The sequence below is a fragment of the Cibotium barometz genome, chromosome 24 (genome assembly GCF_041138505.1).
Source record: "Cibotium barometz isolate CiBa-2024 chromosome 24, ASM4113850v1, whole genome shotgun sequence".
Lineage (NCBI taxonomy): Eukaryota > Viridiplantae > Streptophyta > Polypodiopsida > Cyatheales > Cibotiaceae > Cibotium > Cibotium barometz.
In genome coordinates, this window is record NC_141069.1 from 56,762,346 (window position 1) to 56,834,434 (window position 72,089).

At 44.5% G+C, this 72,089-nt stretch overlaps 2 long non-coding RNA genes across 5 annotated transcripts; both read right to left on the bottom strand.

Annotated features, from left to right (window-relative positions):
- Positions 1-10,138: 10,138 nt before the first annotated feature.
- On the bottom strand, positions 10,139-13,333 carry LOC147625498 (uncharacterized). The gene is made up of 3 exons (XR_015269012.1): positions 12,367-13,333; positions 11,053-11,760; positions 10,139-10,958 (listed from the first exon to the last, which is right to left on the bottom strand). It is a non-coding gene; the product is annotated as an uncharacterized LOC147625498 (long non-coding RNA).
- Positions 13,334-28,916: 15,583 nt separating this feature from the next.
- On the bottom strand, positions 28,917-48,312 carry LOC147625499 (uncharacterized). Of its 4 annotated transcripts, XR_015269004.1 has the most exons (4): positions 48,143-48,312; positions 40,624-40,988; positions 29,713-29,948; positions 28,917-29,620 (listed from the first exon to the last, which is right to left on the bottom strand). It is a non-coding gene; the product is annotated as an uncharacterized LOC147625499 (long non-coding RNA). The 4 variants fall into 4 exon arrangements; XR_015269006.1 differs by lacking the exon at positions 48,143-48,312 and adding an exon at positions 47,440-47,875 and having other exon boundaries at positions 28,917-29,948; XR_015269007.1 differs by lacking the exon at positions 48,143-48,312 and adding an exon at positions 41,112-41,463 and having other exon boundaries at positions 28,917-29,948.
- Positions 48,313-72,089: the final 23,777 nt, after the last annotated feature.

The window sequence follows — 72,089 nt, forward strand, 5'->3', positions numbered from 1 at the left end:
GTCCCATGTCATCCACACTAATGCCCAATGCTGTAGCCATTTCCAATGATATGAAGTTGTCCGTGGCACAATCATCAAACATAAATAATGCGGGTTGATCTTTGAGCTGTCCCCATGCCTTGCATACCATCCTATCCAAAGCATCATGGGCTGTCCCCCCTTGTACATCAGGCACCATATGCACATTAACCTTGGTTTCCTTTGCATCCTCTTTGCCTGCTTTCTTTGGGCATTGCCGAACCATGTGACCTTTACTACCACAAGAAAAGCACTTACCGTCACGTATATATTGCACCCTTTGTTCCGGAGTAAGTCCATAGTTAGGCCTTTTGTTGGGACGCTTCTTCTCTGAGGTACTTTCAGCTTTTGGAGCTCCCTTAACTTCATTTGAGTCCCTTTTAGGTGGCTGTCCACCCTTATGCAGATTTGGGACAGCCTTGTCCTTCCCCTTTTGAGCATGTCCATCTCTATAATTTTGCTTCAGCTTTTGCTCCAATTGTTCGGTGGCCAAAGCAGCTGAAATGAGCTGTTGTAGAGTGTGGTTTGGGTACAACTCCAAGCCCGATTGGTAAACCGGTTGGAGTCCCGATTCAAACTTTCTCTTGCGTTCCTCATCATTTACCTGCATAATAGGGGAAACTTCCAAGAGTGTTTTCCAAAACTTGGATACATAAGCATGAACTGACTCACCTTCATTCTGCTTAACCCAATCCCACTTCTTGCGGATGTTCTTCTTGGCATTAGGGGGTAAGAATTGGGCATAGAATCTAGTTTTGAATTCAGCCCAAGTGTCCACGGGAGTGCCTGAGAGCTTTTCTGCAAGCCACCAATGAGCGGCCGTGCCCTTCAAGAACATGCTGGCATGCCTCACCTTGGACTTTTCTGAAAAATCCTCATCACTAAAAGCAATGTCAAATTGGGAAACAAATGACATAACCTTGGAAGCATCAAACTCACCATGATATGTCTCGAACTTGACGGATTTGTCCCCGGCTTTGAATTCCTTTTGCTTATGAACATGATGCTCATAATCCCCATGCGTCCTCTTGATTCCACGTTCATGTGGATCAGCCCTGGCATCCATAGATGCTCCTGCATACTTAGGTGGCATACGTGGACGTGAACCATGTGCTGTACCTGCATGCATGTGTGTAGCCCCACCACTTTCTCTTGCAGCATAAGCATGATCCGGAAAGGATGTGGAGATGGGAGCATGAAGAAATGGCTCTTCATGGGAGAGTTCAACAGGTAAAGTAGTAGTACGGGGATGTCGGTGCTCTCTAAGCCCATGAGAAACCTGCAATGATGAAGAATGAGGCTTGTAACGATCATCTCTAGAAGTAATGTTACCTTCATAGGCATGGCTATGCCTCCCATATAAGGTAGAATCACGTCGGGATGTAATGGAAGGCTCCTCTTTATGGACAGCAGATTTCAGCTTTGGAGAGGCTATCCCAGGCATGTCCACCAATGGAGATCTCTTTATAACAAGCTCCCCATCCTGGCCCTGCAATACATCACCCTTATCCACTAAGAATGAAAGAGCTAGCTCACGAGGTTTCAGCCCTGATCCACGAGCCAAAGCTTCAAAGTCTTGAAAGACGGTTGCCTCCTTTTTCTTTGCATCTAGCACTTGTTGAATGTGTGGGTCCTCACGTAGGCTGGCCAATTCCATCTCCCTGGCATGGAGAAGCTCTCGCATACGCTGAATTTCTGCATTCATGGCACTTGGCTCTTGCTCTTGCTCCTGCATTTTCTCCTTGCCACGGGACGGCTGTCCCAACCATACATGATCACGGGCATAAGGCATCCGTCCACTTGCTTGTGTTCCACTGGAGTGCCCCTTTGAATTTGGCACTTCCTTGCTACTTGCTTGGCTAGCCATAATAAGAGTAAAGTCACTAATGGAGAGTGGTCAGGAAGCCTTTGGATCGTCTCCCAATGTAGAAAAAGGAAGATCCGTGCTCTGATACCACTGAAACGAGACCCAAGCAGGGGTCAACCCTTCCTGGACTCACTTCTCCAGTTAGCACTTTAATATACACTCTTAAAAGACAATAGCACAAGACAAAATAGCAAAAAGTAATTAACAACTCTGAGCATAGATAGATGACACCACACTGAGGCCGGAACGGCCGGGCCCCCCCCCCCCAAGGAAATGATATTATTACTTGGGAGAATTTGTTACAAGTACACGGGCCCAAGGCCAGATTTCCAATAAGCAATGCACAATGAAAACAAAGTATCAAACCCAAACATGTTTGTTGATGCCGAGTCTGCAGTCACCAAGGGCTGCCCCGTCCATAGCACCTTCCAGAGTCACACTTCGCGTGCAATCCACCCGTCCCTGGCACTACGGATCACGCCGTGCCAGTCCTAGCGATGGGGCACCCTCACGGAGTTGACTCGGTGAATGGAAGAGGAGTCCAGACATAGGAGAGCAGGAGAATTCCTCATTCTTCGCGATGAAAATCTTCTGGAGCCACCGTACAGCCAGTAGGAAGAGTGAAACAACCTGGGCCACTTGTAGGAAATGCGTATGTCCTAAATCCACGCGGATAACCCCACTGGTTTGACCTGCTATACCTGCTGTACCTGCTGCTGTACCTGCTGTACGACCAGAATCAGCAAATAATGAAGATACTGTACCTGCTGTACCTGCTGTAGCTGCTGGTGTACCTGCTGTACCTGTTGTACGACCAGAATCAGCAATTAATGAAGGTACTGTACCTGCTGTACCTGTTGGTGTACCTGCTGTACCTGCTGTACGACCAGAATCAGCAATTAATGAAGGTGCTGTACCTGCTGTACCTGCTGGTGTACCTGCTGTACCTGCTGTACGACCAAAATCAGCAATTGATGAAGGATAATGAGTGCTCCAGCCTGTTTCCTCTAAATCCCAGCCAACAATTGTGTTTTCTTCCTCCAAAATGCAAGGGAGAGGGCTGGAAGTGAGGCGCCTTCCTCCCATGCAAAAGATTGGGTGTGGTAGGTGGGGTAGGTGGCCAACCCCCACCCCACATGCTATAAAAGGGTGCCCAGGCCAAAAGAGGGTGCCCACACTTATAAAATGTCCACCTACTTTTAATGAAGTATGAAACCTGTAAGTTATAAGGCTTATAACTTAAAACTCTTATTTAAATAAGGATTTCCCACCTGTTCACACGCCACAAAACCTGTCAGAAGACAAGGCATTCCACGGCTCACAGGAGGGCGTCCCCGGCCCCTGAGCTAGACACACATGTCAGGCATGCAAACGAAACCAGTTCACGCGAAAACATTTCAAAGGCAGGCAAACATGAGTGCACAATGCAACATTGTTAAAGGATAATCTCCGTTCATGTACTTGCACAATACTTGACATTTCCGGGCACAAACAGGCCCACCGGAAAGTCAATTCCAGGTACACACACAGTGTACAATCCACCCGTCCCTGGCACTACGAATCACGCCGTGCCAGTCCTAGCGGTGGTAATCCAGAAACATACACCGTGTGCAATCCACCCGTCCCTGGCACTACGAATCACGCCGTGCCAGTCCTAGCGATGGAGCACCACTACGGAGTATGCTCATCCAGAGCCCAAAGCTCACACAAGAAGATAAGAGGACCATTAGATAGCTCAATGGTGACAGTAATCCTAATTTTAAGTTTTGTTGAGGGTCTGCATGAAATTCGTGAATTTTATACAACCTCAGAACTGTGTTTTCAGAGTTTTATCTTGTTCCTAGATGCATACTTAGTGTAAGGAATGAACCCACTACTTGAATTACTCTTTTGTCCACTCGATTGAGCATAGGATAAGGTTACGGTCTATGTGGCTTTACATGTCTTTTGCGGTTGTGATTATTGCATTGTACGCATGTTCCTCTTGACTTAGATTGTAGGTGCTGATTTCGTGGTGCTTGACACGCCTACGTAGTTTCCATGCACTAGTCGGGTCACTTCCCCGTTTCTGACATTTAGTGTTCGTTTGCGGTGAGACAGGATTTTTTGCAACCACGTTTTTGCACTTCTAAACCATGGGAACACACCATCTAACACCTTCATTCACACATGCACCAGCACAATAGCTTTTGGGTATGCACTATTGGCAGAGGCACTTAGCCACTGGGATGGGTAGAGCAGGCAATGGGTCACACACACACATACACATGGACTGTATGCACATGAGGGCATGCTTCAGGATGCATCTGAAGATGGTGATTTCTGAAAGCTGAAAGTCAAAGATGTCTGATGGCTGATCAGATATCAGATGTTAGGAAACAGATATCAGATAGCAGATATATCTGATACGGGAAAAGCTGATGAAATGGCGCGGCATGACATCAGCAGGATGTCAGCAGTAAAAGTGGCTATAAAAGGGTCAAGCCAAGTCATTTGTAAGCTTGCGAGTGACAAGTGCGTCAAGAGCAATAAGAGTAGTTACGAGTCATAAGCCTTTGTAAGCTTGTATTGTCTAAGCCTTGTAAATGAATCTAGTGCTGAAAGCTCAGATACTTGCTGTAGTGGAGTGATACAATTTTGGCAATTATCAGCTTTGTATTCTGTGACATCTCATAAATATCATGACTCTGATTATTTGCTCTCTTTGTTATCAAGTGTTTCTCTTATCTGATGCTGAATATCTGTCTTTACATACTCTTTGTTAGCCTTTTAACACTAACGAGTGTTGCTAATAGTTCAGACTATTACAGGTACTCAAAGAACATAGTATCTGGAAGCTGATAATCAGTACTCTAACTTAAGAGGAATCTGGCCTGATCAACCAGAACTTCTGATAGTCATCAGATATTCATATCTGATCCTGGCGGTGTCAAATATTGCCAGGAGCACTAACTGAAAACCAACCTTTCTATTTTGGCGATCCGGCTGGGGAGTGCCAAAAAGGTTGACAAACATGGATAGATCAGAAAGAGAGGTTCGCGCAGCTAAGAGAGAGGAGCGCAGAACAGAAAGAGCTGATGAGACAGACGATCAGATTCACCAGTATGAGACAGCTGAATCTGAAGGTGAGCGTGAGGAACGCACAACCAACAGGCATAGTGGAGACCACGCTGGGTGATTTAGGCAAAATTAAGCAAGGTAAGCTTGGAGTCAGAAAATTCATAGAGAAGCTGAAGGATCTCACAAAAAGCAGTTGGAGACTCAACCATCTGACAAAAGCATGAGGGCATGGTTCTTAAATGGCAGCAATAACAAAAAGCTAAAGGATGCTGAAATTACAAATCCCACGACAAGTTTTGATGACCTGGCAGCAAGAGCTCTGAAAATGGAAAAGAAAAGAAAAGTATCTGAAGAATCTTCAGATGAAAAAAAAAGATTCATCAGATAGCAATTCAACCACCAGCTCAGAAACGTCTGACTCTGAGGATACTAAAAAGAAAAGCAAAGCTAAGAAGCCAAACAAGAGATCTGAGGGAAGCAAAATACTGGCAACACTGACAAAGCAAATAGAGAAGCTGACAGCAGAAAGAGTAGCTGAACCGAGCAGAGGCGAAAAATGGTGTGTGAATTGCAAGATGAGCAGTCATGCAACAGAAGAATGTAAACAGTGTGAATTTTGCGCTGCTAGAGGACATCTATGGGAGAACTGCAAGGTCAGACTTCGCTTAATGATGAAAGAAGGCCAGGAGGTCAGAATGGTAACTAGTGCAGCAGACAATGCAAACACAACTGTAAACAATTCCAATGGCGGAAGAGGAACTGGACGCGGTTCCTGGAGAGGGGGCAGAACTAGGAGAGGTCCCAGAGTCTATACTTGTTTTTCCTGCGGCAAGGAAGGCCACTTTGCTGTAGATTGCCCAGATAAGCTGAAGCCAAAGGAAGCGGTTGCAGAGATCAGCATGGTTAGCACTACGTCTGACGTAAGCATTATTACAAGGAGCCAAGCGAAAATGCTGGCAATTGAAGACAAGAAAAGCAATGTTAGTGACGAGCTGAGAACCAAGGGGAAACAAGCTCTCAAGGATGAATTTGCGGAGCAGAGAGCTCTGGCGGCAAAAATCACTGAGGAATTTGCCAGGATGAAGCCAGAGAAACCTGAAAGTTCTTAGGCTCGAGAGATCACTAAAATATTACCCAAGGACAATGAGTCTGATAAGTCTGAAGAAAAAAGGCGGGGAAGTGTGGACCATCAGAGCCAGCTACCTGACCAAACAGACAAACTCGGAATGAATCAGAGGCGAGGAAGTGTGGACCATCAGAGCCAGCTACCTGACCAAACAGACAAACTCGGAATGAATCAGAGACGGGGAAGTGTGGACCATCAGAGCCAGCTACCTGATCGTGTGAAACATCACTAGGGATCTCTGAAGGATGAATCTCAGGAACCTGATGAGATGAGCAGACGTGGGTCTGCTGAGAGCAAACAGGATCGTCAGATAAATATATCTGATGCGATCAAAGAAGTGTCTGCTGAGGAGCAGAGGTGCAGCACTGGCAAAGAGCAAGGCGAAGACTTGAATCAAAAGCCAGTGAAGCAGGTGAGGTTTGATGATGCCAGCATCAAATATGCTGAGAGGAAGTAGTGGAAATCTGCTGAAAATAAAGAGTTGAATGAGAAGCCACACTATGAAAAGAAACCAGTGGCAGAGCGAGATCAACTCTTTAGGGAGAGAGCTGCTAAGGGAGTAGCAACAGAGAGCAGTGGTATGAACCAACTGCAAAAGGAACAAGCTGCCAAAGATAGAGCAGCAGAGTCAGAGAAGGAAGCTACCAAAAGTGAAGCAGTGAAATCTGAAGCAGAGCTTGCCAAGAATAAGGCATCAGAACAAGCTGCCAAAAATGGAGCAACAGAGTCAGGAAAGGAGGCTGCCAAGAGTGAAGCAGCAAAATCGGAGAAGACACTCGCCAATAGTAAGGCATTGGAGAAGCAAGCTGCCAAGAATGAAACGGCAGTAAACAGAGAAAACAAAAGATTAATGAAGAGAAAAGCAGTGATTAAGGATCAGATAAAAGAGAAAAAGGGAATGATCAGAAAGGAATGGAAGCGGGTCAGAGATACCAGCAACAGCAGTGCATCTTGCTGCACAGCAGCCACGATGAGAAAAGCGATGATGAGCAGGAACAGAGATCTGCCCTGAAAAATAATCAGATAGCAAAAAGGTCCGCCAAAAGTAAGGCCAGATGGGTACCAAAGCCAGCTATGGACACATCACTGTCAAATCCCCACGGATCTCCTCGTGATCGATCTTGGTTCGAGACTCGAAACCTACAAACAAACGAACAAACAAACAAGCAAGGGGGTGCAGGCCTGACTCACCTCCCAACCATGACAGCCGTGGACAAGCCCACAGTCTTGGCTGAGCAGTGACCAAGTATACTAGGTAGCACTTGTGAACATTGCTAGGTCTCAACTGTGCTAATTAGCTTTGACTAGGTCTATTAGTTAGCGCTCATATGTAGATAGCACCCATACGCTAGTGCAGTCAACTACTCCCTAGACTCATATGTTAGATAACAAATGCCTTCCGGTTTGTACTTATGTTTTCTAGTTGGTTTGTCCATTTCTGCAGCTCCATTGATATCATGGAGCTCATCAAGATGAACAAATGCCCAAAATATGTTTTCATTTGGAATGGAGACTAGCCTAAGAGTAGGTCATATCCAGATGCAGGATAACGGTGGTGAAGACAACGGCTCTTGGCTCTTCTGTAGATTTGGCCAATTTGAAGAATGCTACTGATAGTGTCGGTGTTGACATACACCCTATTTACAACATGTCAAATTTGGAGCACAAAGGTGACATACAGGACCTGGATTATAGTGAGACACAAGAGCTAGAGGAGGAAAAGGTACAGGATGAATCGGACGACCTGCAAGAGGATGCACTACTGTCTGCCCCATATGAAGAAATTATTGATGTCCTCAATGAGTTGGAAAGTCAAGCGTATGACCCAAAGTTAATGATGTCGGAGATGACTCTCCCTTGGGCCACCTTCTAGGTCAGACTGCAAGGAAGAAGGGTTGCTAGCACATGATGAGCTGAGGATCTCCTGCAAAGAAAGGGAAATGCACTACAGGTACAACAAAATCCCAAAAACCAAAATCACCTAGTGTAAAAGTTGGCAGAACTTGTGCATGCAAGAAACTGTGATGTCACAAGGCTAGTTTAGGGTTTTGTCCATCCTAGTAGCTACATACCTCATGGAGCTTTATTTTGTAGTCCTATGTTTTGTAAACCAATGATATAATAGGAAATGTCCTTTTTTTATCCATGAGTTCCAATTTTTTGTATGAGTACCCAAGTACTACAACTTTGTTTGCAGGACACTTTGTTCTAGTGATATGGGTACCTCCATTTTTATGCATTACAGTTGATTGCTCAGTAGGGGGTTTAATGTACATTCTTTGGTTGCCTCAAGTTTTGTGTTTGGATGCAAGTTTTCAAGCCTGCAATCAGTTTAGTGAGCTGTTTACACATCTACACATACCCATCATAGTTGATGATGAGCAATTAAAGCCATTGTTGGTCCCTGGATCCCAGCCAGTAAAGAAAAGGAAACAAAAGAAAAGAAAACAGGTAGTCATGAAAGTGGAAGAAATAGAAATCCATCGAGTGCCACCTGTGGTAAAAATTGAAGAGCTAGATTTGAACCAAAAACCAGCTTCACAAGAGAATGATCCCAGAGCACTGATACTAGATCTTAATGGTGTGATGTTGTGCCATTTCGGGGAAGCTGACAAAATTCCAAGGTTTACAGAGTAGATGAAAGAGGTGCAATATGCCCCTAGAGAGTGAGTGTTTACCCACGAGGAAGCCTCTTTATTTTTGCAATGGTGCATGGAGAACTTCACTGTGTTTATTTGGAGTTATGCCAGTTCACATAATGTAAGTAGGCTACTAACGGAAGCATTTCCAAGTCTGCAACCAAATTAGCAGGCCAAATTTTTTCCCAGTAGCACTATCAAAGATAGGAAGATGACAAAAAAGCTCCATAAACAGAAAAGCCGATTTGTTATAAGTGCCTATCTAATTTCTGGAGCCACAAGCAGCAGTTTAACAATTCGAACACTTTGATCATTGATGGTTCAGCTTACAAATGTTCCAAAAACCTATGTTACTATTGTTTAATCATTCCAAAACTTGCAGACCTGGAACTGTTAGAAATCAGAGAGTTTCTTAATGGCAAGATTCTTAATTAGATTTGGCGCTTGCAGAGAATCGTCCACAGTATGCAATCGCCAATCTAATGCGTACACCGTTGTGGATAAAGAGAGCCTGAAATTGTTTCACATGGTAACCAAAATGTAGCTTTAGAGGGCTTTTGAAAATTTTTGGCCCAATATGTAATCAATACTTCTTTTCACTTCTTGCGGCCTTTTCGAGGGCTTTTGCAACTTTTTGTAAATTTTTGGCCCAATATGTAATCATTACTAAGGTGGCCTTAAGAGGTCGATTGTAATTTTTTGTCCTACTGATTATACAATGAATATACATTCAAATAATGTGCAGTCTATTAAAGTTTGTATAAACTAATATGTATAGTTTATGAAAATGTTTTGTTTGTTCAAATGAGTCGCTTGTTGATTAGTTACAACGTTGATTAGTTACAACAGTCACCTACTCTCTCTAATTAGTCATTATGTTTAGCTAACAGTCACTTGTATGCTAGTTAATAAGTGCTAGTTTAACAGTCCCTGGTATGCTAGCTAACAGTCACCTACTCTCTCTAATTAGTCATTATGTTTAGCTAACAGTCACTTGTATGCTAGTTAATAGTTATCAGTGCTAGTTTAACAGTCCCTGGTATGCTAGCTAATAGTCACTTGTAAGCTAATAAACAGTTACCAGTGCTAGTTAACAATCCCTAGTAAGCTAGTTAAAAGTTAACAGTTAGTAGTATGCTAGAGTTAACAATCCCCATTATGCTATTTTACAGTATACCAATCTTCTTTTCTCTGGGAAAACAAAGAGGCACCTATTCTATTCTCTCTAGTTAGTTAGTTAGTTAGCAGTCACCTGTATGATAGCTAATAGTTACTAGTATGCTAGTTAACAGTCATCACTAATTCTCAATGATCACTGGGAAGAGTTTACTTTCTGTGTAACAGCTGCTGAAGAGTGTGCTCATGACATCATTTTGGGGAGAAGCTGGATGCACAAACACAAGTGCACCTTTTACTGGGACTCACACATGATCACATTGAACATCCATAACAAAAGGATCCCAATCAAACCATCAATGGGGAAATCAACTGTTGAAAGCAATAAAAACTACGTCGTACAGCCTCCCCTCTGCCAAAACAATACTCAAAGTCAACCAAGCGAAGCACCCCAACGCCAACAAATACAACATCCCAATCACGTCCGCTGGATTGCAAAGAAGCTCCTCAAATCACAAGGATACTATGAGGGCAACACACTGATTTGGGAGACCAAATGGAGGACAGTGCCATCAGCATCAGTCACCACAAGTCACCAACTGTCAATGAGGACACAAAGAAAATAGCTAAATCCACCATGGCAGCTCACCTACCCACTTCAGTCCCAAATCGGAAGAACAATAATCAAAGCCACATGAAACGGGTATCTACTGCTAAACTAGTAGTAGTAATGGCTCTAGCTACTACTTCTTTAACAAACTATGAGGCCATGTCACACTATCTCAGCTCCATATCTATGTCAACAAGCGTCATAATGCCGAAGTGTTGTCTCTTGAAGTGCACTAACAATAACAATCCCAATGAGATTTTGAGATACGAGCTGCTTGTAAATAGTACTATGGATATGGAAAAGAAAAGCAAGTTGTCCCTTAAACTGAGAGATATTACCACGAAGCAAGATATTACCAAGAAGCTCTAGCTCAAGCGAAATTTTCACATGATTGCAACTAAGAGGCTCTCCCAAAAGCACGTGTTCTTGACTTGTCCCTTGGAATGAATTCATTGTGAAGCATCTTCAGCAGCCTAAGATGAAGAATCGATGAGATGTTTCTCACATTCCAACCCAGATGCTCTGCAAAATAAAAAGAACACAGTATATTTCTGAAACCCAACATTAGAGCACTGCCCTTGCACACATCAACCTTAAGCACATGAACCACACCAACCTTGAAACAACACTGGTTTGTCGAGGATGTCGGCACCCAAGTTCAAGGCTGAGTAAAAGAATAGAAACTGAATGATATTCATACTCTCTAGCTCGATGAAGCTGCATCAACTGCAAGTGTGGCAAAATCTGCAAGCTGAGCGCCACAAGCGGCCATCCATCATATCTAACCCTGTAGTGGCTGCATCAGCCTTAAGCACTGCCCTTGCACACATCAGCCTTGAGCACATGAACCACACCACCCTTGAAACAACACTGGTTTTTCAAGGATGTCGGCACCCAAGTTCAGTAAAAGAATAGAAACTGAATGATATTCGTACTCTCTAGGAGGTCGATGAAGCTGCATCAACTGCAAGTGTGGCAAAATCTGCAAGCTGAGCGCCACAAGCGGCCATCCATCATATCTAAACCCTGTAGTGGCTCTAAAAGCTGCCTGTCAAATTGTTTTGCCATGGTCAAGGCATCACTGAATTTGTGACATGGTTTTACTTAGAGTACTTGATCCTGCTGAGTACTAGGTGATAGGTACACTTGCAAAATCACCTCGATAATTAAGACTACACACGCACATCACACCCTTGAGATTTGACCATCACACCCTTGAGACACACGCACATTGCACCCTTGAGACATGACCATTACAATCTTGTGCTCTGTCCAAATCACTTCTGACTTCTTCTCAGTAAATGGTGCTGCTTGCCCGCTTGCCCTTCAAACAAGTACACATTTGTCAAATGGGAAGAAAATAAGAGGCAGCCACAGCAACCATGTGTTTTAATATAGCATTTTGTGCTTGTCATGACAAGTTTTAAACTCATGAACTTTCTGAAATAAGATTAAAAACACCCAGATCTCCTTCATCTAGCTTACAATACGCTTATCAAATACAAGCAAGTGTTTAGAAAGCAATACAGTTAAAAACAACGAAAGTTTAAAACTACTAAAAACAAAGAACTGACATACAAGAAGCCATGGCCTATTCTGCGGACCCATATGAAAGAATGCACATATCATTCAGGGCTATTCTGCGGACCCATATGAAAGAATGCACATATCATTCAGGGCTAGTATCCACAAATGTTACTCAAAAATCTTTATTCAATTCACAACAAACATCTTTGGATATGGAAAAAAAAGTAAACTATTGCATCTCTCTCTCTCTCTCTCTCTCTCTCTCTCTCTCTCTCACACACACACAGAGCACAATACAAGCATACGAGCATCCACTAACAGAAGGCAACAATCTCTAAATCGCACCGATATATACACCAAGTGTCTCAAAGTATATAGCATACATGGCCAAAAAATGTCTCGCCAAATGAGAGAATGTCATGAGAAAATGTCTCGCCAAATGAGAGAATGTCATGAATGACGATGAGAGTCCTCCATAGATACCCCAACAAAAATGGCATGTGGTTGGAAGAGCCTCGCCACACCACATTCGCATGATCATTGCACATGGCACCATCAATTGTATCTTCCAGCATGTAAGGTGAGCAGCATGGGAGGAGGGAAACCATGGATTCAAAGAGGAGTGGGGTCCCCTTCACCCTAAGCCAACACCAGTGTACGTGCGCATAGAATAAAGTCCTCCCACACAAGAGCGTACGGCTAATATACAGGCAGAGGACACGCCAATGACCCGCAATAGATTCCCCGTGAGAGCGTGCATGCAAGTAATCTGACGCCGTCAGAGGTTTTATTGTGCAAGTGCGCATATGTGAGTCTCTCACGGGGTACGAACCAATACGGCCCCTCCTCGTATACAGATTTCGGCCTATGTGTGGCTGACTTTATAGTGATAGTGCCTAAAGTGAGGGATGGGTAAGGTGAAGGATGCCTCCGCACCTCTTCTACTACCATGAACAACCAAAACCTCTAAATGTTACTTCTCAAAAAAGGAAAAAGTCCCTTACATGCTTGAAGAGAAAGAAGGGTCATATGCGAATGAGGGCTGCGATGTGGAGAAGAGGGCTCATCCCAATCCACATGCTCACTGGTGATAGGTGTCGGGGCTGGCGTGCCAAAGACTAGAGTGTGCCATCTTCTGCACCTGCTTGTTGTAGAAACTGACGAGGCGTTGGAAGTGCTTCTTCTTCTTCTTCTTCTGGGCCGAAGATGCCTCTACACCTTGGAGGAGAGGAGCAGCGGCGGCCTCCTTTTCACGCTCTTCACTTGCTGTAGAAGACGCCATGCAGATAGCAGGAGACCACTCACGGCGAAGACGACGAGAGCGAGAGAGAGAGAGAGAGAGAGAGAGAGAGAGAAATGAGAATTGACCCCGTGACCTAAAAACGCCCTTTTAAAGCAATTCCAAGCATAAAAATTAAAAAATTAGAATTTTTTTCCAAATAATGTTGATTATTGACCTATTTTTGAATTTGATTTTCTACGAGTAATAAAGCAAAAGCTGGTTGATGTGTTATTTAAGGAATATAAATGTTGATATTGACACCAAACAACAAACTTAACATAGATGTGTGTGTCTGCATGTATGCTTAGAAGTAGTGAGATTTGGTACCTAGCTTTTTCTTTTCAAATTGGCCTCTCTTTCTCTCCCTATTAAACAATAGAAGTTTTGTGTACCTTAATACTGTCACCTTGTGGCATCCTATGAAGTTGACAAGAGACCTATACATGTTTGCAACCGGTGGTAATCCAACATTGAGCTCTCCAATATGGAAATCAATTCTTTGAGAGTTAAAATAGCTCTGGAACTCCACACAATGAGGCAATAATGGTAGATTTACTCAAAAGACATAAAATCCATCAATTTAGCAATGTTTAATGGTATGGCCTTTACTTATCTTCCCTAAAGGGTGTAGGAGAAGATGGAATATCTATTTCATCAATAGGATCATGGAATACTTCTTAAAATTCCCAAAATTTATACTTGGAATAGAACTCTCTTCAAGAATGACATTAGAACATTTAATGGCTTGCATCCATTATGGAGCTCTATGTGGGTAGGGTGCAACGTGTGTAATCTTCACATGATTAGATTTTGGCTCTAACCTCTCATGAATTTTATCAACTAAAATTTGAAATTCTTTTACTTCATGAGTAGTCTCATGTTTGGAGTTAGGGAAACCTCCTAGTTTTGTTCTCTTAAGCTTGTGTCTTGATTGATTTATAGTCTATGTCATTGGTTCCTTTCCATCTGTTCTTTAATGGTGTCTCCTTTGATATTTATTTGAGTTTTAATTGTTGGGTCTCAATTCTTGGTTTGGTTTTCAGCCCACAGTTTACGAGTTCACTAAATTTGGACCATTTTTTGTATCATTTTGTCAATCTCCATGCTCACTTTTTTACTTGAGTTTGTTTTAACATGTTTTAGTCCTTTTTCCTTCTTACTTTACTTTTTAACCTTAATGCATTGAAGTAGCTTTCTATTTTTCTAACGTTGCATTTTTGCCAGCCATCAAACATGTTATAGCACTTGAGTAGCATTTACACATGTAGTGGCTGTACTTTTAGGTCAGGTTATCTCAATTACATCACTCCAATCATGTTTAATGGTGTAATTATTTATGCACTTGGTGAGTTTTCAATCCTTAGTTTGGGAGGACAATCCTTTATAGGATGATCAATATAACAATTATAAGGAAATACAGGTTGGCTAGAAGTTGTGGCTTGAGTTGTTTGCAAAGGTTGTGCGATGTTTGGATACTACAATGGGTATTTAGAGACACGATGTGGTACTCCAAAAAAATAACACTAAAGCGCTAGCATCTTAGCTATCTAATTTTTGTCTCAATATCTTCTTAATACTATACCCTATTTGTATACATTTTTGTCTCCATTGTGAAGATCCTCAATATAGTACTTAGGGTACATCTCACGTTGTTCAACTATGTATGGTTCTCTCTCTCTCTCTCTCTCTCTCTCTCTCTCTCTCTCTCTCTCTCTCTCTCTCTCTCTCTCTCTCTCTTCCACTTAAATGCAATCTCTATCTCTAACCCACTTGCACTCCCCCCCCCTCTCTCTCTCGTTAGACTCGCCAAATTTGGCATCTCTGGGTACATCTCACGTTGTTCAACTATGTATGGTTCTCTCTCTCTCTCTCTCTCTCTCTCTCTCTCTCTCTCTCTCTCTCTCTCTCTCTCTCTCTCTCTCTCTCTCTTCCACTTAAATGCAATCTCTATCTCTAACCCACTTGCACTCCCCCCCCCTCTCTCTCTCGTTAGACTCGCCAAATTTGGCATCTCTGGGTACATCTCACGTTGTTCAACTATGTATGGTTCTCTCTCTCTCTCTCTCTCTCTCTCTCTCTCTCTCTCTCTCTCTCTCTCTCTCTCTCTCTCCCACTTAAATGCAATCTCTATCTCTAACCCACTTTGCACTCCCCCCCCTCTCTCTCTCGTTAGACTCGCCAAATTTGGCATATCTCTCTCTCTCTCTCTCTCTCTCTCTCTCTCTCTCTCTCTCTCTCTCTCTCTCTCTCTCTCTCTCGTATATGGGCTCCACCGATCCATGATGATCCAAATTTGGCATCTCTCTCTCTCTCTCTCTCTCTCTCTCTCTCTCTCTCTCTCTCTCTCTCTCTCTCTCTCTCTCTCTCTCTCTCTCTCTCTCTCTCTCTCTCGTATATGGGCTCCACCGATCCATGATGATTCACAGTTGTATCCAGACACATGCACACTTTTTCTTTTGTTTCTTTTCTTCCGATGAGACCGGAAGAACACAGTTGTATTATTTTTTGTCTCGTAGGCCGACTTTGGCCTCTCGTAGACATTAATATATCTTTCTTTCTTTCTTTCTTTCTTTCTTTCTTTTCTCTCTCTCTCTCTCTCTCTCTCTCTCTCTCTCTCTCTCTCTGTGTTAAACATTCCCCCATTCTCTCCTGTCCATGTGGTGAATTTTAAATCCCCTTTTCCCTGTTTTATACATTTTTTTCTAAAAAAGGCAGAAGAAAGATAAATATCTCCCCCCTCTCCTTATAGCTGGTGCAGATAAAAAGAAATGTTAGTCGTGAAAAAAGAAAATGTCATTTTCATGATGTGTACTTATGAAAACAAAGTAAGATTTACAAACATCCAAACAAAGAATGCTAGGTGTGAAATCATGTTTTGATCTAATTGTATGTACTTTTCAATTAAACTTTCTTTTCTAACACAAAAATAAACATTGACTACCCGTCGTGAGGAAAAAACATATCTTCCTTGCAATATTAATTAAAGATAAAGAGAAACAAGTCATTTTCCCATGCACATTGGTACACATGAAGCAGGATCAGAACACAATAATCACGAGGACATCACTTTATAACTTCCAAGTATTTTCATCCTAGCAAAACAATCAAGTCCAAGTATTTTCATTCTACTAAAATAGAAGGCATTAACATATGACATGAAGGCGTTTAATTTATTTTTATTTTAAATGATACTATTATATTATACATTATCTCGATAATCGGTAATTTCAAAAGAAACAGGGCAAAATTACAATGAAGAATGAAAAATGTGGTACTACTTTTACCTTTTGTGGCTGAGCATCTTGGCCAGGGCTCTCAATAAGGAAAGCCCCAACAACTGAAGCCACCTAGAGAGTGTAAGTAACGAGCTCGTCATCATTAGTGGTGCCTGTGTGGGTTTGCCACAAAGATTAGTGGGCACGAGGTTGTATTATCTCAAAGTTACTACCTTTTGTAAGGAGTGCTAGACAATAGAAGTTGCTATCGCTTGGGGCACTCAAAGCCCAGACTTGTGTTTTGGTGTGATAGTGCCAAAGCACCAATTTACAATGTTCATGTAAGAAAAGCTCATACCTAAAAGATTATGCATGTTAGATAATATTTATTTATATAAGGAGAGCATGACGCTTGCATATTAAGTAGTTATTGTTGTTGTGGGTTGCGTAGGAACTCGCCAATTGATAATGCACTGAGCATCCTACTACAGGTGTTGAAAAGATAGCGTGGGGATGGTCTACATATTATTTCATGTTCCTCACCTATAATATTTCAAAGAATGCTGTTATGTGTAAATTACTAAAAAACTAGGTGAGGGGACCGGTAACCCGCTGTCACCACATTTGCTTTTCCCTCGATTTTCTCTCTCCCCACATATACACACACAAACACAAAACACCGACACACACTCTCTCTCTCCTACATAACAACCCCCCACATATACACACACAAACACAAGACACCCACACACTCTCTCTCTCTCCTACACACACAAAAAAATGCACCAATATGTGTGGGTGGGGTTAGCTCTTCACTCTTGGCACTAGCACAAATGACCTAAAATCAAGTGTAGCTCCAGATTTTCTGTCCCGTTACTCCATCAGCACACTCCGTTGACCGCTAATTTTGACCCCATACTAATACCAGCTATAGCTCATGATGTTGTGCACATGTCCCTATTCTCAAAAATGCAAAAAAGTTTTTCCCCTTCAAGATATTTTACTCCATCGACAACCTAGTTGTCGATGGAGTAAACCGAGATGACCTGCTCTGATTAGACAGAGTATCTGCAATATGTAAATAATATGGCCCAAGTGTTAAAATTGTGATGTGATGCCTTAAGTGAGAGATATGGTCCCTGCATGCTTCAAATTTACTCTCGAAGACTATCTTTTAGCCCTAAACAAGTGTCTGATGCATCCACTTAGCCCTAAACAAGTGTCTGATGCATCCACTTAGCCCTTGGGTGATGATCTTTAACTGCTAACATGTTCCTGCTAAGCCTGGAGTTTTGTCTGGATGCATCAATCATGATCAAATGTTTGATTTCCTCTTCAAAACTCTACCTAAATGAGCTTGCTCAAACTCTGCCTGAATGAGCTTGCTCTTCTCCCCCTTGTCTGCTGCTGCTGCTGGTTTGCCACTCCTAGGGCAATGTTGAGGATAGGGGTGAAGGATCTTGGGGATGGGTGTGGTGAAGTCATGGTAAGAGCTCCACGAAGATAGCTTCCAAAGGGTGGATGAGCTACGAAAGTATGGTGGGATGAGCCGTGATATGGTAAAATGAGGGACTCCCCCTGTCTAATGGGTTATGGCATTGTGGAAGGAGACGTGAAGTGCTAGAGTTGGTGAGTGCCAGGTTGTGTGATGTGTAAGTGGTGAGTGTTTGAGGGCATGTGAGAACAAGTGCCTTGTGTGTGTGTCGAGGCCATTGCATGGTGTTGCAATGGTACTCGAGGCATTAAGGGAAGGACAACCAAGAGCTTTGGTGGATGCATGTCCAACCGTTAACAAGTCAAGGGGCATTTGGAGTAGAGGATCCGCGCTCGTCCTCTGAGTAGAGAATCCGCACTCGTCCTCGCAACTGAGTCCTCACTAAACACTCGTGTGACATAAAAGTGCGACAAGCATGTGTTACATGCAAGTGCTATGGTGTTGGTTATACACAGTAAATAGCAAGCAAGAAAGACATGTGTCATGTATGTGTGTGCCATGGTGGGTAGTTTGAGGTATGGCGGAGCACACTAACCATGCGAGACGGTCCGCGGGCTCGCATCCATACGATAAAGTGGCTTTTGTTGTTGAAGCTGAGTTTGTGTCAGGAAAAGCATGCAGTCGTGAAGAGTGCATATGGTTGTGTACGTGAATGCAGTGCACATTGGAGGGAATTGAAAAGGTGTCTCGAGGTACAAATGCAGTGCATAGACCATAGGAGCTGGTCCATGAGCTCGCATGAGATGTTGATATGAGGTGACCTAAAAACGCTCTTTTAAAGGAATTCCAAGCAATTCTTGATATGGGATGGCCTCTTTTACCAAAAAAAAATGTCTTTGGTAAGGGGCTTACCTAAAAGAATTGGCAAGCCATTAATTCATACTGGCCAATACTCGATGAATTTGAAAGATTTTTTAGTAATACTTTTTATAAAAAGTGGTAGGTACGCTGATGTTTTTAAGTTTTTAGGTCATACAAAAAAGTATCTTAAATACAAGAAAGGTTACGTTTAACAAAGGAATAAGCTAAGCATTTTGAAAATCTCACAGTACCACTCGTGTGACATAAAAGTGCGACAAGCATGTGTTACATGCAAGTGCTATGGTGTCGGTTATATACAGTGAATAGCAAGCAAGAAGAACATGTCATGTATGTGTGTGCCATGGTGGGTAGATTGAGGTACCGAAGCACACTAACCATGCGAGACGGTCCGCGGGCTCGCATCCATACGCAAAGTGGCTTTTGTTGTTGAAGCTGAGTTTGTGTCGTGAAAAGCATGCAGTCATGAAGAGTGCATATGGTTGTGTACGTGAATGCAGTGCACATTGGGGGGAATTGAAAAGGTGTCTTGAGGTACAAATGCAGTGCATAGACCATAGGAGCTGGTCCACGAGCTCGCATGAGATGTTGATATGAGGTGACCTAAAAACGCCCTTTTAAAGGAATTCCAAGCAATTCTTAATATGGGATGGCCTCTTTTACCAAAAAGAAATGTCTTTGGTAAGGGGCTTACCTAAAAGAATTGGAAAGCCATTAATTCATCCTGGCTAATACTCGATGAATTTGAAAGATTTTTTAGTAATATTTTTTATAAAAAGTGGTAGGTACGCTGATGTTTTTAAGTTTTTAGGTCATACAAAAAAGTATCTTAAATACAAGAAAGGTTACGTTTAACAAAGGAATAAGCTAAGCATTTTGAAAATCTCACAGTACCATGCCTTTGTGGGGATGATAGATTGTATATAGCTCTGACACACAATTATACACACACACACAGAGGATGATAGATTGTATATAGCTCTAACACACAATTATGCACACACACACACACATACACACATATACACACACACACATACATGCATACCACACATACCTATATGTATGTATATATGCATAGGATGCTTATATATATATATATATATATATATATATATATATATATATATATATATATATATATATATATATGCACACACAGGATGATAGATTGTATATAGCTCTAACACACAATTGTGCACACACACACACACACACACACGCACGCACATATACACACACATACATGCATACATGAGAACTACTTACATGCATCCATGCATACCACACATACCTATATGTATGTATATATGCATAGCAAGCTTCTACACACACACACACACACACACACACACATATATGTATACATATATATATATGTATACATATATATATATGTATACATATATATATATATATATCTATCTATCTATCTATATGTGTATATATATATATATATATATATATATATATATATATATATATATATATATATATTTGTGTGTGTGTGTGTATGTGTGTGTGCCCATGCTGTCCAAAATGTGGGTTTGAACATTGCACTGTCCCTTGGGTGTGCTAGGTATTGAAGGCGGAATGACTCAAGAGAGACGCCACAGAGGAAAGGCCGCCTAAGAAGGTAAAGACCATTTATACTAACGCAAAGGACACCTCGCGACCCCCGACTGCTGGCTATGTAAGAAGCCTCTTGTTGCAAGACAAAGGAGATCCCATAGGACTTTAGATTGGAGGAATGGCATAGCAACTTCTTACCAAGCTTCTTATCACTCAGGTGTGTCTAGTGCTGAGGGCTAAAATACCCTCACTATGAAGAATCCCCCCTTAATCATAAACTTACCCTAGAAGCTTCTCCCTGCCTCGTGTATCACTCAAGTATGTGAAGTAGTAGAGAAAGGTTGTGAGGTTCTGCCAGACTGTGTGTTCACGGTGCTAGGATGGCGACAATAATCCCTTGCTTCCATTTCCCTCCCCTCTAATCTCTCCTCTCATGTCATTAAGCGCGTATGTTGTGTCTTAATCATGGTCATAATCATAGCATCTTTTATCATGTGTTAGTTTGGGTATTTCTCTTGTTGAAGTGTATTTTGACGCATTAGTCATTTTAGCTTCAATAGTGACCAAAAAGCATAGAATTAGACTCATTACTTTCAAAGTATTGACCATTTTTGTTAATAGTATTTTCAACAACTAAGTTTTGTCCTTATTATAATATAGGAGCTTTGTTTACCTTGATAGTGTCACCTTGTGGCATCCTATGAAGTTGATAAGACTTATACATGTTTGCAATGGTTGTAATCCAACATTGAGCTCTCCATTAACACTAGTTTGGTAATAGGAAATAAAAGTGTCCTACTTTCCGTCTGTCTTTCAAAGATTTTATTTGGAACATTGGTATATCATTTTATAATTTAAATAATTGAAATGGTTAGCTTATATCTTTTAAAAAAATGAATTTTTTTAATTATAACAAAGATCATTAACTTTTAAGTTTAAAGCAAGTTTTCAAGGTTGAAATGCTGAAAAAATCAAAGCTGTTTTCTTGATTTTTACATAAATTGGCCTTAATTCTTGATAAATATGTGAAATTTTAAAATTTTAAAGTCTTTTTTATTACCGTAAGGTCACTAGTTATTTAGCTCTCTTTGAGCCAATGTTGAAACCAATTTTACAAGCTATGGGCTTAAGAGTAAATCTTGAAAAATGCTGATTAAGAGCCAAAATTTGATACTTTTGGATTTTTTCAATATGAGATAAGATCTAAACCAAGACATAATTTTATACATGTTATATATGTTGTTATGGATTAAATTGAAAATTTTTGGAGCCTAATATAATATTTAGCACCAAATTTATATCATAGAAAGTTTTTAAGTTATGATGAAATTGTGCTAATTTTCAAATACAAGAACTAAGAGATGATACATATGGATTTAAGTGTCTAAATTACGAGAGAGAGAGAGAGAGAGAGAGAGAGAGAGAGAGAGAGAGAGAGAGAGAGAGAGAGAGAGAGAAGAAGAAGAGAGGGAATGAGATAAAGAGAGAGAGAAAGTGAGAGAGGTAGATAGAGAGAGATAAATAGAGAGAGAGATAGAGAGAGATAGAGAGAGAGAGAGGTAGAGATAGAGTTAGATATAGAGAGAGAGAGAGATAGAGAGAGAGAGAGAGAGATAGAGGGAGAGATTGAGAATTAGAGAGGGAGAAGGCAAACACTCTTTCGGTCCCAAAATCGTGCCCAAGCTCATATCCCCAAAACAAGGAAATCACATAACCAAAGTACACGTCCACAAGATAACCTGCATGGCATGAGTCCATCAAGATCTTCCGTAAGTTCTAGCAGTACTTGACAGTGAGAGTGGACTCCAACGCCGAGAATCCCTTGCTATTTACCCCCCACACAAGGAGCATCGCCAAAACTTTCTCATCGAATCTTTCCGCTGTTGATTCTTCTGAAAAATATCCTGCTAAGAATCATGCACAAGATCTTCTGGTGATGACTAGAACAATCCACGGGATCGTAGCCCATACGAGAGGGTTGGAAAAAGAAAGTGAGAATGAAAAGAAGAGGTAGAGAGAAGAGAGAGAGTGAGAAGTTAGGAAAAGAGATAGAAAGAGAAGGAAAGAGAGAGATAGAAGGTTAGAGGAGTTTAGAGATAAGATGACTTCTTTAAGAGTATCCAATTTTCCCAAAATAACAAAAATGAGAAATTAGGTGTCACCACTAAAATTCACAAGGTGTCCCAAGACACATGTCAAGCTTTCCAAATACCAAGTGTCACTTTGCTATATGCATTCCTTCACAAGAGAGTGTGCCTACCACAAAAATATCAGGGCTCCAGAACGCTAAGCACTCACGCGCTTGGATCCAATTCTATCAATACAAGATGAAACTCGCTCAAAAATTACGCACGAGGTCCATGACATTCAAGATTAAGATTATAAAACAAAATTTTTACTGTTTCCCAAATTTCCAACTTAAGGAAGCATTCATGTGAACAAGCCAACAAATTTCCCAATTCAAGAATTAGACGATCTGAGAGAGACTGCCTTTATTCAACTTGATCTGAGGAGAAACTTACGAGAGTTAAATAAGGGCCAGGGATGGCTCTTACAAGCTCCCCAACCAAAAGATAAAGCTGTCCTCAGCTTGTTGACCAATATGGAAACTTTTAAAATGAGCTAATTCCAATATTCCCAAGAAGCATCTTCAGTCGGGTAGTCCTTCCATTGTACAAGCACCTCACGAATGATGCGATTACGCAGGGTCCTTTCCATTGTTTCCAAGACTACTTCCGGTTCCGTCAAGAATTCGTCCTGAGAGACAAAATCTATGTGATCATCGATCCATACATGCTGAATCCCTAGAACATATTCTTTAGACTGACATGAAAAACTTTGTGAATCTTGGGATGAGAGGGAAGAAGGAGTTCATAAGCTTGAAGCCCTATCTGCTTAGTGATTACGTAAGGCCCGTAGTATCTGAAAGCCAATTCTTAAATTTGCCTAGCCGTCGTAAAGAACTATGCTTGGGCTTCACTCTTAAAAACACCGTATTCCCCTTCTTTGAGTTCTCTAATTTTTCTCTTTAAATCTACATAACTCTTTAGCTTATCACAAGCTATCTTAAGATTTGACTTGACGATCTTTAATTACTTGATCTTCCAAGTACTGGATCAATTGCTTCTTTAGCTCTTTGTCTTGAAGACTTCAGAGATACATACTAAAATGCTCGTCTGATTCCATTGCTTGACGTATTTCTTCTGGTAGAGAGGACTAAAGTATTGAGATGGCCAAAGTTTTCACCTTCCTGCATAGAGCACCAGTCACAGTATTTTATTTACATGGACTGAACTTGATCTTGAATTGGAACTCTTGTAGAAACTCTACCCACTGTCTTTAACGCAAGTTTAGGTGTGAAGATCCCCTTTAAACTCTTATGGTCTGTTACTAACTAGAACATCTGACTTAGCAAGTAGTATCGCCACTTCTTGAGAGCATAGACAACAGCCAGCAATTCCAAATCATGGGTGGGCTAGTTCTTCTTGTGAATCCAAAGCTTTCTTAACTCGTAAATGACAGGATCTCCTTCTTACTTTAGAATCCCGCATATCCCTTGTCCACATGTGTCTACTACAACCTCGAATGGCTGGGAGAAATCAGACAATCGTAGGACACAGAATATGGCGAGGATTACCTTCAATTTCCCAAAGCTTTGCTGACCTAAATCGGTCCATGAGAATCGTTCTGCCTTCCTTGTTAATTCAGCTAGCGAATCCACTATCTTGGTGTAATTCTTGTAAAAAATCCGACACCATCCAATAAGCCCTAAAAGATCTTGACTTATGTCATGCTCTTCAGAATCAGTTGATTAACTAACGTTGCTACCTTCTCATGATCAGGAGATAATCCTTCTCGCGACCAAAACCAATGGATGGGTAAGTTGAGCTATCATCACACCTTACCGGATTGAGTCTTGCTTTGAATATCCAGGCATTGGTCCCCTTATCATTACTAGGAAACTCATCTTTGGAAGTTGCTGCTTAACCAAATACATGCACAAACAACCTGCCAACTCTCTCATCCTTAGAGCCTTTTTTGTCAAATAGTTAATGTTGAAATCCATTTGAATTCCACATTTCAAACATCCCCCTTTGAGTAAATACCATTTTTCAAGTTTTGAAGCACGAAATTTGTCCAATGGGACAACACAATCTGTCTAGAAAATTTCCATGAATCTCATAGAAAATCTTCAATCTCCACCCCCAAGAATCCTTTGACTTGACGTTATTGTCTAACCATATCTCATATCTGAGTTCTCTTCTATCGACGCGTTCTCCAAGGTCATGTCATACTTCGGAGCTTGTCAAATAAAACTTAAACATAACGGCTTCTGCAAGAACTACCCCCTTATCTAGCTTGAAAGAGTACTACAGCTTTGCCAAACAAAGCATCCCCTATCGTACCCCGAAGCAATCATAAAGACAATGAGGGATCAATAGGAGAAAAGAGTGAGAGAAGATGGTGCCCTCTTGTCTCATTATCCCGACTTACTGTTTGCTCATCAAGCTCAAAATCTACCACTCTCAGCTAGCCATGTATCCGCAGCACAACTGACCAAGTGTCTACCTAAGCCGTGGCGCTACAGCCACTCCTTCCAGCTTGGAAGAGGTAATTCCAATTCTTCTAATTATCAATAAGATTCTCTCATGTAAAACACTATACCTAGGAAATAAGCATCTCCCTACTCTCACAAGACTCCCACAACTGGTCCCTTTACCAAATTCAACCTATCCCCTACCTGAAGATCGCAGATGCACTACCTCCAATTCTAGCTATATTGATATCCCTAGCCCCTAACTCTTCTATTGGATGCTAGAAGAAAATCCCTATTCTTATTCTATGCTACTGGTGGCTAACTTTAGAAATCATGCTTTTTCCCAACTCTAACTCAGATCCGCTCTTGGATCTAATAGTAATCTACGGACATGACATCCCTTTCTCTTCGATATGCAATTGTCGTTCTCAGAATCTTGTAAGAAGAATCTTATTTGCAATTTGAAGCAGGGTATCATGCCAAGTCTAGCAATTGATTACAAAATCAACCCATAGGGTCAACACGGCCATCCCATCCTAGAATTATAGAGGCTAAGTCTATCTAACCCAACTAGGCCTTGGACGGATTCGATACTTGAATTTATTCCAAGAAGTCAGAAGAGGCAGTTACTTGAATCCTAATGGATTCAAGACTCAAGAATCTCTTAGCTCAAATCAAAATCTCGGCTTTAGAACTCCCAATCTGTCGTACAAAAAGTTAAGGCTCAAAAGATCCAGAGTGAGTAGCTTCCCACCACCAATCCTTGTAGGTGACAAGACTCTACGTTCACACAGTTACACCATAACCTTACCTTGTTAGGTCCGGTTAGCCACATGCTTACCTTCTGGGAGTAAAATTGCAGCTTTAATTAAGTCCCACTTGAGTGAGTACCCTCAATGCAAGTACTTACTAGGATAGGCATTGAGTACCCTCAATGCAAGTACTTACTAGGATAGGCATTGAGTACCCTCAATGCAAGTACCTACTAGGATAGGCATTGAGCACATACTTACAGCGTTGATGAGTGTGGATTAGAGCTTGATAAATTCTCACAGGGAGACGTCCGGTTAGGATAGCGGTTTTACAGACTCTTACTTCTGACATTGAGATTCCAACTATGAGGATGTGGCCGAGAACCCACTTAGGGCCAATTGCCTTCTTACCAGCAGGCAAATCACATAATGACCAAGTCTCATTCTTCACAATAGCATCATATTCAGCTTGCATAGCAGCCATCCAATTTTCTGAATTTTATGCCTCATTAAATGTAATAGGTTCTTCTTCATCACACATGCTAGAAACAACCAATGCATAACAATCTAATGCATAAGAGGCATGCTGAGAACCATAACGAGTACGACTAGGCAAAGGTGCATCCAATTTACTGTCACGTAAAGTCTGCACCAGCCATTTAGGCATAGACCTAGACTCTTCAATTTTTGTCCTCTCCTCATCAAGTGCATCATGCACATCAGCATTAGTAAATGGCTGATCTGTGGATTCATTAGAAACCTGCATAGGCTGAATACATGCCTCATTTGGTTCCACATTAGACTGCACCATTAAACAGAGGCAACAAAGTATCATACATGTCCTGTGAGCGTACATTTGTCTCTTTGGTACATGAAAGCAAAGGCTGCACAGAATCTTCCACAAATACAACATCTCGACTGACCAAGATCCGTTTACTTTGCGGCTGGTATAACCTGTAACCCTTACTTTCAGAACTGTAGCCAACAAAAATACATTTTACAATCTTATCATCCAATTTCTTGCGATGTTGCTGCGGCACAAGAGCATAGGCCAAGCCACCAAAAACACGCAAATGAGAAACGGAAGGCTTCTTGCCATGCCAAGCCTCATACGGAGTGATAGACTAAAATGCTTTGGTGGGACACCTGTTCACCACATAGGTAGCACACATAACAGCCTCAAGCCAAAAAGAGTGTGGCAAAGATTGACTTTTGACCATACATCGTGCCATCTCCATAAGAGACCTATTTTTCCTCTCAGCAATACCATTTTGTTGAGGGGCGTAAGGCACTGTACATTGGTGTCTTATCCCACGTTCAGCCAGAAATGCATTAAAGACTTTAGACATATACTCCCCCCTCGATCAGAACAGAGGGTGCCCACTTAACATCCATATACATTTTCAGCCATAACAACAAACTATTTGAAGCACAAGAACACTTCGGACTTAGCTTTCAAAGGATAAACCCATGCATGCCTGGAATAATCATCTATGAAAGTCACGAAGTATAGGTAGTTCCCAAAAGATGGGGTCTGCATAGGACCACAAACATCACTGTGCACAAGCTGCAATTTGTGAGCAGCTCTCACTTAACCATCTTTAGGAAAAGAAGCACGTTGCATTTTACTCAGAATGCAGCCTTCACATACATGCTTTGATGGTGCCTCAAGATGAGGCAATGAAGAAACCATCTCAGATTTCTGCAAACGCAGCAAACTAGCAAAATTCAGATGACCAAAATGTGCATGCCAAAGTTTTGCATCTAAAACTGCTTGTAAATCTGAAACTGCACATGCCACATCTTCCACACATTTTACATAAGCATTCAGCTTATATAGCCCACGGCTTAACGAACCAGATACCACAATTGTATCACCAGAACTGAGATCATGAACTGTACATTTGTCATCCACAAACTTAACAACTAGGCTGTTCCTCGAGAACAAGACATGTGCAAATTTAGGTACGGTAATGGTAAACAGGTGCAGGTACAGGTGAGGAGCCATAGCCATGGATACATGTGAAGAGTGGAGCTGCGTGCGGGAAGGACACATAATTTTTGAAGACTTTATTAAAGATTTCCCGCGAAAGTGCAATGTAATTATATGTTTAGCTGACATATGGGCTTTAAAGAGTTCCACTTTGTATTTTGCAGCACATCCATCTACTAAAACCCACTTATTCTTAGCGGTGTCCGCCCACATGTGAAAAGCCTAGTTAGTTTTAGCCCTAGGTATATAAGTGAGCTTCACTAAAGATTTGGGGCTTTTTGATCATTTGAAGAGTAGAGCTCTCCATCTCTAGCCAAGCCTATCTAAGCCTAGAGCAAGCTTTCCATAGCTTATGCTCTCTTTGTAATCATCTTTCTAAGATTAATACAATGGCTATGGCTTCTCTCCATGGTGCTCTCTCTCTCTCTCTCTTTCTCTATTGATGCATGTGTGAATGAAGATCAATGAATCCTTGCCCATGTGTGATTGGGTAGTGGATAAGCTCTCTTTAATCAATGCTTGCCTATTGATTTAATGGTTGTGAATCTAGTTAATCAAGCTTGTGGGTTTACATTAAGGGAATGGGAAGCATGAATGGGTTTGTAGACAAGATTAATGCTTGCTTGCTTGAAAGAATAGATTAGAATCATTGAATGTGTAGCATTGCTTGCTTAGCACATGCTTTGTTCTCTTTATTGCTTTGCTTGTGTGAATGAGCTTATGTTGAAGGGAATGTGTGTGTGTGTGTAGCTTAATCTAGAGAAGAGAAGAGGGTAACATAGATTGGAGGGTGAGTGGGTTTAGCATTTCTTTGTTAAACACATTTGATTAGCTAAGTAGGAGATGGATTAGTGACTAACTAGCTACCCACAAGCTAAGTAGAAAGCTCCCTTGCCTTGACAAGCAAGGTTTCCTTCATGAGCTAGCCGGGTTGAGCTTCCCCGCATTGACCTCTCCTCATTTCCATTGAGTTGAGTGTTGTGTGGATGCTACTACGCTATGGTGGGCCTATCAATGGCACGACTGCCGGGGAGCGGTAGCCTACGCTAGTGAGTTTGATATTTAGCTTGCGGTGGTGATTAGCTCCATAGGTCGCAAAGCCTTTGGATTAGGTAGATTGGATTGGGTGTGTGATCCCAATGGCAAGCAAGTAGAGAATAGGATTTAGTTTTTGTTTACTAATCAAGAGTGTGGGCTCTTAAAAACTCACATTAGCAAGCGGTAGAGCTACTCCCGCATCTCATTTTGTTTGTTGTTTTGTGAATTTTTAGCTTGTTTATGCTTTTATGAGATTTTATGTTCATTTAGCATATGCATTGTAGGATTTTTTGCATTTTTGTAATTAAATTTTCACTAACACATAACATAGTTTTTGTTTTGGTTGTGTAAGAGCTTGGTTCTTGCATCATTGATCTTGTTTCCTTATGTCCTACATTGTTTAATTGTGAAGTATTTGACACAAGCTCCTAATCTAGCGATTGCCGGGTCCAAACCTAGCCTACGGATTGGCTTGTTAGTGTCATTATGCTATCATTCTTAAACCTTGTATTGCAAACAAAGAAGCGGATTAACAGTGACTTGAGCTAGGTAAGCAGGATAGGTACAAACCGATTGCGGGAGAGGTAAGGGGCCTAAAAAGCCCATTTTACTGTTTTATGTACATGTGCCTGCGGATGGCGTTAAACCGCTAGAGATTAGTTGTTGACAAAACTACCCAAGGGGTGTGTTTTTTTGTGTGCCAACAAGTAGCTTCTATCACAAGCTCCTAATCTAGTGATTGCCGGGCGGAAGCCTAGCCTCCGGATTGGCTTGTGAGTGATAGAGACCAACTTGCTGCATAATTTTTGGCACCGGAAAACAAGCTCCCAGGTGAGTTTTTGGACAAGCTGAGCTTGCTACAGAGCTGAGGACTGCTTCACGGTAGTCCTGGGCACCTGCATAGCTTCTCAGACAGCTCTCTGGACAGCGCATCGACAGGTGACTGTCAATTTCCTGCTTCCAGAGGCAACTGAAAAGTCAGCTGGAGGTTTTGAGCATACAGCTGTAATCAGCACACCTAGGCCATCATCTGGGAGCAACCTCACCTCTTTTTGAGCTGTCAATGCACTGATGTCGATGCGCCTTTCAGAGGGCATTTGGAGTGCTGCAGCAGATTACAGACCATCCAGAGCAAGGGAACAGCTCCCAGTAGCACTATTATAGACTCAGAAACTTAAGGAAGTTAAAAAGTTGGAAAAATTTGATTAAAATCTGACATTAAGCTCCTGCAGCTTCCACAAGCAACATAGCAGCACAACTCCATCCCAAAACATCAAGAAATCTGCAAAACAACCATTGCATTCAACCTCACTGTACAAACACTAACCAAACCTAGAAAAAAATTACAAAAACATTAAAAACACCAAAAAATTACAAAAAGACACTCAAACAGCAGCACAAAAAGGTGCACTCCATTTGCATTGCATTACAAGGCTGCATCATTTCTACCAAAGGTGCACATGCACCTAAGGTCCGGGAAGTCCATAGCATCAGGCACAAGTAGGGCTTCTAAGGTATCCACAGAGGAAAGTTGGGCTCAAGCTCGACAGCAGCCGCTAGGGCCTATTGCCGAAGAGACTCTATCTAGCTCACTTAGTACCAGCACATCCACTGCCGGTGGGTCATCTAATACCATGGGTGATTCAAGCAGCAAAGGAAAGCAGGGAGTACAACCTGGTCCATCCCAGGGAGGTAACAATGCCGGGAACAAAGGAGCTACTAGGCTAGTGCACATAGGACAAAACATGCATGGTGCTCATCTATACATGGACCCCAGCAACAAGATTGCTGTAAAAATGGAAGACATATTGTCTCCCTTAGAGTCGGAAGTGTGGGTTACCTTCCAGGGTGACCGATACATGAGCTTAGGGGGTATTGTCACGGAGCGGTGATCTCGGGTCGCGTTCTGGGCGCAAGTTCCCGCTCGGGACTAGAAAATCCAGAACAAAAGTGAAAACAGCGAGCACTTGCTGAATGCTGCACCTCAAGACCTATAGCTCGTCTCGAAGAGGACGACGAGCCGGTCGTTTTGAGTACTAGAACTCCGAAAACGGAGTTCGTATGAGAGAGTTATGACCAAAAACGTGCAACCGGCAATGGAAAACGGTGTCACTCAAAAGCGGGCTTCCAACCCCAAAACTTATATTGATAAAATGCCGACAAGCGACGAGATTACAACGGGATCACAAGAGTGATGAGAGAAAATGACTTTGTGACAAACAGTACAGGAGCACCATACGGTGACTTGCTGGAGCGCACCATGCCATTTTCGGCCAGTTCATTCAACTGTACCTTGAGCTCCTTGAGCTTAGTAGCATCCATTCTATATGGAGCTTTAGTTGGAGGACAATGTCCTGGCAAGAGTTCTATTTTGTGATCCACTGATCGTTTTGGCAGTAACCCGGCTGGCAATTTCTCGGGCAAGACATCTTGGAATTCCTTCAGCACTTCGTGTATTTCTGCCTCGCCAATTTTGCATTTTGTTGGACGTGCATCATGTGCCTTCATTATGCATAAGTGTATTTGGCAACCTTGCTTGGCTGCCCTCTCTGCCTGCTTTGCACTGCACCATTCTGGCGCTTTGCCACGGCAATCTGTTACTGTGCGGGCATTACCTGCCCCTGCTGCATACATCGGCGTGTTTTGGATTTTGCTTCCAACGTTCCTGCTGACTATTCTATCCCCCGAGTGAGGGCGGATACATGGCACATTGACTCCGGTACCCTGCATATCCAATATCATGTTATTTACACCTTTTCCCATAAAGGCGATGAGATATTTGTCGACCCAAGTGAGCCCGACAATCACCTCAAAAGCATCCATTGGCACAACTATAAAATCCAATCGCGCTTTCCATGCGCCTGCCTGCACCTGCACATTGTATGCCATCTTTACATTGTCATCCTGTCCTTGTGCAAACGACACTGACAACTTGGTGGAGTCGCACACCTTCACTCCCAGCTTTCTAGCACATTTTGGGGTGATGAAATTATGGGTGGCCCCCGTATCCAGCATGATGTTTTGTTCCAGGCCATTCACATTGGCCTCAAAATAGACATTCTGTACTGCCGCTAATTGGGCTGCCATGCATTTTGGTACTGCTTGCACTGCACCTACCCTTGGTGGGCTATCGCCTCGACGAGACGATGTTTCTGCGTCCTCAATCTCAGTAATTCTGAGTCGGTCCATCCGTTCATAAGTCTCTTCTTGCCCTTGGGCCTGAACGGTGGTAACCCGACTTTGTGCAGGTCGCCGAGGGCATTCACTGTCATAATGATTGCCTCCGCACCCTCTGCATGGGCGCGTTGGGGGAGGTAGAGGGTGTCTAGCAGTATTGGTAAATGCCCCTGTACTGGTCGATTGGGACGTCCCCCTTCCCGGCACAAAGTTTCTATTCCCAGAGTTGCTCCCATAGGTTCGGGGTACAATAGATCCACTCGACCTTGTTCCGCTTGTATTAGTCCCAGAGCTTTCTCCTTGGGTTTCACTGGAGGAGTTCTCATTCCTGTTTTGCGGTTTGGCACCATTCCATCCCCCTGTTCCTGCTGCATTGCTTTTATTCTGCCACTTTCTGCTCTCAGTGTCTGACAGCCGTTCCGCCATGGTGAGTGCTGCCTCATAATTTTCAGGCTCTTGCTTTCCAATTTCTCTGCGGGTCCAATCACGCAGCCCAAACAAGAACCCATGTAGTCTATCAGTAGCATGCATATCCATAATCTGCAGCATAAGTTGTCTGTACTTATTGATATAATCTCGCAGTTTTCCATCTGCATGTCTGAGATTACGCCATTCATCCCGTACCCTGAAGACTTCGTTTCGTGGTACGAAATACTCAGCCATATCCTTGGTAAAGTCATCCCACCTTGTCCACGGCCTCTTTGCATCATCTGCATGTCTGAGATTACGCCATTCATCCCCTGACAGCAGTCGCGAGGCCACCCGGATCCAGTGCTTATGAGATACTTTGTTCATGGTGAGGTAGTCCTCTGTCTCACGGATCCATCTTGTCAACACAAGCGAATCTCGTTGCCCAGTATACTTTTCCGGGGGTAACGGCTTATACTTCCCGTATCCCTCATCCGATGACTTTGAGTCCCGCCTATCATGGCGTCTTCGGTGTTGCCGCCTGGGGGGGGACCTCGACCTCATTTGTCTTGGTGACGAAGGTCGGCTGCCATCCTTCTTGTGTAGTTGATCGACTAAGGAAGCCAACATGCCTTCTAGCCGGTCTAGTCTGTCATTTTGGTGATCTTGCCAGCTCGGCCCTACATCCCTTAGATCATCCATTTGGTGTTCTCGAGTTTCTATTGCCCTTGCCTCGAGACGTCTATTGTGTCTCTCACGCCGAATCCAAGCTGCTACTTCGGCGTCAAGTTCCGCCTGTCTTTCTTGCCTTGCTTCCTCCTCAATCCTCGCGGCTTCTTCCGCGTCTAGGTAGCCACCTTCTGTGGTCTTCCCTTTTGGCATAAGTCTTGACCAAACTCACCGCGTCGCGGCATTTCCTGCTCTGATACCAAGTGTCACGGAGCGGTGATCTCGGGTCGCGTTCTGGGAGCGAGTTCCCGCTCGGGACTAGAAAATCCAGAACAAAAGTGAAAACAGCGAGCACTTGCTGAATGCTGCACCTCAAGACCTATAGCTCGTCTCGAAGAGGACGACGAGCCGGTCGTTTTGAGTACTAGAACTCCGAAAACGGAGTTCGTATGAGAGAGTTATGACCAAAAACGTGCAACCGGCAATGGAAAACGGTGTCACTCAAAAGCGGGCTTCCAACCCCAAAACTTATATTGATAAAATGCCGACAAGCGAGGAGATTACAACGGGATCACAAGAGTGATGAGAGAAAATGACTTGCGGGTATCCGAGGCACGGGATCCCTTGCCCACAAGCTGTCTTGTATCTAATCGTAGGTAGGAGAGGTCGGGCTAGGCCACATTACTCCACCTCAAGGTACTCCCATATAGATGCAAAGAATTCGGGACGTCCAAGCATACCTCGAGAGCACCATGTGAGGCCGGATAGAAATCCCAAGAGTCCCACGCCTCACCGGGTATAGAGTACATGCTATCACCAGCTTTTGAGTCTATGGACAGGTATGGAAATGTACACCCAAGAAGACCCGACCAAGGAGCGAGAACAGAACCATTACGAGGTCAACAAAAAGGAGGACAAGGATCTCAGAGACCAGTGCAGAGTGGGAGTGCCATCCCTGGAGCGCAGCCGGACACATCAAATGCACCCAGGAAAGAAGCAACAGCTCCACCGATGCCAGGAGCAGGAGCGGGACCAGCACCCACGGAGGAGGTAAGTTCCGATGACCATGACATTGTATTGTACAGTTTCAAAGTTTCTAGAGTTCATGTTGATAATCCATACCTACTATACACGGGAGCTCTAGGGGTAGTCTATAAAACAATGGTGTATCTGGGAAACACCTACCCACAAGAAACAACAGTACACGCATGGGGGAATAAGAAAAGCCCTAAAATAACATTGCTAGATGAATGGGGCAAATCTTACCATAGAATTCAGGAAGAGACATTAGTTCAATACACATTTATGGGAAAGCCTGTTTTCTACAAGGGAGGGCAACCACCGATGCCATTCCAAACACCAGCTGACACGGCTCAGCCTGAGGACACAGCCTATAGGGCTCAGCCGTTGTCGAGAGCACCTACACCTACATACGAAGAGCTTTTAAAAGCTCAATTCACAGGGATGGGACTAGATCAACCAATGAGGGAAAAGCCAACCACGGATCCGAGGAAACCACTCGGAGGTGTAATGTCTTCAGGAGGGTTTCCGATGCCATCACATGAGGGACCAGGAACCCTACGGAGAAGTGCAGAATCATAAATCCTCTAAAATGGTGTGAGCACTGTAGAAAAATGACAAACCACGAGTCCAATGATTGTTATTACCGACCGGGGTATAACAGAGGACAAAACACTGCACAAACGTCAAATCAAGCCAATCAAGTGAATCAAATGAACGTGAATTCACAAGAAAGGGCTAGACCGGTACTAGGAACACAACCTATGCCACCAGGAACAACACTGTTCAGATATGTGGAAGATCAAGGACCTTCTCTTGAGATGGTCCCTGTGACGCCATATTACGTAGAGGAACCTCAGCAACAACCATCGTATTCAGACCAGCCTCAAGACTACGGTTATGAAGGCTCGGACCATAGAGTGAGCATTGACGCTCAGACTCTTATGATGATTGCGAGGGGTGACTTCAGACAACCTGGGGGTTACAATAATAACAACAACAACAACAACAGGAGGCCTCCGTCGTCAAACCAAAATCCAAACTATACGGCAGGCCCATGCTTTGAATGTGGAAAAGACCATTGGATAAGAGACTGTCCAATTAAACAGGAGAAAGATAATCAGGCTAGAACTGTAGCTCAGCTTTGGCCGAGAGTACCGAGGTATTGTGCTGAATGTTCAGTATCTCATTTATCTAAAGACTGTCCTGTAAAGGCGGCTGAAAAGCCACTTACACCTACTTCCTTGGGTATGATTGGGGTGATACCATCTCCTTCTTCATCAGAGAATGAGGGAGAACCCACTCCTCTATTTGTGGTAACTCAGGCACTAGCACTAGAAGCTAAGGCAGTACTAGATAGATTAGTGCTAGAGAGCCAGGAAGAACCTGTGCTCAGAGAGCTTTCTCCTAAGGAACAAGACGAAGCAAAAAAGAAACAAAAGGGGAAAACAAAGGGCAAAAAGGTTGACTTTGTCACCAACAATGGGACAGACAGCTCAGATACTGGATCTTGGGATTCCATTATCTTAGAGACGCCAGAGGGAGTCAGAAGGGAGTACATTATAAAGACTTCCGACGAGCCGAGTAACTCTGCAAAGAAACCAGCACCAGTGTTGGTTATGACGAGAGCAAAAGCCCGAGAGGAACGAGAGCGCAAGGTAGATTTTTCAAATCCAGAGAGCTCTAACTCTCAGAAAACTAAACGGAAAATACGAAGGGCTAAAAGATCAAAGAAATCCAATGGCTCTCCAGACTCTGATTCCGATCAGAGTATGAAAAGTGTGTTGGAATCGAGACAAAAACAAACGAAAGGAAACACACAAATCCCAAAACCAACCGAGCAACCACGAGAAGAAGAGGTAGAGAAATCTACTTCAGAATCAAAGAGCAATGAGGGAGGGTCAGTGATTGTCGACAAGGTTAATGAGACCTTAGACGCACTTTTGAAAGCCTGGAACCGTCGACTTACAGCGGAAACACCCATACCTTCAAAATTGCTAGAATATCCAGACCCCCTGCAAGAAAAAATCAATTTGGTCAAGCATCAACAGTTGATACGGGACACTCAATCTACGATTGAAGGACCACTCCCGTGTCAACCGAAGAAATTGCAAATAGTACCACCAGCCTTAGAGCCAATCCAAGAAACGGTAGAAATAGAGGCTGAAGAACGAAGTTCAGAACCAAGTCCAGAAATCCGGGTGGAGGATTCTGAAGAAGAAGAGCCTGAGGAGATCATTGAATCTACGCCTCAAGTAGTGGCTCTAGAGGAAAAGACTGCCGAGGAGCTTTGGCAGCAAGTCAGAGAGCTTAAAGAGAATGACAATCTCTCAGAGAAGTCAGCACCACTCTCCAAAGTGGGACAAACCGAGTACCTGGGAGTAGCGAGGAGCGTATCAGATTTTCAGAGGAATGAGGACGAAGAAGACAAGGCCAGTGAGGCTAACACTTTAGCCACACTACCATCATTTTTAGGAGAGCACGAGGATAAGACAGAAATTATCCAAGTGCCACAGTCTCTTCAAGTCACCCCTGAAATGAAGGAAACGGCTCACTTGCAAGCCATTTTATCCGCTCCTGTCACAGCAGCAACGCTTCCATTAGCAGACTTTCTAAGGGTCAAACCAAAGTTATGGGAGTACGTGGCTGACATGATGAAGAGCAAGGGATATACTCTGACTAAGGATATGTTGGAGAGAGAAAAGTCCAAAGACGAGAAAAGTTTTATCCGGCAAGTGCCTTTCAACAAGGTCAGTGCCTATCACGAACCGAATAAAGACAAAGGGAATGCTATGCTTCCTCTCGAGTACAATGGTGTCAAAACCATGGGTATATTAGACACGGGAGCTGGTATTGGAATTGCAACAAAAGCCATGTGGGAGAAATGGGGTAAAAAAGCGCTACGGAAAACCCGCATGGAATTGCAATTAGCTGACGGGAGCTTAGAGCGACCATTGGGTCTATTAGAGCATGTCATAATCAAGGCTTGCGGAATCGAATTTGAGCATACTTTTGCCATTGTAGATTTCGGCAAGAACCCAAATTAAGAGGTGATTCTCGGAAGACCATTCATGAGACAATTGATGGTTCTAGAAGACTGGGGCTACGATTATTTATATCTTCGTCATGAAGATGCGACTACGAGAGTCAGTCTTAGAGACCACACGTTTCTTGATGTGTTGAAAACCCCAGTGGATGAATTTGAATCAGCCACAATGAGCCGAACAAGAGGTGCAAGTACATCATCTACAAGTGTTAAGGGTGCTTGGATCTGTGAGACACCAAGCTTTGACATATTAGAAGAGGATAAGAGACAAACAGACCGTTTGATCAACATAAATGATTATGTCTCTATGCCGTTTCCAGAGGACGACATAGATCCATATGAGTGGAATCAGACCTTAGCCACTATAGATGTAAGTGCTTTGCCACCGCAGACTCAATTCTGTGACGAAGAGGGCTATGAGATAGTCCCGGTAAGGATGATATCGGTAATAAGAGACAACGAGAGGAAGATCATTGACTCCAGGCTTTCTTCTCTACCGCAGCTAGAAAAAGATGACATGTCTATTGTAGACTTGTCTATGGAGCCACTAACAAATAAGATGCTTGAGTGTATACATGCAGCCAAGAGCAGGAAGCAAGCTACTCAAAAAATGAAAGACGATGCCATAGCTGAAGAGAAGGCGAGGCAGGCTAAAACGAAGACTAAGCGGATACAGATTTCTATGGTCCCGATGCAAGAAGAAGAAGACGAGGACTATACAGAACCACTCTTGGTATCCATCGGCATTTCTTCTCCAAATGTTCCTTGCACCACTATATGTGATTCCGGAGCCGATGTCAATGTACTATCCGCCGACACCTACAAAAAACTTGAAGCCAGCAAGCTGCTACCGTCTACAGCAACCTTCAGCAGCTTCACCAATGACGAGTCAGACTGTCAAGGCTTGCTCACAACAACCATCTACCTTCAAGGACAGCAAGAGCTTTGTACATTCTATGTCTCAGCCAATGCGGACTGCGCAAGTCTATTAAGCGTTAGCTACGTCGGAGGAGTCCAAAGCACTTACACTGCACACAAATTTACAGACGTTATCCTCTACAGCAAATGCCACTTGACCGTACGAGTGTGAGCCCATGTACCGTCAATGATGGTTATTGTGCTCCGTTTTTACCTCAAGTATCATTGCACACCTAACATTAGCACTTCAACTCAATACACTGCACTGCAAAGAACACTCACTCACAAGCAAGACTACAAATAAAGATGAAGGCAATTTTCCCCAAGTGGTTTTTCCCTTCATCCAATCACTTCTTGTACATACATCTTAATAATACACTGCACCATCACACCGGTACATCACATCTTGCACTCACCCATACACTTCCCAAGAACACGGTGAACACTTGCTTCAGGAGCAGCAAAACACTAGGAAGGGGGGAGGGGTTGCACACAGGTATACAAAGGATATCCTCGTCAGCAGAAGCCACTTAACCGACTGCTTTGGCATGTCACTTAAGTACCCTTAGGATTTGTTTGCACAGCATAATTTTTTGCCATGCATACCACTGTGAAAGCATATAGGGCTCAGACAGCATTGCATTAGGCACATTTCTAGAACCCTCTACACTTGAGAGCGCACAAATAACAGGTACAAATCTACAGTCAAAGTTTGACACCATCTCCGGTCATCAACCGTTGAAGCTCTCTTGGCCATAATTTCGGCTCAGATGCATGTGACCATTACAAGACCACCGAGCATGGGAATGTGGAGTTGATTTATTCATGTTTACTAGATACCCTATAGATAATTCCTACCAAAGGGCTCCTCAATCAGGGTCCGTTTTCTCACCTCGCTACTAAGTTTACTTTACAGTGGTCCAGAACAGTGAAAAAATGGGGAAAATCTACACAATATCGAACCTCTTGAGAGACACATGGGTCTATTTTCTTCCAAAAGTGGTATGGAGGATCTTGAGAAGCTCAAGTATATCCATGTAGGTGGGCTCGTCAATCGAAGTTGAAATCACCTATCTATGCATCAATTTTCAGCAAGGTCATCAGCCGCCACAACCGCCATAGCTTGTCAAAAGCTTACTTTCACGCACCTGGGAAAATTTGTGCAAATGCCCAATGACCAATCTAACCTTATCACCCTTTTCTACCCATGTTCAACAATGCTGGTATCAGATTGTGTCCAATTTGGGATAGGGATGTTACTTCTTTATAGACAGTCAATAGGGCAGGAAATCATTTGTGATATTCTCGCATTCCCCCTCGGGCTACAGATTTTGCCAAGACAAAAGTTGTCTGTACTTGATCACCAGGAGATAATTTTGGGAGATGATTTTACCATGTATTAGAGACTCCCTAAAGATCATGTCTACCAAAGGGTTCCTCAATCAGTGTTCGTTTGCTCATCTCGCTCACCAATACTGTATACACTGCTCCAAAAAATGGCCAAAAATAGAGTAGCGTTTTCCATTTCTTCATTCTACCAAGCGACACATTGGTCAAATTTTATCTCTAAGTGGTCGAGCCAATCTTGAGATGCTAAGGCACAGGCCTATGGAAGGACATGTCAATCGGCATCCATTTCATGCAGGTTCGCAGCAGTTTTCAGTGGGGTCATTCAAAACTGTCAAAACGGGCTTATTTCCTATTTTTGGAGAGCTGGGATAATTTATGTAAAATCCCAAATAGGAAACTCACCTTATCAAATTCTTGTCAAAGTGGTCTACAATGTCAGGATCCAATCTTGTTCAATTTGGAGTCCATTTACTAATTCTTTTGGGGCAGACAATATGGCAATAAATCATCCATGAGGGAGTCACATTTCTTTTGCTGCAAACACAGTTATCCTTTCCATGCAAGAACTTTGGCCCAGATGACCAAATCCAGGAAGGGGGGAATACCATAGTAACTCCAGCTCATACGTGAGGCTACTGTAAGTACAAAGGAGTTGAGGAGCACTTAAGGACAATGCAGCTTGACAAAGGTCCGCTAGGCCAAGCCGAAGAGCCAAGTACAGAGCTAAAGGAGCACTCAGGTTAGTTCCCAAGTCATGGACATACATTTTCAAGTCAATCAAGCCATAATCAAGTTAGGGAAATAAACAGTCAGAACATAAGGGCAGGACAAAGTCAATATGCAACCAACTTGATAGCAAAACAGGAGCCAATTAGAGCAAAAATGGACAAATTGAACAGGTAAGGGTAAAAAGTGCAACACTCCAACACTTGAGTGACAAGACATGGTTACAGATAAGCTGGAGTGAAGTAGATGCAAAGTCAAGCAAGATGAGCAGTCTGGGACAATTTTGCTGCAAATTTCAAGATAAAAATTGAAATTCAGGTATATTCCAGTCATCTAAGGCAAAAACCAGCGAGAGGAACATGTTCTACATATGCTGCAGATCCCAACTATGCATCTGGCTAATCTCGGGTTGGCGCATCGACAAGCGACTGATGATTTGCTGAAATATCTTGAGCATCAAATGTCTAATTGAAAAACTGAGCACACAGCAATGATCCCCTCATCAAGGCCATCAAGCAGGAGCAATATGGGCAACAAATTCACTGTCGATGCACAGCCTGTTGATGCACCGGCGACTGAAAAATCCAAAGAGTTACCTTAAGTAATTCATTATACAATGTTGTGAGTGGTGAAGGGAGCATACCTAGGGTTTCCATAGCTACTTTGTGCACTTTGCCGGCCAGCTACTTCGCGTACGGTGAGTCTCCCTGCCATCCTTTTGACTTTCTGATATACCGGGCACAGCCCCGTGGTACAGGTACAGTGCCAGGATTCATTCCCTAGAGCTCGGCTCTCCGTAAGGAATACGGCAGGATTGGCACTCCCAAAAAATTCCCATTTTTCATTTTTGCGGCAAAGCCCTGCCAAAATTTTCAAAGAAATCAGAGTGATTTAGCTTCTTCGAGTCCATGGCTTTACCTCGCAAGCGAAACAGTTGGGATTGCCATTTCCACATAGCCATTCTCATGCAGGAGATCTCGAATATCCCATGGAATGCTCTGTTGTATCCTGGCATTTACAACGGTGACAGAATGGATCAGCTTGGGACGTTAGGTGATAGGCTGCGATATAATCAAAATGATGCAGAAAATCTTTTTTGGAATTTCAGAGTAGCTGCACAACGCAACCCACCTACAGTAACTGAAATACAAACTTTCTACGGATCAATGGCACAATTCCATCAAGACAGGGTAGACATAATTGAAGAATTACTACGCCATGAGTATGTCCCTGCAAATCTCAAATATGAGATTGTCACAAATCTTCCACGATTGATCTGTTTAGAAGATCCAGATTTCTGGGAATAGCCAGTGTCTGAAGAAGGAGTCAATTCCTTTTTGGGATTTTTTTGAGATCGACCATGTTTTGGGCATGTGCATTTACCTTCGGCAGTAGCAAACGGCAATTACTCGCAACGATAATCAGTCCACCATAAACCTCAAGGATAGCCTGTTCGAGGACGAACAGAGTTTAGGAAGGGGGGATTGTTCCCCGGGAACAGGACATGTGCAAATTTAGGTACGGTAATGGTAAACAGGTGCAGGTACAGGTGAGGAGCCATAGCCATGGATACATGTGAAGAGTGGAAGAACACATAATTTTTGAAGACTTTATTAAAGATTTCCCGCCAAAGTGCAATGTAATTATATGTTTAACGGACATATGGGCTTTAAAGAGTTCCACTTTGTATTTTGCAGCACATCCATCTGCTAAAACCCACTTATTCTTAAGGGTGTCCGCCCACATGTGAAAAGCCTAGTTAGTTTTACCCCTGGTTAATATAAGTGAGTTTCACTAAAGATTTGGGGCTTTTTGGTCATTTGAAGAGTAGAGCTCTCCATCTCTAGCCAAGCCTATCTAAGCCTAGAGCAAGCTTTCCATAGTTTATGCTCTCTTTGTAATCATCTTTCTAAGATTAATACAATGGCTATGGCTTCTCTCCATGGTGCTCTCTCTCTCTCTTTCTCTATTGATGCATGTGTGAATGAAGATCAATGAATCCTTGCCCATGTGTGATTGGGTAGTGGATAAGCTCTCTTTAATCAATGCTTGCCTATTGATGTAATGGTTGTGAATCTAGTTAATCAAGCTTGTGGGTTTACATTAAGGGAATGGGAAGCATGAATGGGTTTGTAGACAAGATTAATGCTTGCTTGCTTGAAAGAATAGATTAGAATCATTGAATGTGTAGCATTGCTTGCTTAGCACATGCTTTGTTCTCTTTATTGCTTTGCTTGTGTGAATGAGCTTATGTTGAAGAGAATGTGTGTGTGTGTGTGTAGCTTAATCTAGAGAAGAGAAGAGGGTAACATAGATTGGAGGGTGAGTGGGTTCAGCATTTCTTTGTTAAACACATTTGATTAGCTAAGTAGGAGATGGATTAGTGACTAACTAGCTACCCACAAGCTAAGTAGAAAGCTCCCTTGCCTTGACAAGCAAGGTTTCCTTCATGAGCTAGCCGGGTTGAGCTTCCCCGCATTGACCTCTCCTCATTTCCATTGAGTTGAGTGTTGTGTGGATGCCGCTACGCTATGACGGGCCCATCATAGGCCAATCCTAATAAGCGCAGAAACTGACAATAAGTTCTTCTTGATCCCAGGAACATATAATGCATCTTTCAGTGTGAAAGCACTACCATTTGCAGCAATAAAGCACAATGGTACCAACTCCTTTCACTGGATAAGAGGAGTTATCTGCACATGTAACAGCATTTCCTGTAGGAACAGATTCAAGAGAAGTAAACATATCACGCTACGAAGTGATATGCTTTGTGGCACCACTATCAAAGTACCATACATCAGAATCCACAACAGACATACAAGAATTATGCAACGATGGGTTTTAGCTGCAATGTACACTAAAAGCCCATTCTGCATCTTGTACGACATTTATAGATTCAAAACTAGAAGCTGCGGCATCTATAGCAGCCATGCCTGCCTCCCTTTTCTTTGCCTCTTCTTAGGACAGTTCTTAATGAGACGATCATTGGCCTTGCAATAGTTGCAATGCATCTTTTTCTTAGGCTTTTCAGCAGCCTTCTCAGACTTAACATTACTCTTGGAAGAGGATGCAGCTTTTGGCTTACTACTCGAAGAAGCAGTTGCTTTGTCTCTTTGAGCAGCCACAAAAGCCTGATCTGCAACACGTTGTCTAGACCTGTTTTCCCTAGACTTAGCTTCCTGTAAGAGTATAGCGACTAACTCATCAAACTTGATTGCATCCAGATTACCCTTCGTCACAAGTCTGAGGTAGAAGCAAAGCTCTGATAAGAGTCTGGCAAGCCAGCAAGAATAGTCTACACATATATCTGCTAACCACTCCCACTGCAAATGCAATGTCTGGACGTGTAGCAATCATTGCATACATCAAACTACCCACTGCAGACGCATATGGTAGCTTATCCATCTCAGCCTTAGCCTCATCAGACTCTGGGCAATCTTGCTTGCTAAGTTTCACATATGACGGCAATGGCGTCAGCAATGCCTTTCCCTTCTCCATATTGAAACGCTGCAAGACCTTGTCAATATACTCCTGTTGAGATAATTAAAGCAATCGCTTCTCTCTTTCTCTGCGGATACGCATACCCAGTATATGACTTGCTTCACCCATGTCTTTCATGTCAAAAGTCTTCGCCATCTTTGACTTGAGTGCTGAAATCTCTGCCAACTGTCTACCAGTAATTAACATGTCATCCACATAAAGAATGAGAATCAGCAAGCTACCATCCCTAGCTTGCTTGGTGTATAAGCAGTGATCAATCTCACTTCTCTTGTAACCTTGAGAAAGCATGAACATATGAAACTTTTGGTACCTCCCTGGGTGCCTGTTTCAAGCCATAAAGACTTTTCTTCAAATGGCATACCATGTGTTCTTTGCCTTTCTCAATGAACCCTTCTGGCTGCTGCATGTATACCTCCTCATACAAGTCCCCATGCAAGAACGCCGTCTTGACATCCATTTGGTGTAACACCAAATCTTGTTTAGCAACCAAAGCAAGTACGCATCACAAAGTCGTCATCTTGACCACCGGAGAGAACACCTCATTGAAGTCAATGCCCTGGTCTTGCTTGAAACCCTTCGCAACAAGCCTTGCCTTGTATTTTGGTTGCCCATCATGAGGAGTTAGCTTATACCTATAGACCCATTTAAACGATAAAGCTTTCTTGCCCTCTGGCAACTTAACCAGATCCCACGTCTGATTCTTATGCAGTGCCTGCATCTCTGACTGCATTGCCAACTGCTAGTTACCTGAATCTGCCATCTGCAAAACGATTCCTTGTAACACGAAGGCTCTCCGTAATCAGTCAGCATAATGTAATGTAGAGGTGGAGCGTAACGATCAGGTGGATGCGAGACACGCTCAGATCTCCGCAACACAGGTGGTTCCACCACTGGCTCTTGTTCCACTCTAGCATTTCCTTGCTCAACTTGAGCTCTAGGTTGCTGTCTTGACGTGCTTGGTCCATCTTCTTGAAAGATAACCCATCTTATCTCCTTAGTCTTCTCTGGTTTAGCATGAAACTTGGCCTCATCGAAATACACATCATTGCTACGAATGACCTTTCTGGATTTTGGATCCCAAAGCCTGTATCCCATCTCTCCAGACTCACCATAGCCAAGAAATATGCATTTCTTGCTCTTTGGTTCTAGCTTGTTCCTGAATTCCTTCGGAATATGGCTGTAAGCCTCACAACCAAAGACTCTGAGATGCTTGTATGAAGGTGGCTTGCCTGACCATACCATCTCTGCCACAGCTTCCTTCTCTAAAACTCTGCTAGGAGACCGATTAATAAGATGAACTGCCATAGCCACTACTTCTGCCCAAAAGTGTTTAGGCAACTCTGCGTTTGACAGCATACTGCGGACTTTCTCCTGAATTGTGCGATTCATTCACACCATTCTGTGAAGGATTGTAGGGAGTAGTCAATTCACGCTTTATGCCTTTTGCATCGCAAAAGTCCTGAAAAGCCTTGAAGTGTACTCTCCGCCATTATCAGTGCGTAAGCATTTAAGCTTCTTGCCACTCTGATTCTCCACAAATGACACAAACGTCTTGAACACTGACAAGACCTCGTCTTTGTGCTTGAGAAAATAAACCCAAACCTTGCGAGAATAGTCATCAATGAACGTTTGAAAATAAGAGGCTCCCCCTAGTGACAAGCTAGGCATTGGACCACAAAGATCACTGTGCACGAGTAACAATCTTTGATCCCTTCTGTTACCTCATATCACATGCGGTTCCTGTGTTTGTTTGCCGTACACACAGTGTTCACAGAATTCGAAATCTTGAGACAAAAAACCACGCACATAACCAGAACGCGATAGGAGTTCCACTCCCTTCTTGGACATATGTCCCAACCGACGATGCCACAAGGAAACACTTGGCTGCTCGGTTACATTGATTACATTGTGCTTAATACTGGATACGGGTAGCATGTAAAGATTCCCTGACTTTACACCATGTGCAACTGTTAGTGACCCTTTGGAAATCTTCCACGTGTTATTGCCGAACACTGTCACATAACCTGCATCATCTAGTACTCCAGTGCTAATCAAGCTTTTCGTAATCGATGGAACATGTCGCATATTCTTCAGCATGAAAGAAGAACCATTCTGGAATTTTAACTGCACATCTCCAACACCTAGAATCTCACACGTCTGCTCATTACCAAGCCTGACTAGATCCTTAGTGGCCACGTACGATGTAAACCACTCTTTGTGCGGAGATACATGTAGAGAAGCACATGAGTCGATTATCCAATCACTCAGCGCATAATCATCCTTTGCAGTCAAAAATGCAAAATCCATTGTGTCTGTGAGGTAGATCTCTACGGATGCTACCTTGCATGCATCATCACCATGCACATCCTCATGAGCATCAATGTCTGTCACATTGATCTCTTTGATCTTCACTGACGATTTCTTCTTCTCAGCTGAATCACTGGCCTTTTCTTTGCCTTTTTTCGCTTTCCATTTTGAACAATCCCTTCACATGTGACCCGTTTTACCACAATGGTAACACTCTATGTCACTATTAGCCTTCGAGTCACGGGATTTACTGCGTGATTTGCCTCTGTAACCCTTCTTCTCCTTCTTGGCAGTCCTCCCTGTGACCACCAAAGCGCTATTGCCTTTGTCCTTGTCATTGTTCTTCTTGTTGACCTCCTCTGTCAATAAACTGCCTTCAACATTGGTGCTCGTGAGACCATATGCTGAAACGGAGTTGCTGAGAGCTGTCCTAAACGTATCCCAGCTGTCTGGCAATGTGATTAGCAAAAATGTAGCTTTCACAGAATCTTGAAACTGTATGTCTTGCGCAGTTAACTGACTGAAGATCGTGTGAAACTCGTTGAGATGATTGGACATCGACGTCCCCTCTTTCATCTTCAAATCCACAAGCTTCTTGAGCCAGTATATCTGAGATGCAGCACTCTGCTTCTCATACAAATCACATAGCTTCTGCCATACTCCATATGCCTTTGTCTCTTCTGCCACGTTGAAGTAAACATTCTCAGCCAATGTCAGCATGATTGTCAAGCATGCTAACTCATCTATCTCATCCCACTCATTCTGTGACATGGCTTCAGGTCTCTCTCCTTTGAGCTTTATTAGCTTAAATGTTTCTTCTGCACCAACACTTGCCAGATCTGCTTCTTCCAGAACGGAAAGTTTGTGCCATCGAGCTTCTTTATGTTGAACAGAGCATCTTGCGAGGACGTCGCCATGACCAATTTCACTATCTACCTCCTTGGGAAAAATCCGACAGAGTTTCACCTGTAAACTGGCTCTGGAAAACCAAAAAAGAAGCACTGCTAAGCAGTCGAACCGCGTGCGTATAGCACAACTGAGCTCTCGAAAAAATCCGACAGAGTCTCCCCTGTAAAACGGCTCTGGAAAACCAAAAAACCAAGCTCAAACTTTGAGTATCCTGTCAACTAGCACGACTGTCTATACACATAGATTGAAAACCACTGTCACTGTATGTCTCTGGGCATGGCCATCACCAACTATGCATATGCCAAAACAATGCCTCAACGGTGTCAACAAGCACAAGATGCAATCCAATGACTATCCACAGTCACATACATCCAATGTCGATGCTGAATGGGATGCTCGAGGGATGCTCCAGCGGTACCTAATCCACCAGTGTGTCCTGCGCCACGCTCAGCACACACCAGCTTCAAAAAACCTCACGCAAGACCCTCACAATATGGCTATGCAACTACCCAAGAACATAAGCTGACCACAAACTCTGTAATACATCCACAATATTCAGAAAAACTGACAACCGCTGCTACGTCGACTGTCCGCTAGCGTGACTCACAACCAGCAAACCCACAATACCGTACATATATAATTGCTCAATGCATGCCAATGAGCATAGCCGCCGAATGGCTACACTCGCCCTGCAACCTGGAAGAGCAAAAAACAGGTCTAATGTGATGCCGGAGCCGTGTACCTGGTGCCTGGACTGAAGGATGTTCTTGTCAATGCGAATGTGCACTAACGAGGTAGATGTAGCTGTCGTCGATGTCGATGTCGTCACCGATGCCGATGCCGATGCGGAATTGCAATGCCAATGCCGAATACGCAAGCGAAAACGCCTCCGCCACGGGCGTAATCGTAGGCGCGGGCAAAGGCATTGTAGGCGTTGAGAGCGTGAGCGGAACTACACCCTTTGATGCTGGGATCGCGTCGTGGGTAAAATGCTGAGAAAAAACCTTTTTCGCAGCTGCCGAATGTGAGAAAATGTTGCCGAAATGGGGTGCGTGGGAGCGAGCTCTTATAGCCTTATTAATCAATTTTAATTAAAATTAATTAACAGCGATAATGCTGGAAGAAAATCGTGAGCAGCAAAAGAAACACAGGAGCTCTCTCTCTCTCTCTCTCTCACGCTTGCGCAGATGCTTGGCGCAGAGGCTGGAGATTTGCAGATGCTTTCTCTCTCTCTCTCTCACGCAAGGGGCTGAAACGCGCTGGCTGAAATTTCTCTCTCACGGCTGAAAATGCAGCTTTGTGTGTGTGTGTGTGTGTGTGTATTGCGCATACACAAGAGCTCTCCTGCTCTCTCTCTACTGCAAGATGCAAGCTCTACAGCAGCCCAAGCAAAGCTACACACCTCCTCCTCTCTACACACAGAAAAACGATTCTGTGAAGCTCACCTTATCCACACACTAAGCGCCGATTCTCACGCGGGTAGTGCTAAGACCTCGAGCCGAAGCTCTGATACCAATTGTGGGCGCTGCGGATGCGTGTAGGAGCTGCGGGAGCGATGCGGGAGCACACACGGTGAAGCTTGAGCTTGAGCACACACAGAAGATAGGGTTAATAGTTAGTTGTATTCACAAAAGAAAGTAAGATATACATGAGCTATCGGCGCCCGGCCACTATCCCGACCATATGGGCTTTATACCCCAACATATGTGAAGAAGTGTGTTGAATGTAAAATCAAGACACCAATGCCGCATACCACATTGTTTCAGGTTTCTATAGCACCCAAGTGGAGCAAATATATGCTTGAATATTTCACCAACAGGACCTTTTCTGAGGGTATGAGCAAAGCTCGCTAAAGGACTATTGGTGTGGGGCGCTGAGCAGAGGGCTAAAGCCGATGCGCTGAGGACGGCTGGTGTGGGGCGCTGAGCAGAGGGCTGCACCCGATGCACTGAGCAGAGGACTGCACCCGCCATAGAAGTTGACAGCAGTCAACGCACACCCAATGACGGCGAGGGAGACGGCGTGCACAAAGGTGTGAAGGGGACAGAGGGAGGTACGGCTTGGAAAAGCTTCCCTCTCCACTAGAGATAGAATAAGAGTATCCATGCCTAATTCTAGAGAGACGTGAAGTTTCAAAAAGTTAGTGGAGAGAATAAGGACCATGTAATGTAGAGAGAGGAGATGCATAAGCGTCAAAGTCTAATACATTAACCGGAATGGAAGCCGGGGAGAGTCCTTCCACTCACTCAGTCACTCACTTTATACACTCATTACTCAGCCTCTCCACCAAATGCCTCTCGACTATACTCATGCGAGGTCGTGGACCAGCTCCTATGGTCTATGCACTGCATTTGTACCTCGAGACACCTTTTCAATTCCCTCTGCATACGTACACAACCATATGCACTCTTTACGACTACATGCTTTTCACAACACAAACTCAGCTTCAACAACAAAAGCCACTTTACCGTATGGATGCGAGCCCGTGGACCGTCTCGCATGGTTAGTGTGCTCCGCCGGTACCTCAAGCTACCCACCATGTCACACGTATGCATGACACATGTCTTTCTTGCTTGCTATTCACTGTATACGACACCATAGCACTTGCATGTAACACATGCTTGTCACACGAGTGTTTAGTGAGGACTCAGTTGCAAGGACGAGCGCGGATTCTCTACTCAGAGGACTCAGGACGAGCGTGGATCCTCTACTCCAAATGCCCCTTGACTCGTTAACGGTTGCCAAAGCTCTTGGTTGTCCTTCCCTTAATGCCTCGAGTACCATTGCGACACCATGCAAACGGCCTCGACACACACACAAGGCACTTGTTCTCACATGCCCTCAAACACTCACCACTTACACATTGCACAACTTGGCACTCACCAACTCTAGCACTTCACGTCTCCTTCCACAGTGTCATAACCCATTAGACAGGGGGGAGTCCCTCATTTTACCATATCACGGCTCATTCACCATACTTTCGTAGCTCATCCACCCTTTGGAAGCTATCTTCGTGGAGCTCTTACCATGACTTCACCACACCCATCCCCAGGATCTTTCACCCCTATCCTTAACATTGCCCCAAGAGTGGCAAACCAGCACAACACAGACAAGGAGGAGAAGAGCAAGCTCATTCAGGCAGAGTTTGAGCAAGCTCATTTAGGCAGAGTTTTGAAGAGGATATCAAACATTTGATCATGATTGATGCATCCAGACAAAACTCCAGGCTTAGCAGGAACATGTTAGCAGTTAAAGATCATCAAAGAGCCATCCAAGGGCTAAGTGGATGCATCAGACATTGGTTAGGGCTAAAAGATAGTCTTCAAGAGTAAATTTGAAGCATGCAAGGACCATATCTCTCACTCAAGGCATCACACATCACAATTTTAACACTTGGGCCATATTATTTACATATTGCAGATACTCTGTCCATCAGAGCACGTTATCTCGGTTTACTCCATTGACAGTCAGGTTGTCGATGGAGTAAAATATCTTGAAGGGGATTTTTTTTTTTGCATTTTTGAGAATAAGGACATGTGCACAACATCATGAGCTATTAGTATGGGGTGAAAATTAGCGATCGATGGAGTGTGCTGATGGAGTAATGGGAGAGAAAATCTGGAGCTACACTTGATTTTAGGTCATTTGTGCTAGTGCCAAGAGTGAAGAGCTAACCCCACCCACACATATTGGTGCATTTTTTTGTGTGTGTAGGAGAGAGAGAGAGTGTGTGTGTGTGTGTGCGTGTGTGTTTTGTGTTTGTGTGTGTATATGTGGGGGGTTGTTATGTAGGAGAGAGAGCTCAGAGAGTGTGTGTGGGTGTTTTGTGTTTGTGTGTGTAGGAAAGAGAGTGTGTGTGTGTGTGTGGGTGTTTTGTGTTTGTGTGTGTATATGTGGGGGGTTGTTATGTAGGAGAGAGAGAGTGTGTTTTTGTGTTTATGTGGGGGGGGTTGCATGTGAGAGAGAGAGAGAGAGAGACAAAGGGGTTATAATTGTAGCTCTGTACATGAGAGAGAGAGAGAGAGAGAGAGCCGGCCATTGGGGACTCCGGTCACAGTTGTGGTGTTTGCATTTCTGTTAGCTCATCCTTTGTGGCCTCGGTACTTCGGCATGGTATTCTGGTACCTGGTAGAGCGATGTATGTGATTGTGAGGATTGCGGATTCTCGGATTGGCTTCTTGTCGATCTATGCCCCGACTCTTGCCAGAGCTCGTTCAGCTTTCTGGAGCCTCTTAGTGGATGCATTGTGTCCTCTGCTTTCCTCGGTAGATTCATGGGTTGTTGGAGGTGACTTTAACAACATTGAGTCTGCCCGTGACTTCCAGGCAGAGGTTGCCCCTGTGTTGACCTCTATCGCACCTTCAGAGCAGGATGCTTGGGAGAGGTTTCTTCTATGCATTCGAGCTGTTGACGCGTGGTATACGCCTTCTTTTGCCCACCTGCCTTGCTCCTTGGCCTTTTCTTGGGGTCTACGCCGTCAGCAGGGCCGATTACTGGAGAGACTGGATCGATTTTATGTTGGCAATTGGGCCTCCTTCCTGGGCGGCTCCACTTGCATCTGGCGTGGCACCTCGATGTCGGATCATAGCCCTGTCACTTTGACTATTTCTTTTGAGCGGCCTCATGCAGCTCGCCGAGGGTCTCGCATTCCGGACAGGCTACTCTCTGGTAGCGATCTTTCTGCTTCGGTTGCTCAGATCTGGGGAGCCGATCCCACTTCACAGTCCTCTGCAGTGCAGTTCCTTCATGCTGAGTTCCTTGCCTCTTGTATCAGGGAGTCTAGTTTTTCTTGCCGGGAGACCGCCTCCGCTTGTCGTCGTGAGGCGGCCCAGCGTGAGCGATCTCTGCTTGCACCATTAGCATCGGTGCAGCGTCTCTTGCAGTCCCATCCAGGAGATGCACATTATGCTGGTATACATGCACAGTTGCTTGATGAGATCCGGTCAGTTCAAGAGAGGAGGTCTGAGTTCTCTGGTCACGCAACTGCGGCTCGTTGGGTAGCGCTCGGTGACCGAATAAACAAAGACTTCTTTGCATCACATAGAGAGCGACCTTGTGGGACTGCTCTTCGTGCAGTTTTGGATGACCATGGGCATTTACAGACTCACCCAGATAGAGTCCTAGAGATTGCTACAGTCTATTATGCTGATCTATTCAGTGCTGATCCGTTTTTGACAGATGACATTCAGGTGGCCAGAGCTACTGTATGGTCCCACACGCGACGTTCAGTCACTGCGAACATGGCTCGTTCCCTTTGCTCTTTGTTCACAGTCCAGGAGTTACGTGAGGCGGTAGAGGCTCTAGACCCTGCTTCTTGCCCAGGGGATGATGGTCTCTCTAGACAGTTCTTCATTACTCATTGGGATGCAGTTTCAGGACCCTTGCTGAGAGGGCTTCAGGAGATTTATGATTCTGGGACCATGCCTCAGTCTCTTTGCTCTGGGCTCATATCTCTTATACCTAAGGGGGGGGATGGCACACTCCTGCGACAGTGGCGCCCCATTACTCTCCTTCCTACGGTATATAAGATATTAGCTTCCATGCTGGCAGTGCGAGTGAGGCCCTTTCTTCCAGACATCATTCATGGATCACAGACTGCTTTTATCCAGGACAGATGCATCCTGGATAATATCTTTTGCTACCATCAGGCGGTAGAGTGGGCTCAGTCTACTGGCACTCCCCTAGCATTGCTTTTTCTTGATTTTGAGAAAGCATTCGATAGGGTGGATTGGTCCTTCCTAGAGGGTACTCTTGCTCGCATGGGGTTTCCGCAGCAGTGGATCACCGGAGTATCTGCACTTTACAGATCAGCAGCCAGTGCAGTGACTATTGGGGGTTTTGTTGGCAGATCTTTTGACATCTCTCGCTCTGTGAGACAGGGATGCCCCCTTGCAGTCTTTTTGTACTTATTTGTGGGAGAGGCACTTTCTGACTTTCTTCATGCCCGGCAGAGAGACATACAGGGAGTCACCTTGCCACTTACAGGCGAGCGTGACCTGATTGATCAGGAGTATGCTGATGATACTTTGCTCATGGTCCGTTATGCCATTGCTGTCCTTGATGTGACGCGTTCAGTTCTCGATGTTTATTGCTTGGCCAGTGGTGCTCGCATTAACTGGCACAAGTCATATGGTATGCTGGTTGGCTCTGAGGATGTCCCGACTTGGGGTGTGGGCAGAGGGGTTTACCTGGTTGCAGCGGGGTCAGTCCTGTCGCTATCTGGGTTTTCAGGTTGGACTGGATATCACCCCCCAGCAGAGCAGTTTGCGCCGGTTTTGCAGTCGCTTCGCAGAAAGCTCTGCCACTGGTCTTCCCAGCACTTGTCTCTTGCAGGGCGGGTCCTTGTGGCCAATCAGGTTCTGTTGGCATCTGTTTGGTACATTGCTTCCTGCTGGATGCTTCATTCGGGAGTGATGCGGCAGGTTCGCCGCCTGATTCGCAACTTCCTGTGGAGTGGCCGTGATGGCACTGTTGACACTAGAGCTAGAGTCCGTTGGGAGACGATTATCCGGCCCATTGCAGAGGGGGGCCTTGGCATTATTGATCCAGAGATGCAGTGTCGTGCTTTGCTTACCAAGTTCATTGTCTGCGCCTTGTTTCCGGGCAATGAAACTTGGAAGCTTCTTTTCAGATCGGTTTTGCACACAGTGACCCCGCAGTTGGGAACCCGCGATGGTCATACTTGGGCTGCGTGTATACGCTATATTTTTTCAGATTCTCCTCTGCGTACAGCTCATCTATCGCCCTTCATGCGCTCCATTTTACAGATATGGATCTCCATGAGACAGGGCATGCATAGACGTTCTCCTGCCTCTCTGCCAGAGATTGAGCGTCAGCCCTTGATCTGGAATCCCCATGTGTTGGATACTGAGGGTCGCCAGCTTGGCCAGAGGACCCATATTGACTGGGCGGCTTGGGATAGCGGCCCGGCTGCTTCGATGCATGCTTGGTCGCAGACACGGCAGCTTCCGGCAGATTTTATTGGGGAGGAGTTCTCCATAGGCAGGGGTATTCTGCCTCGGATTGCAGAGATTGATGCAGCTATTCCAGAGCTTTGGGATCGTGCCATTCGGGGTTTACATGAGATGCCTGAGCACTCAGGATGGTTATGCATGTTTGGTACTGCAGGTACACCCTTTCTTGTTTGGAGCTCTCATTGTTATTGGCCTATGGTTTTTATCCCTATGGGCACGCCAGATGCTTTTGGCCATGTCAGATTACAGTTTCATGGTTTGGGTTGCCTAGAGGAGCTGCGTCAGGCTGACTGGACTCCCATCCGTGTTGTTGGCTCTTTCAGGAAAAGACGGGAGGTGGACCCGTCTTTTCACATTGGTATGGCTGCCCGTTGGCGATTATGGATCTGGGAGGGACGGCCTCTTTCGCAGCTGACTTGGGACCCCGGGGAATGGGAGTGGCCTGCTGTGGAGACCGGCGCTCGCTAGGCATACTTCCTTTTTCGGGTATACTGTTCGGATTGGGAGGCACTGCTTGCTTCGACGACAGTTACATAGACCTACGCGTTCGGGCACTTGGCTACATGCAGGTCTCTCTCATGCCTTCTTGGCACAGTACTGGGTATCTATTTGGAGGCTGAGGATTGCTCGGCGGATCACTCTCTTTTTTTGGTTGACTGCTCATGCTGGTCTTGCCGTTGGCACTTGGGGTGCCTTGATGGGCCATGATCCCGTTTGTATATGCTGTGATCATCAGGTTCAGGAGTCTCAGGCCCACTGCCTCTGGTCGTGTCCTATGGCTTCCTCTGTTTGGCGAGCAGTGGCTCTTCTTCTCAGCAGAGCTGGTCAGCATGCAGGTTTCCTCAGTTGGGGGTCTGTGTTATGGCTCCTTCCTTGGCCGGGACCTCATGTGTTCTTTGAGGGTGAGGGCACTGATGCTGTGCTTATGCTTACGGCGACGGGGTATCGGAGGGGGTACCTCAGTATGATTCCTCCTGACGCCTTGCACATGGAGCATTGGCATAGGGATGATGTTTTTATGGTGATTGCTGCGATTGCGATGTGGAACATTTGGAGAGCTCGTTGTCTCCATGTCCTCAGTCACACGCGGCAATCGACACGTGATACTCTAGTCCTGATTTGGCTCGATCTTATCCGTGCACTGCGTTCCACGTATGATGATTCCTGTCGGCCTTCACAGACAGCTCAGGACAGACTCCAGGCCTTCATTCGTCGTTGGGGGCGCACGGGTCTCTTCTTCAGGATTGTTGGAGGACATGCTAGATGGGAGTACACTCCCCCACAGTGGTTCATTTTGCACACATCACATCATCCACCGTGATGTAGCACCGACTGCTCACAGGCTTCACGCCTCTCACTGTACAGTTTGTATGCCCCCTCAGTAGGCCACCTCTGGCACTTTGGGGGGGTTTTTTTCATACTCAGTATTATAGCTCTGTGCTTCCTCAAAAAAGAGAGAGAGAGAGAGAGAGAGAGAGAGAGAGAGAGAGAGAGAGAGAGAGAGAGAGAGAGAGAGAGAGAAAGGGGTTATAATTGTAGCTCTGTACATGAGAGAGAGAGAGAGAGAGAGAGAGAGAGAGAGAGAGAGAGAGAGAGAGAGAGAGAGAGAGGGATTGAGTGTGTCTGTGGGTGTGTGTGTGTGTGGGTGTTTGTATTTTAAAGAGAGAGATTGCTACAATATGCATGCTAGGTTGAGAGAGAACCAAGAAAGAGAGAAATTGAGAATTGAGAATTTTGAATTATGTTTTGTGTATGCATGCTAGGTTGAGAGAGATTGCTACAATATGCATGCTAGGTTGAGAGAGAACCAAGAAAGAGAGAAATTGAGAATTGAGAATTTTGAATTATGTTTTGTGTATGTTTGCGAGAGAATGTGTGTGTGCACCGTGTAAAGAGAAGGAGGGAGGTAAAGAGAGAGATTGTTTGTGTGTGAGAGAGATAGAGAGGTCATTGCAGGTGAGGGAATAAGGGGGACGAGAGAGAGAGAGAGAGAGAGAGAGAGAGAGAGAGAGAGAGAGAGAGAGAGATTTTATGTGTGTGTTGGAGGTACTAGGATAGAGAGAGAAAATTGAGGGAAAAGCAAATGTGGAGATGGCGGGTTACCGGTCCCCTCACCTAGTTTTTTAGTAATTTACACATAACAGCATTCTTCGAAATATTACAGGTGAGGAACATGAAATAATATGTAGACCATCTCTACGCTGTCTTTTCAACACATGTAGTAGGATGCTCAGTGCATTATCAATTGGTGGGTTCCTATGCAACCCACAACAACAATAACTACTTAATATGTAAGCGTCATGCTCTCCTTATATAAATAAATATTATCTAACATGCATAATCTTTTAGGTATGAGCTTTTCTTACATGAACATTGTAAATTGGTGCTTTGGCACTATCACACCAAAACACGTCTGGGCTTTGAGTGCCCCAAGCGATAGCAACTTCTATTGTCTAGCAGTCCTTACAAAAGGTAGTAACTTTGAGATAATACAACCTCGTGCCCACTAATCTTTGTGGCAAACCCACACCGGCACCACTAGTGATGACGAGCTCGTTACTTACACTCTCCAGGTGGCTTCAGTTGGGGCTGTCCTTATTGAGAGCCTTGGCCAAGATGCTCAACCAAAGGTAAAAGTAGTACCACATTTTTCATTCTTCATTGTAATTTTGCCCTGTTTCTTTTGAAATTACCGATTATCGAGATAATGTATAATATAATAGTATCATTTAAAATAAAAATAAATTAAACACCTTCATGTCATATGTTAATGCCGTCTATTTTAGTAGAATGAAAATACTTGGAAGTTATAAAGTGATGTCCTCGTGATTATTGTGTTCTGATCCTGCTTCATGTGTACCAATGTGCGTGGGAAAATGACTTGTTTCTCTTTATCTTTAATTAATATTGCAAGATATCTTTTTTCCTCACGGGTAGCCAATGTTTATTTTTGTTAGAAAAGAAAGTTTACTTGAAAAGTACATACAATTAGATCAAAACATGATTTCACACCTAGCATTCTTTGTTTGGATGTTTGTAAATCTTACTTTGTTTTCATAAGTACACATCATGAAAATGACATTTTCTTTTTTCACGACTAACATTTCTTGTTATTCGCACTAGCTATAAGGAGAGGGGGGAGATATTTATCTTTCTTCTTCCTTTTTTAGAAAAAAATCTATAAAACAGGGAAAAGGGGATTTAAAATTCACCACATGGAGAGGAGAGAATGGGGGAATGTTCCACACGGAGAGAGAGAGAGAGAGAGAGAGAGAGAGAGAGAGAGAGAGAGAGAGAGAGAGAGAGAGATGCCAAATTTGGCGAGTCTAACGAGAGAGAGAGAGGGGGGGGAGTGCAAAGTGGGTGAGAGATAGAGATGCCATTTAAGTGGAAGAGAGAGAGAGAGAGAGAGAGAGAGAGAGAGAGAGAGAGAGAGAGAACCATACATAGTTGAACAACATGAGATGTACCCTAAGTACTATATTGAGGATCCTCACAATGGAGACAAAAATGTATACAAATAGGGTATAGTATTAAGAAGATATTGAGACAAAAATTAGATAGCTAAGATGTCAGCGCTTTAGTGTTATTTTTTTGGAGTACCACATCGTGTCTCTAAATACCCATTGTAGTATCCAAACATCGCACAACCTTTGCAAACAACTCAAGCCACAACTTCTAGCCAACCTGTATTTCCTTATAATTGTTGTATTGATCATCCTATAAAGGATTGTCCTCCCAAACTAAGGATTGAAAACTCACCAAGTGCATAAATAATTACACCATTAAACATGATTGGAGTGATGTAATTGAGACAACCTGACCTAAAAGTATAGCCACTACCTGTGTAAATGCTACTCAAGTGCTATAACATGTTTGATGGCCGGCAAAAATGCAACGTTAGAAATAGAAAGCTACTTCAATGCATTAAGGTTAAAAAGTAAAGTAAGAAGGGAAAAGGACTAAAACATGTTAAAACAAACCCAAGTAAAAAAGTGAGCATGGAGATTGACAAAATGATACAAAAAATGGTCCAAATTTAGTGAACTCGTAAACTGTGGGCTGAAAACCAAACCAAGAATTGAGACCCAACAATTAAAACTCAGATAAATATCAAAGGGTCAATTCTCATTCTCTCTCTCTCTCTCTCTCTCTCTCTCTCTCTCTCTCTCTCTCTCTCACGTTGTCTTCGCCGTGAGTGGTCTCCTGTTATCTGCATGGCGTCTTCTACAGCAAGTGAAGAGCGTGAAAAGGAAGAGGCCGCTGCTCCTCTCTTCCAAGGTGTAGAGGCATCTTCGGCCCAGAAGAAGAAGAAGAAGAAGCACTTCCGTGACCCCATCAGTGTGGCAAAACTTCGCCAACGCCTCGTCAGCTTCTACAACAAGCAGGTGCAGAAGATGGCACACTCTAGTCTTTGGCACGCCAACCCCGACACCTATCACCTCTATCGTCACATTTTCTATCCTCGTGAGTGAGCATGTGGATTGGGATGAGCCCTCTTCTCCACATCGCAACCCTCATTCGCATATGACCCTTCTTTCTCTTCAAGCATGTAAGGTATGTCTATGGGACTTTTTCCTTTTTTGAGAAGTAGCATTTAGAGGTTTTGGTTGTTCATGGTAGTAGAAGAGGTGCGGAGGCATCCTTCACCTTACCCATCCCTCACTTTAGGCACTATCACTAGAAATTTAGCAACACATAGGCCAAAATCTGTATACGAGGAGGGGCCGTATTGGTTCGTACCCCGTGAGAGACTCACATATGCGCACTTGCACAATAAAACCTCTGACGGCGTCAGATTACTTGCATGCACGCTCTCACGGGGAATCGATTTGCAGGTCATTGGCGTGTCCTCTGCCTGTATATTAGCCGTACGCTCTTGTGTGGGAGGACTTTATTCTATGCGCACGTACACTGGTGTTGGCTTAGGGTGAAGGGGACCCCACTCCTCTTTGAATCCATGGCTTCCCTCCTCCCATGCTGCTCACCTTACATGCTAGAAGATACAATTGATGGTGCCATGTGCAATGATCATGCGAATGTGGTGTGGCAAGGCTCTTCCAACCACATGCCATTTTTGTTGGGGTATCTATGGAGGACTCTCATCGTCATTCATGACATTCTCTCATTTGGCGAGACATTTTCTCATGACATTCTCTCATTTGGCGAGACAGTCCAATGGACATACTGAAAGGACGAATCAGACTTTGGAGGATATGCTGAGAGCATGTGTCTCCAATAGGCAGTCTGATTGGGAAAGGTACCTTCCACAATTAGAATTTGCCTATAACGGTAGCAAGCATTCTGCTACGGGATTTAGCCCTTTCATGCTGATGTATGGATTTGAGCCAAAATCCCTGATTGGTGTGGGCTTAGAGAAAGTCCAAGATCGCCAGGCTCGAGATTTCTTGTATGACATGCAGGAAATGCTCGAACTAGCGAAGGATAGTGTAAAAACAGCTCGTGATCGAGTTGCTACTTACGCTAACCAGAAAAGATCTCCCAGAGCTTTTGACGTAGGACAATGGGTCTATCTGAAGATACCCAAAGATTCCAAGACTATGCGAACTGGAAAGCATTATAAGCTTTCACCTAGATTTTGTGGTCCCTTTCTGATCACGAAGAAGATAGGCTCTGTTGCCTATCAATTAGCTCTTCCAGCACATGTGACTATGCATCCGGTTTTTCATATCAGTCGCCTTAAAGAAAAACTAGGCGAGACTGACAATGTGGTTCCAGTCGAGGAAGATGTTTGGGAAGATGTCCAAACTGATTACATTCCTCGTGAACCAGAGGCAGTTTTAGATCAACGTACCCGTCATTCTAGACGTAATACCTATGATGAGTACTTGATTAAATGGAAGGGCTGACATGAACGATTCGCTACTTGGGAATATGTTCGAAATTTGAAATCTCAATTTCCCCAATTCATTGCTGAGGACATCAATGATCCTAAACGGGGGAAGTATGTTATGTCCACGTCGTAGTGTCTTATGGCTGAGAGATCTAGCCTATGGCTGAGTCGGGACGGGAGTCTAGTGTCCGGGCGGGCGCCCGTGTGAACACGGCCAGTGTGGCCGGTCACTTATAAGAGGAGGCCCAAGGCCTCATTATGCAGGAGACCCCCACTAGCTAGAGAGCTAGGGAGTAGCCCGCAAAGCTAGCGTAGCACGAGGTCATCCCGAGGGGGTGAGGGCCGAGGCCAGGTGGTATGTGACGCCTTGGTCTTATTGGTGCAGGCGCTTGCCCCTGGACGCTGATCCCCAGCTAGGGGGAGCTGCTGGATGGTGGCTATGGACGGGTGGTTGGTCCGACTCAAGCCCTAGGTTCCCTAGTCGCTAGGAGGAGCTTCCTGTTATCCGTTTCACCCCCCCCCCCCCCCTGCCCCCCCCTGGACGGGTGGTTGGTCCGACTCAAGCCCTAGGTTCCCTAGTCGCTAGGAGGAGCTTCCTGTTATCCGTTTCACCCCCCCCCCCCCCCCTGCTTTGCTTACTCGCACGCCCACTGCCCTACCCACAGCCCCACCCCCCACCATCTCCTTCGCCTCCGTCGCCTCTGTCGCACCCCCTCTTCACAGGCAGCCCTCAACAGGAAAGGTCTGTGTTTTGTGACCTATCTTTAACAAAGGCCTCCTGCTCTCCCAGGCAAATTCAAGAGGTCCTCAGAGCGAAGTTGCGTTCTACTCCCGCTACCCCCCTCCTCACGCTCGTGTTTCTGCACCCCCCCCTGCTGCTTCTTCGTCATCGGGTCCCCCCCTAGCCCACTTCCCCTCTCTGCCCTCATGCCCACCCCTGCACGCGGGCGCCTCTGCCTCCCGCTTCACCTCACGCGGCTGCCCCCTATGTGCGGCAGTTTTTGGCTTTCGATGTTCTTCTTCTGCTACCCAAAGTTGCTTGGTCCATGGAGACTAGCCTTGCTTGAAGGCTTCTTGCTATTCTTGCTTCTTGGTTTGATTCAAGGACTTGAACAGCAATAGCTAGGTGAACTTACACAGCAAGAGGCCTTTTAGGTCATCTTTAAAGACTACTCTAGAAAGTGTTGAGAACACCCAAGAGAGCAAGAAAGTGTCGCGAGAGAGAAAAGCTAGGTAGGGGGAGAGAGAGAAGGGGAGAGAGAGGACCTCCCTCTTCCTCTTCCATCCACCTCTCTCTCTCTCCCGGGGGTGCCAAAGGTTGTACACAGGTGAGGGGCGGTAAGTGCTCCCCAATCCCCTGGCTAAGTGTGAAACTGTATCGTAGTCTCCTTCACTGTCCGCCGGTGTCTCGCTAGTAGCTCGCCAATCTGCCTCTGAAGTGGGCGAGAGGGTCAACATCCGAGTGGTCGTGGTCTCCTGGTGGTGCAGATCTCTGTAGTTCTCAATAAGCGGATACCCTTGGAAGTAGCTGTGGCAAGTGTGGCAGACTCCATGGCTCCAATGGTAGAAGGTTCTGTCTCTAGAGGCTGAAAAAAAGTAGTAATCCTAGTCTAAGCTAAGCTGGGCCTTTGATTCAAAAGTAATTGATCTCTGTGTCTACATAACTCCATCAAAAAGAGGCCTAAGCATTGCTGGTCTGGAAAATCAATCACTCTGCTCAATGGACCAATGCCATCTCTGAGTAGATAGTGGTATCTACCTCTAATATCACAATATACTGGACATTTGTAGATGTAATGCTCCTTGGACTCCACCTCTATGTGACATAACCTACATCATCTGCTCTCTCTGGATATCCCTGCTGCCCTCCTTGCCTCAATCTCTAGGGTGTGTGATGACACTCTAAGCACCAATAGTGACTACATCCATATAGCCGGGTCTCTGGATGAAGCCGTCCCCTGTAAGTCAGAGGAAATGATCCCTATGGTATTGCAGTTTGACTGGGAGAGGTCTCGCCGGGCTGATCTAGGTCTCATGTACATATCTCCATAGTAAATCAAGCCTGGTTTCTCTCCACATGCGATCATCTGAGATATGGGGAATCTGTCAGAATATGCAGCGGAGATGATGACCAAATCTGGGAACACAAGAGCAAAAACGCAGGCAGAAAAAACAGCACAAAAAGAGAGAGATGTAGGCGTGTAACTCTGCTCTGATATACACAAGAAGATCCCGAATATGATACAAATAGGGCATGGGGGCTGAGGAGCTATATATACTCCCCTAGAGGGCAGTCGGCCAGCATCAGGAAAGCCCACGACTGACAAAATGTCCACGACTGCTGAAAAACAGCAGTCGGCCAGCATCTGGTGCCCCACGTCTGCACAAAACAAGTCGGCCAGCACTCAGATAGCCCACGACTGCTACAGATGCAGTCGGCCAGCCTCAGAGTGGTCCTGGCATCACCTGGCAGCCCTCCCAAGCCTCAGAAAAATGGGAAAAAATAGGGGAAAATACGGAGAGTGGGGAAAAATGATAAAACACCTCATAAGGGCGGGCACACCCACAACAAAAGCCCTGGTGTATAAAACTAGACAGGAGATGACTTCTAACACCCCCTCTCAGCTCCTGGCTGTGTAACCAACCACTGGGAGCTGGGGTGCCGCCTGAGCAAATCCTGAGAGCGACTTCGTGAAGAGGTCCACCGTACTGTCCTCCGTCGAACAGAACTCCAGCAAGATGTCATCAGCAACAATCTGTTCACGAACAAAGTGCCTCTGGATGACCAAGGGTTCCTCCAGTGGAAGCCCAAACCTGCAATGTAACCTCCTCCTGCTCCGTAAAACTGCTCCTGGGGCATAAGTAGATCTCCTCGTGTCCGGATCTCCTCCCCAAACCGAGTCACTCCAACCGTGGAGTCGGACTCCATCCAACAATCCCCCTCCTGTGTACAAGAGTCCATGATCCTTCGCATGCCGCAGAAACCACAGGAAACGCAATCCTGCCTCACAAAGAGACATCTGCAACCAAGAGCTCAACTGCCTCATCAGGAAGCTCCCGTCCAATCCGGTGTCCATCAACCAGATCCATGAACCATACAGCTTCTGAATCACAGAGACATCACACTGCTCACAAGGATCAACACCTGTTACGGTGCACAAGCAAGTCCTGGAAACCTGATGAAACCTGTCAACCACCCCCTCTGAATCCGGAACCACAAAGCCTGGAGAAACCACCTCCTTCTGCAAGTAAGCACCTGCTACCTGCCTGGCTTTCCGAAAGGTCCCCGTGGAAAGAACATCCTCATCTACTGGAAGTTCTATGTCCCGAACACGACGAGACATCAGAGCATAAGTGACCTGTTCAGCTTCCTCTGACTCACGAACACAAGAACTACCAACCTCAGTACTGGAAAGTTCCTGCCAACTGCTGCCATCTACTGGCAAGCTATCCACCATCTGGTCCCGGAAAGCCCGCACCTGCAGCGTATCCACACCTGAGTAGCTATTACCATACTGCCACTCATCACAATCTTGAGGACCTGGGAGAGAGAGTGCTGAAAGCCTGTAGACTCCATTCTCCACTCCACCTTCCCAAACCACTTGGCCTGTTGCTTTGTCCCGAAGAGCAACAAAATGCTCATCAAACTCCACCCGTACGCCAGTCTTGCAAACCTGATGCACTGACAACAGATGAAAACCGAGTGCCGGAACATACAACACCTGGGAGGAATGCTTCCCCCCTCTGCCATCGGGAACTATCTCCATCCTGCCCTCACTGTGAACTGGGATAGTGGACGTATCCCCAGTAAGAATATGACCAGAAAGCCTGCAGAGATCCTGTAAACCGGAACGGGAAGGAGTCATGTGCCTAGAAGCACCACTATCGAGAATCCACTCCCGAGTATCCGTTGCGGAGAATCCTCCAATCTCCTCCCTGCCTGAAGAAAATGAAGCATCGGTGTCCATCACCTCGAGGTGCACAAAAGCCGGAGTCTTCATGATTGCTGAGGAGTCTTCACCCTTCTCGGTCTTCCGCTTGGGACACTGCCTCCAGTAGTGGCCTTTCTCGCCACAATCATTACAGGTCCTCTCTGCCTTAAGCTTCTCGCGGTCAGTAACGGACATCTTCTCAGAAGACTTCTCCGACGAAGCCTTCCCCTTGCCCGTGTTACGGCCTTTCGACCGTTGGCCAGTAAAGGCCTTCGAACCTCCACCCTGAGGAGGGTTCGTAAATCGTTCCTCCTGGTCCAGGACCATAGGCACAAGCTCCTCCCACGTGATGGTGCTGAGCCTGCCACTGGTAATCAACGACGAGTAGAATGCTGAGTACGAAGAGGGCAAATGTGACAGCAACGTTATGGCCATGTCCTCTGACGATATCTCCTTCCCAGCCTGAAGAACTTCCTGCTGAAGAGCCTGCAGCTTGTTAATATGCTCCCGCATCGTCGCCGACTTTGCAGGGCTCATAACCCGCATCTGTACTTCCAAAGAAATCCTCTTCATGGGTGATACCCTGTTGTACAGAGAAGCCAAATGCTGCCATATACCTCTGGCCAGCGTCATGTGCTTTACATGATTGATTACCTGTGGTGTGCAATTGAGGAAAATAAACGAACGGACCCTGGCGTTGACGCGATCCCACATCTGCGTCTGGGCCTCCCGGTCCTTTCGGGTTGACGGTAACTCCCCTTCCTCTACTTCCGGCCGTGGAACACCAACAACGACAAAATCGGCGAGGTCGTAAGACTCCAGAACGGATTCCATCATCACCTTCCATATGCCGTAGTTGCTCCCGTCTAACTGACGGTCCACCGGAAACGTGGGGAGTGTCGGGATCTTCACATGTCTCTCGGCCATCTCATACAGATCTGCCATAGCGGGGATGTACTCTGAAAAGGGTGGGTGGGTGGGAACAAAGAAGAAATAATACCTGCAAGTGGCTGTCCAGCAAATCAGCCCGCCTTCCTCTTGCTTCTCCTCTTCCCAATCAGCCCAAAACAGTCCACCAATCAGCCACAAAAACAGCCCCCTCTTGCTCACACAAATCCCAAGACCTATCTAGAGCCTAGGCTCTGATACCATGTCAGAATATGCAGCGGAGATGATGACCAAATCTGGGAACACAAGAGCAAAAACGCAGGCAGAAAAAACAGCACAAAAAGAGAGAGATGTAGGCGTGTAACTCTGCTCTGATATACACAAGAAGATCCCGAATATGATACAAATAGGGCATGGGGGCTGAGGAGCTATATATACTCCCCTAGAGGGCAGTCGGCCAGCATCAGGAAAGCCCACGACTGACAAAATGTCCACGACTGCTGAAAAACAGCAGTCGGCCAGCATCTGGTGCCCCACGTCTGCACAAAACAAGTCGGCCAGCACTCAGATAGCCCACGACTGCTACAGATGCAGTCGGCCAGCCTCAGAGTGGTCCTGGCATCACCTGGCAGCCCTCCCAAGCCTCAGAAAAATGGGAAAAAATAGGGGGAAAATACGGAGAGTGGGGAAAAATGATAAAACACCTCATAAGGGCGGGCACACCCACAACAAAAGCCCTGGTGTATAAAACTAGACAGGAGATGACTTCTAACAAATCCTCGTCACATTGAAAGGGGGGGAGTCTGTCAATATCAAGTCCATGCTCCAAGAAGCAATCAAGCACAGCAGCATACCAAGACCTATAATGGCCATGCGGAGCAATCATTTGTGATGACTCCAATGCATGCCTGGGATGGCGATCTGGGTCCATGTCTCTGACTCTCCGAATGAAGGCGATTGTCTGAAAAAGGGCCTCCGCTACTATAGGTGAGGTAGCAAACTCGGCACGTACAATATCATGTACTACCGATGGTTTTTTGCGGATCATCCTAGATTGCATAATTATTTGTGGTCTCTCTATCTGCCCTCAATCCCTTGGGATAGGCCTGGGGCCCATATAGGTGCAGCATGTGACTAGAGTGTCAAATAACCACCCCTTTGTGTGGGGCTCCTGTAAGTGGGCCTGATGACAATTCCACTCTAATAAAGTGAGGGCTACATATCCTCGAGACAGGATGCTTGTCTCGTAGAAAATGGTTCTCCAGTGCTAGTAAAAGTAACCCCTAGATATACGTACAAGCTGGTAATTTGCACATGACTGCCCCCGTAAGTAATCATTGTGCCTCTCATCATTCTCCTAGAAGTATGAAAGAGGATGACCTTGGTTTTCCCAAGGTACATAGTCAATCCTCTCTGAGTGTAAAAATCCATCAAGGCATCCTTATGGTGCTGTAATTCCTCTTGAGAATCGGAGAACAAGACGATGTCATCTGCATATAATAGCAAAATATCAAAAGTACTCAGTAAGGGGACTCCACTACCTCCTCCCTTGTCAATGAAATCTGAGATCTCGTTGATGTCGAGGCTACATCCTTGCTACACAATGATGGTGCTAGCAATCTCTCGTGACAATCCCCGAGGGCATGTAACTCTCCCTAGTATCTGCTCATACAAAGCAATGATGCCCCATATCATCTCTGAAGGAATCCCTGTGTCAAAGGCTTTGCAAAAGTCCACAAAGCAGCAATAAAGTCGGCGACTATCAATCTTAGCCTGCTCAATTAGGCTCCTCAGAGAGAGCAAGTAAGCCTTAAGGTAGACTTGAGACCGTAGGCTTGAGAGTTGAAAGCTTGGAAAAAGCTTTAGAGTGTGTTATGGGAGGGGGGAACGGGGTGGTTTTATAGCTAATGCCTGTTAGCTTGAGCCTTGGCCCCTTGGCTTTGTAGCCTTGCAAAGCATGCATGACATTATCAAAAATCATTTCAAAACAGTCGAAAACGGCCAGCACCCAAACAGTCAAAAAATGGCTAGATCTGGCAACGGTAAAAGAAAACGGACAAATTCTGTGAAACCGTATGGAATCATACAAATTGAACTGTACAATTTGGTTTATACAGCGTACGGAAACCATTATGGTCAGAGGACTTACTCCATCCCTGGAAGTGCTTGCTTCAGGAGGGGATTAGTCATTGTACACCGAGGTTAGGAGGGGAGCGGAGACCATCCATCAAATGGATATTTGCATCGGCCCTTGTGAGATCCCCCATATCCCACTCGTTGCATTCCTATCTCTGACAGAGGAGCTCATAAGTGTCGGAGGAGATGGATAGACAACCTATTATTTGGAATCCTATTATTCTGGATTCTCATGGGCATATGCTTGGAGCGTGTACTCATGTACAATGGGCCAAGTGGGAGAGAGGGCCCATTGTACTCATGTACAATGGGCCAAGTGGGAGAGAGGGCCCGCTAGATCTATAAAATCTTGGAGATGCTTGAGTAATCGGACAGATGATGTCCTAGCAGAGTACTTGGAAGACTCCTTGAGGAGTGTGTCAGTAAGGAGGGTAAAGTTTTTGGATGCTATTCCTGATGATTGATTCTTCAATTTTGATAGTGGAGAGAGTTGCATGTTGATCAGCCTTTCTAACAGGACAGTTCACGAGGGTCTGAATTCCTCTTATGGTTACCTTTGGGCTTGCTAGGAGCTGCAACTTGTTCTTTCACATTCGAGACAGAGGGACTTTGGTCAGAGTGGCCACTCCTAGTGATTCTGATATTGATGCTTACCATAGTTGTTGTCGTATGGCGTATGAATGCATTTGTACGGTTCGGTCCGTACGGTATGCTCGTATGGACCAGTCGTACGATTGTGCATTTTTTTGGCTGGTTTTTGAACATTTGGGAACTCCCAGTGGGTGAAATATAGTCCTTTTTGACTATTTTCCTTCTCTCTCTCTCTTCCAAGGACCAAGAGCTAGTGCCCAAGCTCAACAGTCAAGGCTTCAAGCAGTTAACTTTCAAGAGTCAAGCCTTTCCTCTCTCTCTTCCAAGTGACCAAGTCTCTCAAGCTCTCTCAAGTGACAAGTCTCTCAAGCCCTCTCTCTCTTCCTAGTCTCTCAAGCTCTCTATGATCTCATTTTGTGACGTATCACTTGTCTATCGCGCCTCGTGCACGCGGCACGCCGCATCCATTTGTATGATGCTTTTATGTACTTTGTGAAGTTCTCAATGGAATTTTGGTTTGTCACATAATACATTTTTCATTGCAATAGGTCTTTAGTATTTTTCAAGTATTTTCTAAAAGCACACCGTATTTTACCGTACTGTACGATATGAATTATAAACTACGGTAAATACACCGTACCGCATTTGTATGCTACCGCAACTATGAAGCTTACCCTAGGCAAAGAGTTAGAGTTGTTGCTCTTAGTGGCATATGGACCCCGAGGTTTCAAGTACATGCTTGTGTGATTCATAGTCGCAAGAACGGCTGTTTCAGGCTTCGGAACAGTGTTTCCCCATTTCAATAAGCCATGCATTTCCATTGCCATTTTCTTATTTTCCAAGAAATTTTGTCACAAGGAACAGTTGTTTCCCTGCCTTCAAACCCGTTTCCCGGTTTCTAGACCCCCATTGTGACTATGGTGTGAGAAGCGATTATGGATCTGGGAGAGATGACCCCTGGCTGAGGTTGACTGGGAACCTAGGTGAGTGGAATTGGCCCCCAGTTCTTGTAGGGCAGCCTCCTACTCTGTTCTTCTAGTATATTGCGAGGCTCTGCAGGAGATCCTTGTTACACATGAGGCCTCACACTCACTCGAGGAGCCCCCACTAGGCAAGAGAGGGCATTTCTGAGGCATTTCTCCACAGTTTTTGGTTGAGGCTTTGCGACTCATGGCACCCTTGGAGGACCACCTTCTTTCTATGGACGATTGTGCATCAGGGACTGCCTGTTGGGAGTTGGCTTACTCAGATAGGGATGCCAGGAGATTGTTCAAGATGTCCTGTGCCTACCTTGCAGACACTGAGCCATCGTCTTTGGTCATGCGACTTTGCACGTCTGGTATGGAGAGGCATCTGCAGGATACATCTAGATTCTAGATGTATCCTACAGATGCCTCTCCATACCAGACGTGCAAAGTCTAGACTTTGGCTTACTCTAGATTCTAGGATACATCAGTTGGGGTACATTTTGCTGGATGTTGCTAGGGCCTAGGAGGAATGTTTTATATGAGGCAGAGATTCTAGATACGGTGTTTTACATTAAGGGAGGCTCTTGTGCTCAAGAGGATGCTGGTAGCATTCCCTTGTCTGCCTTACTGGAGGACTCGCCAGAGACATGTACGGAAATGTTTGGCATTGTGGCTAGCATCACATGATGGTGTATCTGGCGGGATAGGTGCAGGTTGGCGCTAGGAGGTCAGGCCTCTTCTTAAGAGCACGTTATAGCTGAGATCTGAGGAGATTATCTACACTCTTCGTGGGGAGTGGGATTACCTCTTGACTCTTTCTTCTGGGGCCTAAGGGGAGTCACATCATGAGTAGTTCTTACTTGCTTGGAGTGCTCATCAGCTCTTTTTTCATATGAGAGTTGGTATCCCCAGATGGGAGTATACTCCTCTGTAGTGGATACTTTCACATATATCCCTGCCACTTGATTTCTTGTATTTGATTTTTCGCGCCCTCTGGTGGGACGTTTGGAAATATAATCAGACCTACTTTTTTTGAAAAAAAAAGACAAACAAACAAAAGACACAGTCGACTTGTGCGCATACTTATTAACTAGTGCTTCCCAAGAGAAAACATCCCAAGAAGGTAGCCCCTGAAGCATTTATCAATTTTGCAAGAGGAGCGTACCTTGCAAAAATCTCTAGCGACAAAACCCTATCGCTTCCCTTCAATCTTATCATAAAATATTTTCGGCTGATGATAAGCTGTTGCAAATTTCCACAGAGACCTCTCTTGTTCCATCCATACAAAACTCACTATAGCAAGCAACTGCCGTGCATATCTTGAGTCAAAGAGTCTCTCAAACATGCTTTCAACATACACGGCTGCTTTAATAAATGTATTGCTTTTGAATCTGTGGGTTTGAAGTCGATGTCAGCTCTCAAGTGATTAGCCTCTAAGCACACATGCTAAAAAGTGCATGTTTTTCCTTGGGTTCGTAGACTTTTGACAAAGCAAGTCATATTGTGTATGGTCGTGGAACATTAGTGCTTGCTTACTTGCGCACATGAAAAGCTTGAATGCAGAAGATAAATTGGCTGGTTATTTTGTATCTTGTACTTGGCATCGAGTGTATGAATCAAAGTTGTTTGGGTGGGGTGAACCAAGGAGACTGAAAAAGTGTTAAGTTCACTTTGAAGCCACCATTTGCCCAAAGCTAAAGGATGCCACCCCTCATCTTAGATATTGTCCTCTTATTTCAATGGAATTAGCTCACCATAGGTAAATGGCAAACCAATTCCTGCTAAGAGAAAAGAAGCTAACAAGGTCCCTACCTCTATTCCTAATCTCAACAAGTGATGCAGCTTCATCGAGCTAGAGAGTATTGATATCATTTGGTTTCTATTCTTGTTCTCAGCCTTAAACTTGGGTGCCGACAGCCTCGACAAACACGCTTAAGCCTGATACGTGCAAGGGCAGTGCTCATCTTAGGCTGTCGGTGATGCTTCACAGTGAATTTATTCCAAGGGATGAGTCAAGAACGCGTGCTTTGGGAGAGCCTCACAGTTGGGATATGTTTTCATATGAAGATTTTTGGAGAAGCTTTCAGTTGTTGGGAGAGCTCCCAAAGCACTTGCTTTGGTTTTGCTCCTATCTCGAGATCTCATTTGGATTGTTATTGTTAGTGCACTTCAAGAGACAACATTCCGGCGAGCACAATGCTTGACATAGAGCTGGAACAGAGATGGTGTTGTCTATAGACTTGCTTTTATTCTACACCATGGTGCTAGCAATGGTAATTGCATGTAGAGAGATGCTCTTGCACTCTCACTTCTTGAAGATTTAAGTGCTTGCTTGACTTGGACCTATTGCACCTCGTGCCTCCTGAGAGACATCCTTACACACGGGGGCCCCTGAAGCACTTATGAGCTTTTCCAAGAGAAGCTTTCTTTGTAAACATACCAAGCCTCACGAAAGTCCTGTATATCATGCATAGTGTTCCGGTGCAACTGTGTGCATGAGGTCCAATGAGAGTTTTAAAGTCGATTACGAGGAGAGAAGCGGTCTCCAAGCACAACCCTACATTATCCTAAAGCTAACGTGGTGCTCTTGAAGACTATTCACTCAAAACTATGAGGAGAGGAGCTCCCTGCAAGCACAACCCAACATTATCCTAAAGCCAACATGGTGCTCTTGAAGATTATTAGTTTTTGCCTCGTATGTTTCCAGAATGACGTTAAACCTACATCAGAAAGGTGTTTCTCATTTTTCCCTTTGTCTATGGTGACATGATACCCTAGGGCTAATAATAAGAAACCATGAAACACTAATGTTGTGGCATCAACTTTGTGCAGAGTAGATGCAAACAAGTGTGACCTGATAATAAGAAACCATGAAACATCAACTTTGTGCAGAGTAGATGCAAACAAGTGTCTTCGATACAACAATCTCATGGTGTATTTGTGCACCTCATGTGATGCATCTAGATAGAAACCCCCATGCTGCATCCCTTCATAACATTTTAGTACTAAGGACTTGTCGCACTCTCGCACCTTGCATACATACAAACAATGCATGTGTCAACATGCACACATAAATGATGCGCAGACCATGATAAAAAATCCATGCTTTGTTTTGTAATTTTGGATGGTGACTCGTTTCACCAAGACCCCTTGTAACCTTGTTAGTGTAAGCTCTTTTCTTTGATACAATTTATTGAAAGAAAGATTAGGCTCAAATTTATTTCGGTCGCACCATAACAAAGAAACTTGGTTAGAAGAGCACACGATGACTCAATATGTGAATGCAACCTAGTTGCTCCCTTTGTCAAGTCATATCTTTATACATGTCTTTTGAGCACTAAAGGCAAAAGCCCCATATTGATATCATAGAAGTGGCTAGGAGGCATTTAAAAGTGGCTAGGAGGGATTTAATCATCATCATCATCATATATTTTATTTGTATATTCTTATTGAACCCCCAAAAATCCTTAGTTGGTAGAGATTCGGAGACAATTAGGTACATGAAGGGGAGGAAGGAACCGGATTTCAAGTAATGTTGCATAAGATAAAACTTTCTTTTCATCTTTTTCACAATTACGGGTCTTAAATTAAATACCATGGCAACCCATGTGGTTGCCCTAAATTTGGTGAGAGATGACTTCAATTTCTCTTTGAAGCTTTCTTCTCTAGTGAACTTGTATGAGTGCAAATATAATTGCCTATTCCTAAAGCTCGTATAGCTTGGATCTTGTGGGATTTAGAATATTTGAGTTCGGGATTGGGCCACAAATCTAGAAGCTCTCTCTCCTCATATATATATATATATATATATTTGTGCATGCGCACACACACATGCGTGTGCGCGTGCATGTGTGTATATATATGCCGAAGTTTGTGTTTGTTCTTGTCTACTGACATAGATGTGTGTGCATGTATGTGACGTCAAACTTATCTGTGCATAAATTGGCATGTGTGTGTGTGTATGTGGTCGCTCTCTCTCTCTCTCTCTCTCTCTCTCTCTCTCTCTCTCTCTCTCTCTCTCTCTCTCTCTCTCTCTCTCTCTCTCTCTC